The 66,997-nt window shown below is 51.4% G+C and overlaps 7 protein-coding genes and 1 long non-coding RNA gene across 28 annotated transcripts in view; 3 read left to right on the top strand and 5 right to left on the bottom strand.

Moving 5' to 3' along the window:
• LOC147377446 (uncharacterized) overlaps positions 1–6,838 on the bottom strand; it is a 15,474-nt gene extending 8,636 nt beyond the window's left edge. The window contains exons 1-2 of the mRNA XM_086329214.1: positions 6,676–6,838; positions 1,987–3,084 (exon numbers count right to left, since the gene is read on the bottom strand). Coding sequence (XP_086185340.1) covers positions 1,987–3,084; positions 6,676–6,742 — 1,165 coding nt within the window. The 5' untranslated portion in view covers positions 6,743–6,838. The remainder of the gene's footprint in view (positions 1–1,986; positions 3,085–6,675) is intronic.
• Positions 6,839–7,870: 1,032 nt separating this feature from the next.
• CATSPER4 (cation channel sperm associated 4) lies at positions 7,871–23,404 on the bottom strand. 15 transcript variants are annotated; one of them, XM_086329107.1, is made up of 13 exons: positions 23,270–23,395; positions 23,120–23,169; positions 22,559–22,927; positions 22,357–22,431; positions 21,734–21,877; positions 18,681–18,782; positions 12,642–12,739; positions 12,353–12,473; positions 12,005–12,138; positions 10,534–10,705; positions 9,556–9,767; positions 9,072–9,237; positions 7,871–8,328 (listed from the first exon to the last, which is right to left on the bottom strand). In XM_086329107.1, exons 1-13 carry the CDS (start codon positions 23,367–23,369, stop codon positions 8,281–8,283), a joined length of 1,791 nt encoding a protein of 596 aa, XP_086185233.1. In that variant the 5' UTR covers positions 23,370–23,395; the 3' UTR covers positions 7,871–8,280. The 15 variants fall into 15 exon arrangements, 6 of the variants coding, with proteins under 6 accessions (XP_086185233.1, XP_086185219.1, XP_086185258.1 ...); XR_015137970.1 differs by having other exon boundaries at positions 10,534–10,766; positions 12,353–12,540; positions 23,120–23,404; XR_015137971.1 differs by having other exon boundaries at positions 9,072–9,200; positions 10,534–10,766; positions 12,353–12,540; positions 23,120–23,404.
• On the bottom strand, positions 23,365–35,425 carry CNKSR1 (connector enhancer of kinase suppressor of Ras 1). 5 transcript variants are annotated; one of them, XR_015137934.1, is made up of 22 exons: positions 35,335–35,425; positions 32,482–32,639; positions 32,297–32,381; positions 31,331–31,433; positions 30,032–30,116; positions 29,570–29,611; positions 29,387–29,491; positions 28,728–28,787; positions 28,568–28,636; positions 28,190–28,291; positions 28,033–28,103; positions 27,881–27,957; positions 27,624–27,730; positions 27,515–27,545; positions 26,961–27,124; positions 26,050–26,123; positions 25,815–25,886; positions 24,961–25,034; positions 24,743–24,842; positions 24,553–24,649; positions 24,266–24,447; positions 23,365–24,011 (listed from the first exon to the last, which is right to left on the bottom strand). XR_015137934.1 is itself a non-coding variant. In XM_086329068.1 (22 exons), exons 3-22 carry the CDS (start codon positions 32,261–32,263, stop codon positions 23,742–23,744), a joined length of 1,911 nt encoding a protein of 636 aa, XP_086185194.1. In that variant the 5' UTR covers positions 32,264–32,381; positions 32,482–32,639; positions 35,335–35,425; the 3' UTR covers positions 23,365–23,741. The 5 variants fall into 5 exon arrangements, 4 of the variants coding, with proteins under 4 accessions (XP_086185194.1, XP_086185170.1, XP_086185176.1 ...); XM_086329068.1 differs by having other exon boundaries at positions 24,743–24,804; positions 32,200–32,381; XM_086329044.1 differs by having other exon boundaries at positions 24,743–24,804.
• A 5,727-nt stretch (positions 35,426–41,152) lies between these two features.
• Positions 41,153–41,299, top strand: ZNF593OS (ZNF593 opposite strand). Its single transcript, XM_086329199.1, has one exon. The coding sequence runs from the start codon at positions 41,153–41,155 to the stop codon at positions 41,297–41,299; it is 147 nt and encodes a 48-aa protein (XP_086185325.1).
• Positions 41,300–41,631: 332 nt separating this feature from the next.
• On the bottom strand, positions 41,632–42,556 carry ZNF593 (zinc finger protein 593). Its single transcript, XM_086329185.1, has 3 exons — positions 42,300–42,556; positions 42,015–42,077; positions 41,632–41,921 (listed from the first exon to the last, which is right to left on the bottom strand). The coding sequence occupies exons 1-3, from the start codon at positions 42,497–42,499 to the stop codon at positions 41,780–41,782; spliced, it is 405 nt and encodes a 134-aa protein (XP_086185311.1). The 5' UTR covers positions 42,500–42,556; the 3' UTR covers positions 41,632–41,779.
• Positions 42,557–43,935: 1,379 nt separating this feature from the next.
• Positions 43,936–47,710, top strand: C2H1orf232 (chromosome 2 C1orf232 homolog). The gene is made up of 4 exons (XM_086329225.1): positions 43,936–44,031; positions 45,561–45,644; positions 45,754–45,851; positions 47,434–47,710. The coding sequence occupies exons 1-4, from the start codon at positions 43,948–43,950 to the stop codon at positions 47,708–47,710; spliced, it is 543 nt and encodes a 180-aa protein (XP_086185351.1). The 5' UTR covers positions 43,936–43,947.
• Positions 47,711–48,350: 640 nt separating this feature from the next.
• FAM110D (family with sequence similarity 110 member D) lies at positions 48,351–52,134 on the bottom strand. 3 transcript variants are annotated; one of them, XM_086329172.1, is made up of 2 exons: positions 51,822–52,134; positions 48,351–50,036 (listed from the first exon to the last, which is right to left on the bottom strand). In XM_086329172.1, the coding sequence occupies exons 1-2, from the start codon at positions 51,827–51,829 to the stop codon at positions 49,130–49,132; spliced, it is 915 nt and encodes a 304-aa protein (XP_086185298.1). In that variant the 5' UTR covers positions 51,830–52,134; the 3' UTR covers positions 48,351–49,129. The 3 variants fall into 3 exon arrangements, with proteins under 3 accessions (XP_086185298.1, XP_086185291.1, XP_086185306.1); XM_086329165.1 differs by having other exon boundaries at positions 48,351–50,039; positions 51,822–52,073; XM_086329180.1 differs by lacking the exon at positions 51,822–52,134 and adding an exon at positions 51,656–51,678.
• Positions 52,135–53,529: 1,395 nt separating this feature from the next.
• On the top strand, positions 53,530–55,969 carry LOC147377439 (uncharacterized). Its single transcript, XR_015137918.1, has 2 exons — positions 53,530–53,677; positions 55,672–55,969. It is a non-coding gene; the product is annotated as an uncharacterized LOC147377439 (long non-coding RNA).
• The last annotated feature ends 11,028 nt before the right edge of the window (positions 55,970–66,997 follow it).

Genomic DNA, 66,997 nt, shown 5'->3' with positions numbered 1-66,997 from the left:
GATGCAGGAACAGCCAGTGTTTGGAGAGAGGAACAAAGCAGTTGTGGGTACCGAAGGGAGTGAAGCAAGACTGAGAGAGGAGAGAGGGGTGACTCGCTGGTTGCCACCGCATCCATATTTCCAAGTCCCGGGGGACCCTGGCTGGAGCCTACCCTTGGGCTCCATGAGACACCCTTGTAATAAATTCTCCTGTTTGCCCTTCTCCAACCCATTGGCTTCTGTTACTTGCCTGTCAAGATTATTTGAGGAGATAATAATTTGCTTTGTTCTTTGATTTCCTTCTTATTCCAATGGGTAACCTGGACCCTGGGGTTTTTGAGGGACCTAAACTGTCTGAACTCCATAGCTCTTTCTGTCTTGTAAAAGCCTAAACTCCTGGAGAGACAGCCGAGGGAGGGAGGGAGCACCACTGAGAGTCATGACAGAGAGGAACACATCTTCACGTCCTTTTCAGGATTTCTTAGCTTCACAAGGCAACAAATTTTGCTTTGTTCCATGTTTTCAGTTCTCTAAATTAATTAATTAATTATAGTTAAATCGATTAGCATGGATTTTTCTGCCCCTGGCACCACACGGTGCCCTGACACATGTCAGGCACCATGTTTGGGGTGATGAAGGAGAAGCTAATATTTAAGCCTTCTATTCTTTCTGTGTCTGTGCTTTCCACACTTGCTATTGAATTTGGGATGAACCGCTCACAGTTAGTCATTAAAAGTAAAATATCATGGAAATACTAAACATTTCTGGACTTGCTTTATTACTTTGAATTTAAAGATTTTGTTTCCTTTTTTTTTTTTAAAAAAAAAAAAAGCTCCTTGATTCTGTCTTGGCAGACATGTTCGGTCAGAGGCACGGGCTGCAATATAAGAGCTGGTGCTTTGGAAGTTCCCAGGGGGTCTAGTGGTGAAGACTCTTGTGCTTCCACTGCAGGGGGTGTGGGTTGGATCCCTGGTTGGGGAATTAAGATCCCCCATGCTGCATGGCATGGCAAAAAAAAAAAAGAGTAGTCTTTTTTTAGAAAAATGGGGGGGTTAGATTTATTTCCACTGTGGGGGCATATGTTTGGTTCCCAGGACCCAGCTTTAGCCCTGCCAGAGGCTGCGCCTGAGAGGTAGTTGATTGCTACTCACACAGGGAGATCCCGTGACTTCCACTTTTCGATAGTATCTGCTACACTTGTCTTGCCTCAACAAGACTCTTTCCCATTTCCCTGCTTAGCCCTCCAGGCCTCTGCTGGGGTTTTATCTTTGGTAGCTCATCATCTACTCCCCCCAGGAAGGCTTAATCTCAGATCAGTCGCTGGAATCCTGGGGGCTGAGGGTTGATGACTTGCCCATTCTACCTCTGCTGTACACCATATGTTTGCACCACCACCTCCAAATCCATATGTTAAATCCTAATATCCAATGTGACATTATTAGGAGGTGGGTCCTTTGGGAATTGATTAGGTCACGAGAAGGGAATAGCAACCCACTCCAGTATTCTGGCCTGGAGAATTCCATGGACTGTATAGCCCATGGGGTCGCAGTGAATCGGACATGACTGAGTGACTTTCACTTCACTTAGGTCATGAGGGGAAAGCCCTCATGAACAGGATTGGTGACCCCAGAGAGCTCCCTTGCCCCTTCCATCCTGGAGGACACACTAAGAGGACAGCTGTCTGAACCAGGACGTGGGCCCTCACCCAATACCAAAGCTACCCGTGACTTCATCTCGGACTGTCAGCCTCCCGAAATGTAAGGAATGAGTTTCTGTTGTTCATAAGCCAACCTATGCATGGTATTTTGTTATACCAGCCCGAACTAAGACAAATTCACATGTCTAGCTACGCTTGCTCTCACTAGAAATCACCTCTGCCCAGGTAGACTTAGATGTCAATGTCTAAACCTTACTAGCTCTCCCATACCCTTTGGACTTAGTTCATCTGGGCCTTCACAGAGTTGTGCAGAGTTCTTAGCTGTACTGTCCGGAGTTCCTCAGACTTACCTGAGTGGGCATAGTAGCTGTTATTGCACATACAACCTCTGCTGTCAGCTAGGTACTCATCCAAAGCACAGATTTCTGCTCCAGGACTGCTGCTCCCAGTGTGTCTGGGGGACACTTGACTGACTCCAGTCCTGGCAGAGGATTTTGTTGTCCCTGGGGAGATGGGAGTAAGGGGTGTTGAATGAGCAGCTGTTGTCTCGGGTGACGGGGTCATGGCAGTACCAGCACTGGGGGCTGATTCCATTGGAGAAGAAGGTGTTTGCATGATGGTATTGTGATGTCTTTCGGACTCCGTGCTTATCGTGGAGGATGTTGTTAGGGTGAAGGGTGCAGATGTAGTTACCCCTTCCTGAGCCCCAGGTATGCTTGTTCCAGGAACAGTTGTCTCCAGGGTGGTCATGGTTAGTAAAGTGGTGTGAGTAACGGCGCGAGTGGTCACAGGTAAAGATTCTATCGCATCAGTGGTTTTGTCCAATGTTGCTCGGGAGATTGTAGCTGACATCTCAGAGACAGTGGTTGTTGTGGACCCTGATGACGTAAGGTCAATGCCTGATGTGTTTAAAGCCATTGGAGTTGTGATTGTGGCTAATTTTGAAGAGTCAGCTGCCACTGATGACTCCAGTCCATTGGCTGCACAGCTGGATGTGAATGGGGCTGCAGCTGGAGCACTCTGGTTCTGTTTCGAGGGCTTTGCTGTTGTGGCCATGCTGGATGAGGCTGTGCTTCTGGATGGCCCTCCCTGGGCCTTCAGTCTGGAAGTCATCATGGAATTTGGCAGTGTAGTGCCCTCAGAGGTTGTACTGATAACTGTATTTAATTTCTCCTCCTGAGTCTCATGTGTTGGGCTTGTCTGCTCAGTGGATCCAGCAGAGCTGCCGGTTGGTGATGAAGTTAGAAGAGCAACTGGTGTTGAATGTTGCTGGGACTCAGACATTGTTGTCCTCCCGGTTGTTGATGAGGCATTAAATGGAACTGCAGGGCCATCATCTCTCCCACTGTTGGATGGGGCTGAAGTTGTGGAGGAATACTCTGTAATTCCCAAAACTGCAGAGTTGTTCATGGAGGATGTTGTAATTGACCCCCGGGTTGTCATAATGCCTATAAAGCAAACAAACAAAAAGAAATCAATAGACCTGTTCCCTCCACCAATCCAGATGTTCTAACTTTACCAAATATCTTTATCGCAAGATTCAATAAAGTAATATCAACACCAACTATATTATTACTGGCTTGCACCATTTATGTGCCAGCTCTGTGCTACTTTTATTTTCTTGGGCTCCAAAATCACTGCGGATGGTGACTGCAGCCATGAAATTAAGATACTTGCTCCTTGGAAGAAAAGCTATGACAAACCTAGACAGAATATTAAAAAGCAGAGACATCACTTTGCCAACAAAGATCTGTATTGTCAAAGCTGTGGTTTTTCTAGTGGTCATGTATGGATGTGTAAGTTGGACCATAAAGAAGGTAGAGTGCCAAAGAATTGGTGCTTTCACATTGTGGTGCTGGAGAGGACTCTTGAGAGTCCCTTGGACACCAAGGAGATCAAACCAGTCAATCCTAAAGGAAAGCAACTCTGAATATGCATTGGAAGGATGGATGCTGAAGCTGAAGCTCCAATACTTTGGCCACCTGATGCGAAGAGCCAGTTCATTGGAAAAGATCCTGATGCTTGGAAAGATTGAGGGCAAGAGGAGAAGGGCATGACAGAGTGAGATGGTTGGATGGCATCACTGACTCAACAGACATGAATTTGAGTAAACTCTGGGAGATAGTGAAGGACTGGGAAGCCTGGCATGCTGCAGTCCATGCGGTCGCAAAGACTCGGCCACAACTTAGTGACTGAACAACAACTGTGCTAATAGATCTCAGCTGATGATGCCAGGGAGAGCTAATTTAACTAATTCTGGCAACTATGTCTCACTATGCTTAAAGACTATTCCAGAGACAAGAGTCAGCAAAAGATGGAAATCTATTATCACACTTGATCTTTGATTTCTTTTTGTTACATTCATCACCTGTTTATTATTAAAGTAGCTTCTCACAGATTTTTACTTACATGCATATGTATGAGCATGATCTTTGATTTCTTAATACCTTTTTTGATGTGACTTTCATACCACATTGAATATGATTTTAATATTTAAAGATACGCTTTTTTTTTTTTTTGCAACCTGACCCCCTAATTGAAAGCCAAGTGCTTCATTTACTGCAACAGCAGTCAAAGATAGTTTTGACAACCTTCAGTTTTCACCTTGTCTGAGTAAGGTGCTGTTCCAATGTGCAAGCCTTGGCACACTGAATCCTCACATCCACTGTGAGGTAAGGACAATTATTTCTATTTACCAGATGAAGAAACTGAGGCTCAGCCAGGGGAAGGCATCTGTGCAAGGTCGCACAGCCAGGAAGTGGTGGCACTGGATTTGAAACCAGATCCGTCAGACTCCAAAGCCCAATGTCCTCCCTACTATGCTGCACTGCTTCACAAAAACACAGCTTTATTCTCATGGCTGAGCCAGTTACCCTCTCTAGAGAAAAAGGCCCAAATCAGTTACCCTTGTATCCCTTGGAAACCTTCCTCTCTCTCCTGGGCAATGGGCAGAAATAGGTCCATCACCTGATGCCCTGTTATCGTAACCTTGGCAGTTGCTGCTGCTGCTGCTGCTGCTAAGTCACTTCAGTCGTGTCCGACTCTGTGCGACTCCATGGACTGCAGCCTACCAGGCTTCTCCGTCCCTGGGATTCTCCAGGCAAGAACACTGGAGTGGGTTGCCATTTCATTCTCCAATGCTTGAAAATGGAAAGTGAAAGTGAGGTCGCTCAGTCGTGTCTGACTCTTAGCGACCCCATGGACTGCAGCCTACCAGGCTCCTCCATCCATGGGATTTTCCGGGCAACAGTACTGGAGTGGGGTGCCATTGCCTTCTCCTGGCAGTTGTCAAGGGACTAATTCAGAAAAGAGGTGACCCAGCCCAGGTGATGGGCTTGTCCTTCCCACAGTTAGCTCTGAAGAGGCACTGAACCTTGTCCCCAACCCCACCCACATCTGGCATCTGCTTCTTCCAACCCTCACTTTCTTCTACCCCTGAAGAGAGCTACAGGGTTACAAAAGGACAGGAGCGCTGGCCAGGATACACGAAAAGAAAAGCTAGGCTCTGGACCTGGCTCTGTTACTGACATGCTGTTCGATACTGGGGAAGACCATAGCTCTCTCAGTCCTTGCACATCCCACGAGCACAGTGAGGGACTTGGACTTTGTATCGCAAGACCTCTCTAAACCCTAGTGATCCATAGGTCTGTTTGCAGCAAAATTCCAAGCTGAAATGAAGAGAGATCATGCTATAGGGGTCTCGAGTTTTTATTTTCAGGGACAGATGTTTCCACTGGATCTGGTTTTATGTTTTCTTCCATGTGGTTAACCAGTTGTCTCTGCCCACTTTGGAGAAGTCTGTCCTCTCCCCACTGGTTTGTCAGGCTACCTGTTGTTATGCATCGAAACTAATTTCCCTGCTCTTTCATTCCCTTGGTTCACTTGGCTATTGCTGCGACACCACATTATCTTACTGTTACTTTAACGTAAGTCTCAGTATCAGGTAGCGCGAGTCTCCCATCTTGGTCTTCAAAGTTACCTTGGCTATTGTTGACCTTTTGTTCTCCCTCATAAGTACTGGAATTAACACCATTGTGATTTTGATTGGAAGTGTGTTGCAATTAGAGGTTTGCTAAGAATTCACACGTATATGACATGGAAGCCTCCTGCCCATAGTAGCTCCTTTGAGAAGCAATGGAACCTGGCCTGGACCCCAGAGTCAGACCTGGGACAGACTCCTAGCACTGTGACGAGCAGACAACCCACTTCATGTCTCCGAGTCTCAGTTTCCTCAACTGTAAAACAGCATTGATAACAGTGCCTACTTCAGGGGTGCTCATAAAGATTAAATGAGACAATACATAGGAAGCACTTGGCACAGTGCTGAGCATACAGTAGGTGCTCAATAAGCAGAACCTGCTGCTGGTAATGATTTCCCCTTCTGTGCCTCTCACCAAAACTGGTATCTGCCTCCTGGGTATTATTTTGCCAAGGAAACCCCCGGTCTTGGAAAAAGTCGTGACTCAGGGGATTGATGACACATGCAGTTTCCTGAAAGCTCCCCATATCTTCCCCCGTGCTGTCCCATGAACTCAGGATCCAGGGTTGCACTCCTCCGTTGCGCTCAGTGAGACATTGCGGGTGGCAGTTGGAGTAGGGCAGGGGAGGGCAGCAGGGGTCCAAGCCCCTGCAGGGGCCACAGTTCTAGACCAGATTGAGAGGGAACTAACCTACTGAAGCCCCTAGCTACTGGCCCAACGCAGATGGAAAGGACAGACAGAAAGGGGGAGACGGCTGAGATGACAGATGAAATGGAAGTAGACAAGGATGGCATCTTGAATGAGGATGGGCAGACAAAGCCAGAAGCTCTTCTGAGGTCATCCCATCATGTTCCTGCCCTGCCCCTCAAGCTCATGGGTGCCCTAAGCCTTCAGATCATTTAGGAGTGGGTTGAAGATGGCTATGCTCACATAAGGTCTTCCTAGGGACAGACACTAACCTATCTTCCACCACCTGCTTCCCCTCCCCAGTGAGCCAGAAGATGGGCTGTGAGAGCCTCCAGAGAAGGATGGATGGAAAGGGTGTGTGTGGATACTCACCAGGAAGATGGAGGGCTCCGTCCCCAGTTAATAACAGCAGCAGCAGCAAAAGCCACTGTCCGCCCATCGTTCTGCTGGTTGATAGTCCCGGAGGTCACTGGCAAGGAGTCCTGGTCCAAACCGAGGCATAGACAGCAGCCCCAAGACAGCGAGGAACTGCTGGCTCTGGTGTCACCTCCCACCTGCCTGCTCAGTGTTCCACCCCTGCCCTGGTGGTCCAGACTCCTTCCCAGCAGGCCCCAGGGGGCTTTTCAGGGCTGGCAGCCATGCCGATGGGAGGGAATGAAGGGTGGAGTTTCCCATCAGCTGCAATCAGTGGGCCTCTGGGGATTCCCATTCCAACTGGTGACTGTCCCCAAGGCCCCTAATTGTCAGGGTACGCTGAACAGCCGGCAGAACTCGAGGCCTTGCAGCCTTTCTCTCACATAACAGCAGGGAACCTGAGTCTCAGTCACATGGCTGATCTCATCAGACTCCCAGCTCCAGGGAGTTGATCTCCGGCCACTTGATTTTAGAGCTGGCGTTCAATCTTACCCTCTCCCGATTGCACCGATGGGCAAAATGAGGCCTGGTGACTTGCCCAAGAATGAGAATCCATCAGGGCAGCTCTTGATAGTGTCCACCCGTGCCACAGCTTCGTCAGACTGCATTGCCTGGCTCAGGGACCTGCTGTGGCTCTCAGTGGTCTTACTGTGAAGGCCCCAAAGAGGTCTCACAGGTCCCAAGTTCTCTACCAGACTTCATTCACCTGACCCTCAAATTCTTCCTGCTGCCTTCCAGGAGGCTTCCATGCTCTTCTCCAGAGAGCCTGCCAGGACTCACATTTCATTCTCCATTGACCCAGGATGGAGTTTCCTGTACCTGCATGATTTGGTCAATGGTGACCCCACAAGACTAGAGCTCTCCAGAATGAGGACCAGTGTTTTATACCTTCAGACAGAGAGAGAGGGTAGGTGTTTCCATCAGTGAGGCACTCCCAACCCTGAAGACCAGACTTTCACCCCCCAAATTTAGGACCCTAATGCAGGAATTATCTCTCTACCATTAAGTCAAAATTTTTCAGGCTGTAGATTCTCTCTCCCATTAGACTGGAAGCTCTGGGGGACAGTCAGTTACTCCCCCGTCTGGCAAAAGAAGCTTTTGAGGGGGAAGGCTGCCTCCAGAGGTTTGGAGGTCTACCAGTCAGACACATTGATCCCAACACAAAACTTTATTGTCAATACACAATACCTGGCCCCACCAGCCTCATCTTTCTCCTCTTGGTACTTGGGCCCACTTAGACCCCATCTAGTTCTGGTCTAGCAGGGGACCAGGGATGCCCATCCTGAGGGCAAATCCTGGCTGCCTTGGCCAGCACCCCCTTGTGGGCTTATCCTTGCTGTAAGGCTCCCACTCTCATCCACCACCTTCTCCATCCGTGCTCCTCTGGACCTGGGGCTCACAGGCCCAAGTCCTAGAGATACCGCCCCCTTCCATCCCCAGGCATCTGCCCAGGTGTAAGGCAGAGGATGGGCTCAGGCCAGGATGTGCCATGTCACGCTAGCGATGCAGGAAGATGCAGCAGCTGGGTGTGTGCTCATGCCCACTGGCTCCTGTACTGCCCTCTCAGCGGCTGGCCTTGTGTTTGTTAATATTTGTGTTGGATTCCTGAACCTGCAAACCAAGAGGTCTTCTTGTCAATCCCCCACCCCTGACATGGCAGACGCCCCCTTACTTCCCTCCTCCAGCTCAACAGTGGCGCATCCAGGCTTCCCAGGGAAGTCCTTCCCGTCTAACTCTTAGTCTCCTCTCTGACGGTGGCGCTCTCCTCTCAGGCCATAGACACCCACAAGGCTCCCAGGTCAGATGGGATGGGAAGCAGAGAAGGAAACGAAATGTGTGGGAATGTGCTTTGTTCTATGGGGCTTCCCAGGTGGCGCCAGGGGCAAAGAACCCGCCTGCCAATGCAGGAGACATGGGTTCGATCCCTGGTTCAGGAAGACCCCCTGGAGGGGGGCATGGCCTTTTTCTCCCTAGAATTTTCCTCCCTCAGGAGGCTGCTCCTCTTACGTACCTGACAAGACCCGGGAGGTCCTATGCCCCCCTGGTGGACCTAAGCATTTGCCACTAAGCAGGAACTGAGCTGCTCAAGTCCCCTTAAGAGGAAGCTTGAAAAAAAAAAAGAGGAAGCTTGAGGGTGCTGAAGACCAAGATGGCTCAGTGTGTGGAGCCCTACAGGAGGGGCAGGGCCTCCCAGAAAATCTGGAATCTAACCAGATGGGCGGTGACTGCTGGGGTGCCTGGGAGTCTAGGGGGGTGGTCCAGACCTTGAAAGAGTCAGAAACCTTGACTAAGGGGGTGGTGGCTGGGTGGGGTGAGCACTGATTGAGTAGGAAAGGGAAGCTGAGAAGCTGCACCTTTTCTCTGTTGACGAGCGCGGTGATCAAGTCTTGCTCGCGAGTCATCTCACGGATGTCCACGGAGGACCTGCTCTCCAAGGATATGTTCCATGACAAGTACCTCTGCATCAGCTCCTCCTCCTGCTCCTGGTTGAAGCGGATGGAGCGGACCTCGTCCACTATCCTGAAGGTGGAAGGGTGAGTGCATTCCGAGGGAGGGGGTTGGGGGGCGGCCCTTCCATCTCTTCCCTGGGGTCCAGCCCCCTGCACCCTCCCCGCCTTGACTCTGATAGAGACCCAGGCCAAGGCTCAAGACCCTTTGTGAGATTACGAGGAGGTATATATCCTGCACAGACAGTCTGGGAGGAGCCTGGGCAAGTCACTTAACCGCTCTGAGTCCCAGGGTCCCCATTATCAATCAGGGCATGAGGCCAGAAGAATCTGAGGGTCCACTGAGCCCTGACTCATGAGACTCGGGGGTTACCCCCTGTACCCGCCCTACATGTTGAGCTCATCACGGATCTCCTTGTATTCCATCAGGTTCTCCTGTATCGCCTCGAGCACCAGGCAAAAGTTGTCGCATGTTCTTTCCGAGAGGTTTGTCAGGGGGCCTCCCATAAATGGCTCTTGGGGGACGCCAGACATCTCCGAACGGGCGACTGCACAGTGCACCAGCGGCAGCTTGTTATTCCCATTTTCCTTCTTGTCGTCTACCTGGGGAAGGGAGAATGGAGAGGGAAGGGTAGCTTAGCTGGTACCCCCTCCCCTGGCCCCTTCCTGCCTGACTTCAGGGGAGACGAGTCTCAGGACGCCAGGGTTCTCACGCCCCTCATTTCAGCTCCAACCAGTCTTAGCCTCCCTCCTTTACTGTGGGAGCTCAACTTGAAATGCAGAAGTCTGTCCCTCTGAAAATTCTCACCCCTTTTCACAACTTAGTGCTTCCCCCATCATTTCCCTCCTGATAAATCCTACCCAGCAAACTTCTGAAACCCTAACTACTCTCAGGCCACAGTCCACAGCCCTCGGCACTTTACACAATACTCCCCACCTTTTGGAAGCTCTACCCCCCGATGAGTAATACTATAGCTAATGTTCATCGAGTTCTTAATATGTGTCAAGTACTGTTCGTTGACCCATGAAATTCTCATAATAGCCCTATGAAGTAAACAGAATTATTATCACTTCCATTTTATAGAAGAAGGAATTGAGGTTTAGATTGGTTTAAATGCCCTAAGGTCACCCAGCTGCTCACTTTTGAGTTGTCACAGAGCAAGATATCAAGGAACTCCACACCCCTCAGAAGCCCCAGTTGGTGAGTTGGCATTCACAGTGGGGATTGCTGCCTTCAGGCCTCAGGCTTGGCTTTCTTTAGGCCCTCGAGTGTGTGAGCGCGCGCGCACACACACACACACACACACACTCAAGTTAGCACTCATATACACGCTCCCCTTCCCCCCTCTGCCCTCCCTATCTCACTCACCTCTCTGAAGGCTATTTGATGCTGTTGCCCCTGTTCTGCCTTCATCATTTGCTCCAGATTGGTGGTCACCACGACGACCAACAGGTTGATGCCAATGAAGGCACCCATGGTGATGAAGATGGCAAAGTAGATGGCGCCCCCAATCTCCACTCCGTACTCCCCTGTCTCCGTCCTGGAGATGGCAGTCAGGGGCCCTATCACCTCCCTGGCCCTTTGGGCCTCAGTTTCCTCATCTACGAGATGGAGAAATTATCTCAAAGCCTACTGGGACTTCTGCTGCCTCACTGCTGCTGTGCAGACCTAAGGCCTGACTCCTGATTGTTCCCACAGCTGCTCTTGAATGAGCACCCGCTGTACTGCCAGACAGTGGGCTGCCCTCAAGCCAGCCCTGCAAGGTGAGGATTCATACACCAGCATTATCAAATTTAATCTATTGGCTGTACTTTTATCATGTCATTCTTATTATAACTCAGGTTTGTTGTAGAAAAATCAGAGGGAAAATATATAGGAAAAAAAATCCCACCACTGTTAATATCTATTGCAAACCTCCCATAAAATATTTTCCCAAATAATAGCTTTTGCTCTCTTGCTACACATGTATGTGTGTGTGTGCACACAATGTCAGTCTCTACTAATCCTCAGAGCAACCCATGACATGGTTAAATGTCGTATTATGATCTCCAGTTGACACATGAGGAAACAGGCTCAGAAGGTTGCATGGCTAGTACAGTGGAGCAAAGACTCAAAAGGCCAGGCCACCTTTATTGCACATTCCATGACTTGTCCACTGCCTATAATGTAATGGCTAATGAGAGTAGAAGCCCCTTTACCGACTGGGCTTCTACTCTCACACGAGGAAGATAAAAAGAAATCAGTCAGTGGGACCCAGCCCCTGAAATGGCCTGGAAACAAGTAGGATTTGGGCTAAATGGAAAGAGGCAAAGAACAGAACGCAGGCAGCCCTCTGCGGCCAAACATGACCTTGGACAGTGGGTCTCAAAATGAATAAAATGAGACCTTACATTCCCAGGAGTCGAGGCATTCTGGTGGGCTCCAGTGTGGACTGGGAGCTGCCTTGGGACCCTCGGTACAACCACAGATCTGCTGCCTGGCCCAAGGCTAAGCTGCCCAACTGCTGAGCATGAAGGGAGACTGCAGTCCATGAACAAGACTGCAGCGGGACTTTGAATACATGGAGTTTCATAGGGACAAGGCTTCAAGTAGATTACAAAGCTAGAGGGCTCAGCCCCAGGAGTCTGCTTTTCCCCAGTTCAAAGCCCCAGGTGCCACACCCGCCTCCTGCCACCCTCACCCCAAGTCCTGGAGCCCCACTCCAGGGGAGCCCCACTCCCTCAGGGGTCCCTGAGACCCCTTCTCCCTCCCCAGGTGGTTTTTTTTGCCCCTGGATGCCCCAGGCCCTCCCCGCCTAGCTCAGCTGGACTGGGGGCCCGGAAGCCCCACGGACACTCACTGAAAGTCACTGTAGATGTCCACCCAGCCATCCTGGGTGATGCAGATGAAGAGGGTATACAGGGCAACCTGCATGTTCTGGAAATGCATGGGCACGAACACACCAAAGAGAGTGACCCCAAACACGGAGAACACCTGCCGGAGAGATGGGAGACCCACCCCGGATTTCACCCACGGGCCTGGGACACAGGACATGCAAAGGAGCTGCCAGAGGAATCACAGGGAGGCGGGCCTCTCCTCCTCTTATCTCCAAAGCCTCCTCCTCTCCGCTCCAGACACCCCATATCCCCAGTGACCCAGGGGCCTGTCCAGGAAAGGGGGGCGGCTGGGGGGAGGGGAGGGCACTGACCAGCATGAGGAAGAGGATGAGGACCATGATGTTGGCCATATCGGGCACCGACTGCAGGATGACGCGAATGATCCGGGCCAGGGGCTCCACCGCCATGCACACGTGCAGCAGACGAAGTGCCCTGCGGCAGAGCCTCTCAGGGTGGCCCTCGGCCCTTCCCAGACCCCTCCTCCTCACCATCGCCCCACCTGCCCAGAAAGGCAGAGCTGATGCCCACCTGCAACAACCCCCTCCCCTCTCTCCCGGGATCCAGACGGGTCCCTTCTTCACTCCGAGTCCCCCAGCTTACCTGAGGGTGTAGGTGATAGCCACGACACTGAGTTCATTAACGAAAAACCCCAGGAGCAAGATAAAGATGATAAGGAAGTTGAGGATGTTCCAGCCGTCCTGGGGGGGTGGGCCAGCCCCAGCAGGGTCTGTCAGGCCCAGCCCACGGGTTCATCCTGGGTCTGCCCTCCCCACACCCTCAGGATGGGGACTCCTGGTGCTCTCAGAACAGGGCCAGTCACGTGCCACCCGCTGCGGTCCTGCTGTCGCCCCCCAAACATGCCACAAAACACCCACGCACTCGCTGTCTCACACACGTGTCCACAGCCAAGTGCAGCGTCTGAACACACAATTGAGTCCCTCATATACGCCAGTTCCTAAGCTGAGCGCCCACCTTGGCTAGTGTGCCGCTGACAAAGGCCTTGCCCTGCAGTTAGGTGACCTGAAAGCGTTTGGATGCTCCAGCTTTGTGGGACACACACTACAGTTAATAAAACAAAAATAAACGAAAACACTAAGGCACAGGGCTTCAATAGCCACTTCAGAGCTGAACTAACTCTCACTGTAGAAGAAAGGCACAGTTTGCAAGCCCCACGTCCAACACGGCACAAACTCCTTTAGAGTACGGACGGAGGAAGGAAGCTCACGTGTATGACAAATTCAAGCACAACCGCTACGGGGGGAATTTTCTCTAATAAACAGTCTACATTTTCCTTTGACCAGTGATCCCACTTCTAGAAATCCATCCCACACAAACTCTGGTACAACTACAAAATGACATTTGTAGAAGGCTGAAAATAACTAAAGTGTCCAGCAATTATAATAGAACACTGGCTGGCTAAACCACATGTTCATTCAATGGAGTACAGAACAATGGGAGAGGTCTCCATGTACTGACACAGAAAGACCCATTAAATGACAAAAGTAAAGTGTACTGCAGCATTTGAACTATGCTACTGCATGGAAAGGGAGGACTAAAAATATACACATATTTGCTTATGATTGCAAAATAAACACTAGGAGGATAAACAAGAGATTATAAATAACAAAGATTATCTGAAGAGGGTGGGGGAAGGGGACAGGGATGAAGGGACAGAGTAGAAACAAGAATTTTGTATGCTCCTTTCAGTACAGTTTTGACCAATATGTAGCTGCATTAAATATTCAAAAAGAAAATAATTTTTTTTCCTTTTTGAAAAAATATTTGGCTGCAACAGGTCTTTGTTCCAGCATGTGGGATCTAGTTTCCTGACCAGGGATTGAACCTGGGTTTCCTCCATTGGGAGCATGGAGTCTTAGCCACTGGGCCACCAGGGAAGTTCCAAAAGAAAACTACTTTATTTTGAAAAAATTACTTTAATGGGAAAAAAGTTCTTAAATTTATTGGGCAGTCCAATAAACACAAGACTTCCTGGTATGTCACATTCAGAGTGTTGGTGCCTAAACATAAGTCAGGAGACACAAGGCTCCCTGTCTACAGATCCATCCCTGTATCCATTCAATATTAAGCTCCTACTCTATGCCACACCTCAAATCAGATCCTGAAGATACAGGATTTCTGCTCTGCTGAGCTCATAGGCTATTTTGAGGGAAGTGGACAGACAGTAAATTTTAACTCCTGGTGAGAGACTCCAGGAGTTGGTGATGGACAGGGAGGCCTGGCGTGCTGCAGTTCATGGGGTCACAAAGAGTCGGACATGACTGACTGACTGAACTGCACTGAACTGAGAGGTGAGTACACAGTGTTAGGGAGACAGGGCAACAACTAAGCTAGCTTAGGAGAAACAGGAAGACTTCCTGGAAGAGAAGACATCTGAATGAGTCTTAAACTGTAAGTAGGAGAAAAGCAAGTGAGTAAGTGGTAAGGAGCTTTCATAGACTAGATGTCAGCATGGACAAAGGCATGAAAGTGAGCAACAGCAGTGTGTAAAGTGAGCAACAGCAGTGTGTGTATGTATGTGTATGTGTGTGTGTGCACACGTGTAAGTGTGTCTTTAGGAATGTCAACCCACTCCAGTACTCTTGCCTGGAAAATCCCGTGGACGGGGGAGCCTGGTAGGCTGCGATTCATGGGGTCGCAAAGAGTCGGACACGACTGAGCGACTGATCTGATCTGAGGAATGTCACTACAAGCAGCTTGATGTAGCTGGAACACCCAAGGGTGAGGTGAGGAGTGATAAGGCTGCAAAAGCAGACAAGAGCCATTTCATGGAAAGCCTTAAGCACAATTGAGACAGGCTGGGACCTGGCACTCTTTGCTGCCGTGCTGCAATGCTTGCACCTGGACGTACCTCTACTTGAGCAACAAAATACAAAGAAACTGCTGCTGCTAAGTCGCTTCAGTTGTGTCCGACTCCGTGCGACCCCATGGACTGTAGCCTACCAGGCTCCTCCATCCACGGGATTTTCCAGGCAGGAGTACTGGAGTGGGGTGCCATTGCCTTCTCCTACAAAGAAACTATTTGGGACTAAAAATAACTAAGTGCATGTGCAGATGGGACAAATCTGGGACAAAAGATACAAAAAGACCAAAAAATTCAATTGCCACTTCTAAAGAGCCAGGAGCAAAAACAGGATGTTGGGAGCAAAATCAGGGTATTGCACATGCCCCCTGCACACAACACTACCTAAGGGATGGGAAAACCACCTAAGACATCCCTCCAGTCTGACTCCAGACACACCCCTACCCCCACCCCATGTAAGGAACAACCTTGCCTCGTAGGTCAGGGATTAAGGGAACAAAACAATCTGTTGCTTGTTCTCCTTCCCCTCTTCTGCAGCAGGGGCCCTAAAAAGCCTAGCCTGAATCTTTTGTCTGGCCTCTAGTCAGTTTCTGTTGATTGGAGAAGGCCAAGAACCCTGGTCGGTATCACAATGAGGCATTTAGACCTGATCCTATAAACAGTTGGGAGCCACTGGAATGTTTAAGGGCACTCTGTCTTGGGCTTTGGGAAAACTATTTTGATGGCAGGTGGGGTGCACTGGAAGCCATAGCAACACCCTGTGAGAGAAGACAAGACAGGAACTGGAATGGGGTACCAGAGCTGCAGAGGTGGCAAGAAAATTGAGAAATTCTTAGGTGGTAAAATAGTAATTAATAGAGTGTGGAGGTAAGGAGGAGACAGGAGCCACATGAGCACTGTAGAAAAGGGGGCATTGTGGGCAAAACGTTGGGGATCCCATGTGGCTGGGTAATATTTGAAATATTAACTTGCAGATTTTCCTCCCTCCCCTGCCTTCTCCCTTTCCATCCACCCATTAAATGGGGAGTAGTCCTTGTACACCAGGACCAGGAGAGGGGCTGGGCCTGGGGAAGAAGACAGCAGAGGGTCTCTAACAAGCCCTGGCTTTTGGCACTGGGAGGCTGGCCCCAGATAAAGGTTAGGGCTTGGGACATTCGTTGTCAGCCATTAGTTCTGGAGGGCGGTTTTGCCTTCCAGAGGACATTTGGCAGTGTCTGGAGATACCCTTGATTGTCACAGCTAGGAAGACGTTTATGGCATCTAACGGGTAGAGGCCTAGAATGCTGCTAAACATTCTACAGTGCACAGGACAGTCCCCTCCCAATGAAGCATTATCTAGGCCAATTATGTCAACAGTGCCCAGGCTGAGAAATCTTGTCCTTGAGGAGATATGCAGAGTGGCTGGGAGGAACACAAAATTTGCTCCCATTCTCTTGTGCTAATGAAACGCTAGAGTTTAGCCTTGAAAGTGCAGGCCCTCCTAACTGCTGCTGCCAATGAGACAGGTGGGAATCTGGGACCCTTTGCTGCAATGCTTGCACCTGGACAAACTTCCCCAAGCAACAAAATACAAATAAACTGTAAGAGACTAAAAATAACTGCCTGCATGAGCAGTTGGGGCAAATTATAGACAAGATACAAAAAGACCAAACAGCCCAAATGCCACCTCTGAAGAGCACAGAGCAAAAGCAAGGGGTTGGGAGCAAATGCAAGGGCTCAAAAGCAGTAAGCAAAAGCAGTACTCGCACATGCCTCCTGCACACACCACCACCAAAACGGCAGGCGAACCACCTAAACCACCCCTCCAGTCCGACCCCTGGTCACACCACTACCCTCACCTCATACAAGGAATCAGGGAGAGATGAGCAAAGGAAACAGTTACTTGTTCTCACTCCCCACTGCTACTGCAGAGGCCCCAACAAAGCCTTGCCTGAATTTCTTATCTAGCCTCTGAACAATTTCTATGGGCAACGAAAGAAATCTCAGGACTACTTTCACATAAGAAATGCTCTCTCTTAGGGAACAAATATCTGCCTGTATCCTGAAGAGTGGTACATTGAAATATTCACAAAATCATGGTACCTATTCTCCCCTCCACCATGGAGACAAATAAATATGCACCATCCTATTCTATTTTCTGTTAATAAACATCCTCCCAAGTGTTGGTCTCACAAAGCAGCCTTTAAGACATCCATACTTTAGAAATATTGTTCTAGGTTCTACATTCTGTGTTCTACGAAGTGACACTTCTAAGCCCTGGAAAGCTTGTAATTCTAATTGGTTGTCCTAATAATGGTATTTAAATGATGCTTCCTTTTTAAAAACGTATAAAGTTTTGATGGGTAATTTTTTTTAAAGACTCTTCTTGCACATGCCCAAAGGCAAGATAAATCTCTTGACTCCAGAAATCCTTTGACTCTAGAAGTCCCATTTAAACAAAGAATTTGAGTCTTTGTTTCACTTTATGTAATGTTAAGATCTGTTCCTACCCAGATATCTTTTTGATACTCTCCCAAATAGGAGTCAGAACACTATAGCTCAAGGCCAAATCTGACCAGCAGTCTCTTTAAGACCCATGGGTTTAGAATGATTTTTATATTTTTTTAATGGTTGGGGGGAAAGCAAAAGGAAAATAATATTTCGTGACATGTAAAATTTAAAGTTCAAATGTCAGTATACACAAATAAAATTTATCTGGAACATAGCATGCTCATTTGTCTATATACTGTCTATGGCTGCTTTGTGCTCTTACAGCAGAGATGAGTATTTGCAACAGAGACTATATGGCCCCCACAAAAAAATATTTACCTGGCCCTTGAGAAAATTATAGGGAAACCTCCCTGCAATGCAATTGGATGGCCAAAAGGGGGCACTCTCATGCAGTACCACTAGATTACTAGTAGATTACAGGAAGAATTGTCAATTACTGACTCAACAGAATAATCACCAACTGGGAAAGAATCATCAATTATAGGCCCCACAGGAAAAGAGGTACAGAGCATCTCCTGCAAGAAATCTAATATTCCAGAAACTCAGCTAATAAGACCATTTCACCCTGCACTCTCACTTTTCTCCAGCAGATTTTGGTTCAAATCAACCTCTCCTAACTGCCTCCTTTTTCTCCCTAAAATAATGTTCCTCTCCATTTTTGGACTTGCTGTGGCTTTGGCTATAGCTTACTAGTCCTGAATTGCAAATCCTCTTCTATTCCCAAATAAACCCCCCATTTTGTTTTGCTGGTAAAATAACTGACTTAATTATTTTTAAGGTCAACACCCTTTACAGAAAGTCTCTGCTGACCCCTCTGCTCTTGAACCCTGTAAATTAAGGTGTGTGTGTGCACGCTAAGTTAATTCAGTCGTGTCTGACTCTTTGCAACCCTATGGACTGTAGCCTACCAGGCTCCTCTGTCCATGGGATTCTCCAGGCAAGAACACTGGAGTGGGTTGACATGCCCTCCTCTAGCGGATCTTCCTAACCCAGGGGTAAATGAAGGTGGATACTCTCAGCTGCATTTCTCTGATAAGGAAATCAAGGTTTTCCTAAGAGCACAGAACTAGGGAAAGCTGGATCAGGAACGGGGACCCAGGAAGGCTGCACTTCCAGTACAAATTACTTTCTGCCACATCACAGACATCTCAGAAGTCAGTCTTTCTTTCTTCATGCATGCGCATGAACATACTCACACACTCATACACACACACACACACACACACACTCCTCAGGTTTCAGGGCCAGGTACACAGTGGTGGGGACAGGATGGGGTGCCAACCCTAAGGAGGAGTAGAGGTGATGGCAGGGAGGGCCCAGGATCTCACCTTCCAGAAAATCCAGAAACCATTCAACCAGCCGAGAAGAAGTTCACAGATAAGGGTGGTCAGCACAATGTCATCTATGGTAGAGAACAACTCATAGTGTTTCTACATGGAAGACAGAGAAAAAGAAGGGCAGAAAAGTCAGTGGAGTGGGGCCTTGGCAAGACCAGGGACAGAGGATGTCTGTAGGGAAGGGGAGGCCCAGATTCTTATTGCTTTTCAGGCTTGCATCTTTGTAGCTCCCTTTAGAGTAACTCTTGCACGTATGTGCCAGGCACCATTCTTAAGACCACAAACTTATTTCATGTTACCATCACCATCATCCTGCAAAGTAGGTTTTATTCCCATCTTGCACTTGAGGAATCAGAGAAGTGCCCAAAGTCAAACAGTTAGTGATAAAGACTGTTGTCTGACTACAAACCTTTGTCCATGAACTCTAGAGTAGGAAAAGGGAGGTGGAAAAAGGCAGAACAGACTCCAGGATCGGGAGGGAAAGCCCTGGCCCTTGAGATGGAGGACACCAAGTCCCATCCTTGCTTCTTTGGTTGTCTCCACCACTCCGGCTGCACCAGCTCCCAAATCCCCAGGCTTGGCTTGACCAAACTCCTGAGTATCCCCTTACTCATGGGTCCAAGACATGCTCCCGGGGTGGATGGATTGATGGATGGATGGATGACTCCATGATTCTAAATTCTGTTTAAAACGACTCACTTTCACGCCATCTCCTGTTAAGCTGTGACACTGCTGTTGTTTGTGACATGAACAGCTCCCAGCCCCCGACTCCACTTTGCCAGTTACAAAAGTCACCTGACTCCCCCTTTTCTTTACCTCCGTGGCCCACAGACTCAGGGCTTCACGCCTCCTGCTCCCCACACCTTGCCACCAGCTCCATCCACCAGCCAGTGTGAGGCTGGACAGAGTTGCTTCTTTTTCTCTCAGCCATGCAGCACAGCATGTGGGATCTTACTTCCCTGACCAGGGATTGAACCCATGCCCCCAGCAGTGGAAGCGTAGAGTCTTAACCACTGGACCACCAGGGAACTCCCTGGGCAGAGCTTCTTAAGTTCAGATGGGAGCTGAAGTTTATGGGCTCCCAGCCTGTTCCAAATTCCCAAAGGGCATCATGGGCCAGTGGTGTCTACCTAAAGCAAGGAAAGGCTTTTTCTTCCCTTCATCTTTCCCTTCAGCTCTATCCCACTGGCCACAGGTGGCAATAGCCTCTTGTATTTACTGAAAGAGCGTCCTGAACAGTTGCCCTGCCTTCTCCAAGTCAAGAGCATCTGTGGTTAAATCGGAGTTGTATTCTTTACCCACAAACCTTCCATGACTCGCTATGGCCTGCAGGGTGAGGTACAAAACCAGGCTGGCATTCACAGCTCTCTAGGATCTGAGCTTCACGGCACATACACTCTACCAGGCTTTTTTAGCATTTTTGACTTGGACTCAAATATATATTTTACTCCATAAATATATATTTACAAATATATATTTACTCCATATTTCTCTCCCTCTGGCTCCTCCCCTCCCTCTCTCTTCCCCACCACAGTTGCTACTTCATTCTTTTTCATTTTGTTTGATTCTACATCAAAAGCTACCTGCATTCTGAATTGTTTTCATGATCCACTGATGAGTTTTGATCTGCCCTCCAGTCACTCATTCTGCAAACCCTGGCAAGTGGGTTTCTGCCTCCACCACATCAGAGTTAGCTCCTGTCAAGGTCACAATGGCAAGATCCAAGGGGTGTTTCAGAGTCCTTTTCTGGCCTTGTGTCCTAGCCACATCTGACGCTGCGCTTGCTCCCTTGGTAATGTTCTCTCCCAGGGATCCTCTCACTCGGCTGGCTGCTCCTCCTTACTACCCTTTTGCATTTCCTCTTCTATTTTCTGACCTTTACTTAGAGGCTCTTCTCAGAGAACTCTGTCTTGGTCCCCTTCTCACTCGGTACTCTCTCCCAGGCAACCTCATCCCTTCCTTGAGCTTCGGCAACCAGCTGCTTGGATGTCAGTCACTCTCACGCTGCCATACTTTAAACCCTGGCTTGCCTGGATAAACATCAAGGTCCTACTGTATAGCACAGGGGACTATAGTAATATCCTATGACAAACCATAATGGAAAAGAATATAAAAAAGAATATATATATGCATACATAACTGAATCACTGCTGTACAGCAGAAATTAACACAACACTGAAATCAATGATACTCCAATTTAAAAAAAAAGTAAAAAATAAAAAAATAAACCTTGGCTTGCGGTTCATGGGGTCGCAAAGAGTCAGACACGACTGAGCGACTGAACTGAACTTCCAAAGACATCCTCCTTAATATAACTTGAAGATGCTGTGTGATCTGGCTGTTGACCGCCTCTCTGAACTTATAAGTCACCACACAGGAACATTTTAAAATCACTGGCTTTCAAAAGGACAATTCACGTATGTGGTGGACTCCTTGCAAGAAATTAAAACCTCAAGGGTAAGACCCAAGTCATAGTGGACTTGAAGCTGGATACCCAGAACTCACTTCTATGCTGTTTCTTCTGCCCAAAACATTCTTCTCCACCTCCTTCTGCCTGGCCAACACCTACTCATTCTTTATTCTCCACTTAAATGCCTCTTTCTCCAGGAAGCCCACCTGACCCCAAGATTGCATCCAATGCCTCCTCTGAGCTTCCACACACCCTGTGACACTCAGGTACTTGCAATGACATGTTTGTCGTGTCTGTCGTATTCATACCTGGCACAGAGCCCAGTATCTGGTGCAGAGTGATTCTCGCTCAGTGACTATTGGTTAAAATGGGATACCCTTCCCCACAAGACACCCACTGGCCTGCCTCTGCTCACACCATTTTTCTCCTGTCCTTCTTCTGCAAATCCAATGCATTTCTCAAAGCTGGGGCCCCTCCAGCACGAAGTCTTCCTTGATCTCAGTGCTGAAAGGCCCGTGAAAAGCATCCAATCCAACCATCATAAAAAGATGAGGAGTCCGAGGCCCAGGGAGGGAGGTGCCTTGCCCCGGCCCCTGTGAGATGAGTGAGAGCAGGGGTCGGGCTCGAGTCCCACCTGGCCAAGCATGGAGTTGGTGCGGAGAGCGATGGTGATGGCGTTGACCACCAGCAGCATGGCCAGCAGCACCTTGGAGGCCGGGTGTCGGAGAAGCTGCTTGACATACATGCGCGTGATGAACTCCTGCATGTCCCAGGCATCCTGGGAGAGGACGGGGGACCTTCCTTCAGGCAGGTGTCACCATACGAGGCCTCTGCCTGGAAGTTTGCTCTCAGTGAATAGGGACCCACAGGGGCCACTTTTAGGGGGAGAAGTTGCCTGAGAGGGGATCATAGAATTGGGGGCATTAGTGTAGAGGTCACTACTTAGTCACTAAAAGTGGGTCACTCCTGGGGGTGGTCTTTGTTGGGGTCATTGCAAGGGAGACTCTTTTGGGGGTCTCTGCTGGGGAGTGGCTCTCATTATAGAGGGGCTCCTGTGAGGGTCACAGCCAGGCGGTTACTAACATATCATGGTTGGGGAGCGGGTCACTGCAGGGATCCCTACTGGGACGTTTAGAAGCAGAAGGGGCAGTTATCCTGAGGGCCTGTGGCCCCATGGATGCAGCAGCAGAGGGGTCACCATGGGGGTGAGGATGGCTGCAAGCCCCCGCCAGGCTGCACGCCCAGCCTCAGCCTTACCTTCCTGCTGGTGATGTCTCGGCGGTTGATGAGCACTTGCTCCTCTGGCCGCCGGTAGGGCTCTTGAGCAGCCCTCTGCAAGGGTGAGGAGGGGGCCCATCAGGGCAGCCCGTGCCCCTCCAGACCCAGTCCAGTCCTCTCATGCCTCATCCCACCCCGGGATGCCCAGCTTGGGCAGTGCAGCCAGGCAGGAGCCGCCTACCAGGCGGTTCAAAGGTCTGATGTAGGTGGTGTCTGTCCACTGCTGCCACCAGCTCCTCTGGTTGTCTGCCATGTTGCTCAGTCTCCCCCGACTCCTCAAAGAAACGTCACTCCAAGAGCGCCCGCCCACCCCTCGTGGTGATATCACAGAGGCCTCTGTGACCCCCCAGCGTCCGCATTCCACCAAGGAACTCCTGTAGCAAGAGAAGCTCCTCCCACTGACTCCCCTGGGTGTGCCACAGAGGAGGCCGAGCACACGGGGGAGGTCACAAGTCGGAGGCTGGTGAGAGCAGGTCAGGTCTCTTACGCAGCCTGGATGGAGACAAAGGGGCAGGTCCCTGCTCTGCATCCAGGAGCTGGAGGTGAGACCCTGCCAAGGAGAGAGAAGAGGAGAAAGGTGTTTCGTTCTGGGGTCCTCCTCCGAGCAGACTTCATCCTGAATCCCTGCCCACTGGCCACCCCATCCCCCCACCCCGGTCTCCAGGGCTGCCCTTCTGCCCATCTTTCCATGGGAGGTATGTTTCCCCATCTGTAGAGGAAAAGTTTGGTCTCTGTTTCTCACCTGTTCCCCCCTGGAGATGGCGCAGGACAACACCATCAGGTCTCTGAGGGCTGGGGAGAGATGGGCATTAAGGAGAAGCCCCCACCATCCTGGTAGGGATGGGGCATCAGCTAGAGACCCCGTCGGTGGGCTGTGCAATGGGCTACTTACCAAGAGCATTCACCCCCATCTGACAGCTTTTCATCCCTGTCCCCTCCCAGAAGCAGATTCCAGATCCTAATACAGAAGTCAAAGGCACATGCAGATTCATGTTAAAGAAACTGACTTTATTTACTTGAAAAGTATCCACTGGTTCAAGTGAAGAACTTCTGTACAGACTGGCTTGGGGAATGGAGACATGCTGAGGGGCGGAGGGGGCACAGGAAGAGCACAGGGTAAGAAAGAGTTCTTGCACCCCTGCCTCTCGCTCCTTCCTTGGCACAAGCTCACTTCACTTTACCCCATTCCAGGGCGGGCAGAGGAGCAGAAATGGCGGAAGGCGGAGCAGAGGCGGTCAGCTTGGGGCAGAGGCACCGACAAGCACCGCCTCCCACTCGGAACAGCATGCAGGGATGCTCTGTCCTAGATGTGTCAGAGGTGGTCCTCAAGGCCAGAGGTCGGAAACTTAGGGTACTGGCCAAGGTTAGAGGTCAGGAGGTCGGGGGTCACTCTCTGGGGTCAGGGGGCAGAGAGGGGAGCACTCCTCGGGGTCAGAGGGTGGCGGGTGGGAAGACTGTTCCTTGGGGTCAGAATTCAGGACTTGGGAGCCGCCCTGGGCCTGCTCCCCTTCCCAGGCCCCCAGGCCCTCCGAGTAGAGCTCCTGGTTCTGCTCCTTCCACCGGCGGAATTTCTCTCCCGTGAGCTCGGGGTCGCCCAGCACTTCCTCCAGAGCCTGCAGCTCCTGCAGCTTTGCCTGGAAGAGGTGTCGGGGTTAAGGGGCCAGGATCACCCCAGGAAGGGGCAGAGCCCGAGCCCAGAGCTAGCTCTAGGGCCCAGCGCCCAGATCCCAGCCAGCGCCAGCCCCCATCCTCAAAATCGAGAGCCTGGCTCCAGCAATCCAGAACTCGACCCGGTCCGCAGCCGAGCCCAACAGGGCTAGACATCTAGACACCTGGCCCAGCTAGACATCTAGCCCAGCACCCAGCCCCCCGTGCGCCCCCTGCTGACCTTGAGCGTGCTCTGCAGTGCGCGCACACGGTGCACTCGCTCATTGAGCTGGGGGTCTCGGTTGCGCCGCATGAAAGAGCTTCGCCATTGCTCCTGAGTGAGGGGCTGCTGCTGGCCCAGCAGGGACACGCCACCCAGCCTCAGGCCCCGGACCATTCCTTCGAGGGCCCCTTCGCTGCTGTCTGTGGGAGGGGGGAGCAAAGTGAGGGTGTGCCCGCCCCCCTGCCCCCAGCCCTGTCTCAGCTCCGTGTCCGACTAACCCCACCACCCCCTGCTCTGCTCCGCACCTGTCGCCGGACTGAAGGAGGTCCGCGGGCTGTCCTGCAGGGTGACTGCAGGTGATGGATCTCCATGGAGCGAACTCGTAGCTTGGGCTTGGCTGGGCTGTGGGCAGGGTGGAAGGAGAGGAGGGTTATCAGTCTGAGCTCCACGCCCTGCTCTTCACCCCACCACCCTCTCCACCAGCCCCCGACTCACTGAGGCTGAGCAGGATCCAGCCTCGTCGTCAGGATCTTCGGCTTCCGTCTCGCTATAGCAGTCTGGAGTGGACAGGAGCCGTTGGGGGGACCCACAGAAGCTTCACAGGGTTGGGTAAGCCAGGGGGTGGGCTTGGGGAACTGGATTCCCAGCCCCCACCCCAGGAAAGCAGAGGCTCAGGTGAGATTCGATGGGATCCAGCCCTGTGAGATACCCACCTTCCTCTCGGGGTAGGGAGGCCCGGCCTGGAGACTGGTACTTGGAAATACAGGTGATGAGATGACGCACCCACCTGTGGAGGGGCAAATGGATCTCAGAGAGTTTCCACTGAGTCAGTACGCTGGGTTGGAGAAGGCAATGGCAACCCACTCCAGTACTCTTGCCTGGAAAATCCCATGGACGGAGGAGCCTGGTAGGCTGCAGTCCATGGGGTTGCACAGAGTTGGACACGACTGAAGTGACTTAGCAGCAGCAGCAGCAGCAGCATGCTGGGTGTCAGTCAGTCAGTCAGTTCAGTCGCTCAGTCGTGTCCAACTCTTTGCGACCCCATGGACTGCAGCTCACCAGGCCTCCCTGTCCATCACCAACTGCCGGAGTTTACTCAAACTCATGTCCATTGAGTTGGTGATGCCATCCAACCATCTCATCCTCTGTTGTCCCCTTCTCCTCCTGCCTTCAATCTTTCCCAGCATCAGGGTCTTTTCAAATGAGTCAGTTCTTCACATCAGGTGGCCAAAGGTTTGGAGTTTCAGCTTCAACATCAGTCCTTCCAATGAATATTCAAGACTGAATATTCCTTTAGGATGGACTGATTGGATCTCCTTGCAGTCCAAGAGACTCTCAAGAGTGCTGGGTGGGGCTTTCACTTATATCATCTTCTAACTTAATCCTCAGAGCCAATCTGAGAGATAGGAATTCTTATTAGTCCATTTTACAGAACGTGAAACTGAGGCTTAGAGAAGGGAGTGTCTTGAGCAGCCCTCTCAGAGAGCTGGGATCTGAATCCAGGCTCCTGAGCCCAGGCCCTGAGCACTCACATGCAAGCTGTGGGGGGTGAGAGAGTGGCACTCACATGCTCAGATCCGTCAGGGTATCAGCAGCGAAGATGAAGGGTTTGTACACGTTGTGGGTGAGCTGGAACACACTGCCGGGGAGCAGAGGGGCCTCACTCACCTGGGGGTGCCCATCCCGAACCCAGAGAGGCTGGCCTGGGAACCCCAGCCACCTGCTGCCCCCACCTCGCCCCTCCTGTCACCTGCCTCTCCCTTTCTCTCCCTACCCCCGCCTGTCACAGCCCAGGACTTAACTATTTTTTCTTCTGATCTTGTCCACTTTCCAGACTGTAGTTGGAGACATTGATGAGGCCCTCGGCCTTCTCATCCTGGGGGAATCACAGCGTGAAGGTCAGCTTGGAGCTCCAACACCCTTGAGGCCCAGGCAGGCTCCTAATGGCAGCGGGGGAGGGGGAAGGGCATCTCCTGGGCTGTCTAACTGCTCATCTCTCAATGCCCAGGGCTCAGGGAAGGAAGCTGGGATAGGGTTGTGACCAAGGGGTGTCTCTGTGCCTGGAAATGGGAGGCAAGCTATCCGGAGAAACAGCCAGGAAAGAGGAGCCCGCTCATACATCTGCTCCATCACAGACACAGACGAAGCTGCTTTGCAGAATGCTCTTCTCCCTGCCTGCTTTTCTTGCACCTTTCTGTCTAACCTTCAGGCACTAGTTTCTCAGGAAGCCTTCGCCACTCTTCAGGTGGACTGGTCACCTTTGCAGGGATCCCACCCACCCCTGGGCTCTTCCTCCATCACATTATATGTTCCCGTATTGTCCCTGTGTATTCATCCCTGTCCCCACTGGCCTGAGAAACAGAAAAGATCTGGTTCTCCCACATGTCCCAGGGCCCAGCCCAGAGCTGGGTATACAGTAGGCACCTTGAATGTTAGTGGAATGAGCAGACAATTGCTTGAGCACCCATCACTGGATGAACAGATTAACAGAAGGGGAAGGAAGGGTGGGCAGAATCAGCGATTCTACATGCCCTGTGCTACCTTTTCCAAACTGCTTTTGCACACACCTCAGTTCTCGCCAAAGAGTGTCCCCATTTTACAGATGGGAATGCTGAGGCCCACCTGTGACCACTGATGGGCCTGAACGCTGGAGGAGGAACAGGAGCCATGGCCCTGAGGTGACTCACTTGTGCGTGTGTGTACGGGGTCTCACCTGGGGCTGGCGGTACCAGTAGAGTGTGTGTCCCTTGAGCACGAACCAGCAGCGGCGCCAGCGCGGGCCCATGAAGCCCCCGGGCACCTTGCGGAGCAAGAGCCAGCCATCACAGTCGGGCGGGCCCAGCTCCCGACACGACACCCGCCGGCGCGTCGCCACGCCTGCAGCAGCATGACACAAGGGTCAGTGAGGGGTTGGCGGGGCATCCCAGACCCCCAAAGCTGCTCCCTGGCCCCCCAGGAGCACCCCAGCTGATGCTTCTGAACCCCTGCTCTGCGCTTGGATTGTAGCAAGTGTCAGTTCCGGGCGGAGGTTGACTCTTCTCATTTTAAGAGATGAGGAAGGTGAAGATCAGAGGACGAGCTGTTTGCCCAAAAACTGCAGAGATCGTGAGAGGTCTAGGCTGGGAGCACAGGTCTGTCTGACCCCAGAAACAGAACTGTGTCCGGGGGAGAAGTGTGCGACGTGTGTGTTGGGAGGGTGGTCTTGTCCAGCCTTGTAAAGACTTCTAAGAGTGCCTCCCAACCTACCCAGTCTGGTGCATTTCATACCTTTTGATTTCCTGCAGCCAGGGACAGGACTCTGAAAGGAACACAGGCAATTAGAGAAGAGTCTGCATCCAGAGCCACACACCCCTCCCTACTGAGCCCCTGAACTTACCCTATCAGGGTGTTCTGGGGGCTCCGGAGTGTCTGCTACCTCTGCCAGGTATGTGGCTGGGGTTGCAGGGGGGCTGGGCAGGGGCTTGGGGCCAAGGAAGGTTGAGTCTGTCAGGGAGGGAGAAGAGAGAAAGAGGCTCCATGAGCCTCAGACCCAGGCCCAGCAGTAGGCTGCGGGTGTAAGAGCCCAGGGTCAGAGTCAGACACCCCACATGCCTTGTCTGAGACACCTGCTAACACGTGGGGCTTTGATATTACCTGTCCAGGCAGGAGGGCTGGGTCCAGGACTTGGGTTTGAAGACAGGTTGAAGTCAAAGATGTCTTTAGACGGGGTCCTGGAGTGATGAGGGAGAGAGAAAGTGAGCCTGTGGCTCACCCTCCAAGACCCACCCGGGGCCCGAGCCTGTTACCTGGGAGACACTGAGGCTGGAGCTGGTGATGGGCTCACTGGGAATGGTGATTCCAGGGGCTGAGGAGGGGTCTAAGGAGCAACCAGAAACAGGAGATGGAGCTGGGGACCACACCCGGGTCTGAAAGCAGACTGGGGGTGGGGAGGGTGGCAGGTACCTGTTGTGGGGTCTCCGGCACCAGGACCTTCTTCAGCACTAAGCTGACCCTGTCCGGCTCCCGCAGCAGCTCCCTCACCACGTTTTTGTGGGGCCAGCCCACCTAGGGGACGGGGACACGGGGCTGGACTGACCTGGACGGGAGCCTCCGGGGCAACCTTACAGCCCTCCCCTCGATCACTCTCTCAGTCTCGGGCTCAGCCTCCCCTCGCTCTCCTCCAGGAAGCCTCCCGGAGCCCCTCGGACCCACGTGAGCTGGCTGACCTCATGGCAAGCAGCTCACCACCCTGGTCTCCCGAAGGAAGGGAACCTCTCCACCCACCAACCTGGGTTCTACTCAGGAACCCCTTCCTCCCATCGTGCCCTTCCCCTCACTCACCACCACCTGCTCGTTGACCTGGACAATCTCGTCTCCAGGCAGGACTTGCAGCTGGGGATTGGTGGGGACCTGGTGTTGGAGGTAGGGTTCAGAGGGGTGCACCCTCATGGGGCTTGGCCGGCGTGGGGCTTGTTGGCTGAGAAGGCTGCAGGGCTCTCACCTGGGCGCCCACTCGAGACACGAAGTGCAGGCAGTTGCTGGTGGTGTGGATTTCCAGGCCCTGCAAGGCAAAGCCTTGCGGTCACTGAGGGTCGGGGGGCTGCAGGGCCAGTGGGCAGGACCCTCGCTGGGCACCAGGACTCATAGGCGGGTGGAAAGAGGGAGAGAGCTGGCCTCAAGTTGGCACCGCCCGACTTGCTGCATGACTTGGGGCTTGCTGCTGCACCTCTCTGGGCCCTGCCTCCTCTTCCCCTAAGGACTGAGGGGAGCAGGTTACTGACTTCTGAGCTTTTAGCAACTCTCAGCAACTCTCCTGAAGGCTTAAGCAGGGACAGGGCAGGGCTGGGGTTTTCCCAGCTGGTCAAGGATTGAAGCAAAAAAGTTCATGCCCTCTCCCCTTCTCCCTTAATCTGCCAAGTCCGTGTCCTGGGGCTGGCATGTGTCACCAAGACCCCACCTGCTGCAGCCCCTCTGGACTGGAGAAGGGGCTGAAGGATGGTGAGATCCCAGGGGAGGTTCTCTGAACCTTTAACATCTGTACAGAAAGGTCCATCCAGCCGTAATAGGATAGGATTCTGTGGGATCCTAGAATCAGATTTCTGAGCCCACACGAGGCTGCTTGAGGGGACCAGAGGTGAAAGGTGAGAGGTCAGGGCTCACCGAAGGATCGTCCAGCGGCACTTGCTCTAGTATAGCCTTCTGCTTCAGCAGCTCCTCCGGGCAGCAGCTCAGGATGTTGCAACAGATCCCAGCCACATGGCTGCTCTGGCGGATGGAGGGCAGGATGTCTAGCCTGAGTCCCGTCCCACCCCATCCCCACGGCCCGCTCAGCCCCTGACTCACAATTCTCAGGACTTTGCTTTCCTTCTCAGCCGCTGGACAGTCCTGGAAGCAGAGAGAGAGCGGGGGCCGGCCCTGAGCAGGGTTCCCTGCCTTCTCCTGAGGGCAGGGGAGTTTCCTGCGGTCCCTCCCAGCGTGTCCCATACCCTGGCCCCTTCCCGGAACGACAGGGCCGCAGAACTTTGGCCCCAAGGTCCCATCTCCCTGATACCGGGCCCCCAGAGATCACCACACATGCCCTCCCCCGCTCCACACCCTCCTGAGATCAAACTTGCTGAGCTGCCCCTTCCAGTTAGGAGCCCCCACACCCCCTCACCCACTACCCAGTGGCCGGGCCTCCTCTCTTCCTGCTCTGGCCTCTCCCTGCTCTCACCCCCGAACCTGTGCTGATTCACAAGTTATAAAAAGCTCTAGCCTGACTTGGTCTCTATGGCCTCAGCCAAGCCTGGCCCTTGGATCTCCTACCTCCTGCAAGGCCTGGCCCAGCTCCCCGCATAATTCCCCAATCGCCTGGCAGGATGAGAAGTCATTTAAGTGGGAGAAGAGGTACCTGGCAGAGGGGAGGATGGAGCAGTGGTTAGGGGACTGAGCTTAACAGTCAGGCCACTGAACCACCCTGAGCCAACTACGTATCTAAGGCCCTGATGAGTTTTGGTTTGGGGTGAAGGAGATGACTGATACATCTTTAGCACAGATTTATTCTGTGCAGACTTTATTTATTTTAGCACAGACTTTAGCACAGGATTTATTTGTCAAGTGTTTAATGAATGCCAGGCTTGGTTCTAGGCACTGGAGAGATAGATATTAAATACATAATTACATCAATAATGATTAGGGACTTCCCTGGTGTCCAGTGATGATTTATGGGCTTCCCTCATAGCTCCGTTGGTAAAGAACCTGCCTCCAATGCAGGAGACCCGGGTTCAATTCCTGGGTCAGGAAGATCCGCTGGAGAACGGATAGGCTACCCACTCTAGTATTCTTGGGTTTCCTATGTGGCTTAGCTGGTAAAGAATCTGCCTGCAATGCGGGAGACCTGGTTTCAATCCCTGGGTTGGGAAGACCCTCTGGAGAAGGGAAAGGCTATCCACTCCAGTATTCTGGCCTGGAGAATTCCATGGATGGTATAGTCCATGGGGTCGAAAAAGAGTTGGACACAATCGAGCACCTTTCACTTCACTTCACTGGTGGTCCAGTGGTTAGGAATCTGTCTGCCAGTGCAGAGGATATGGGTTTGATCCCTGGACTGAGAAGATCCCACATGCCACAGGGCAATCACGTGGCCCAACTATTGAAGCCCACAAATTCTAGAGCCCGTGAGCTACAACTATTGACGCTTATGTACCCTAAAGCCTGTGCTCTGCAACAAGAGAAGCCACTGCAATGAGCAGCCCACGTACTACAACCAGAGAGCAGCCCCCGCATCCCACAACTAGAGAAAGCCTGCCCACAGCAAGGAAGACCCAGTGTGGCCAAAAAAGAGACAAAAATTCAAAAAAAGATGTAACTTCTACTCCTGTGACATATAGGGAGCTCTGAGAGTGTATAATGGGAAAGGCTTCCCTGAGGAGGTGACATTGGAGCTAGGACCTCTGGGACAAGCAGCAGCCAGTGAAGGGGTAGCCAGCTCCTTATGCAATGCTGCTGATGAGACATGGTTACAAGCTGGAGGTCGGGTGGGAACCCAGGGAACCCAGTGCCCTTAAGTGAGTGAAGTCGCTCAATTGTGTCCGACTCTTTGCGACCCCATAGACTGTAGCCTACCAGGCTCCTCTGTCCACGGAATTTTCCAGGCAAGAGTACTGGAGTGGGTTGTCATTTCCTTCTCCAGGGGATCTTCCTAACCCAGTGATCGAACCTGGATCTCCTGAATAGAAGGCAGACGCTTTACCATCTGAGCCACCATGGAAGCCCCATTACAAACCACTGTGAAGCCCCTTACACAGACCAATTAACCTTTTTTGGCCAGTCCCACCATACTACTCCTTGGAAAGAAAGTTATGACCAACCTAGACAGCCTATTAAAAAGCAGAGACATTACTTTGCCAACAAAGGTCCGTCTAGTCAAGGCTACGGTTTTTCCAGTGGTCATATATGGATGTGAGAGTTGGATTATAAAGAAAGCTGAGCACTGAAGAATTGATGCTTTTGAACTGTGGTGTTGGAGAAGACTCTTGAGAGTCCCTTGGACTGCAGGGACATCCAAAAATTCCATCCTAAAGGAGATCAGCCCTGGGTGTTCATTGCAAGGACTGATGTTGAAGCTGAAACTCCAATACTTTGGCCACCTGATGCGAAGAGCTGACTCATTGGAAAAGACTCTGAAGCTGGGAAAGATTGAAGGCAGGAGGAGAAGGGGACGACAGAGGATGAGATGGTTGGATAGCATTACCGACTCAATGGACATGAGTTTGGGTAAACTCTGGGAGTTGGTGATGGGCAGGGAGGCCTGGTGTGCTGCAGTTCATGGGGTCACAACGAGTCGGACATGACTGAGCGACTGAACTGAACTGAACTGAACCATAGCTGAACAAGAGCCAAGCTCTTGTTTTCTCTCCAGGTCCCTGGAGGAGGCCATGGATGCAGAGGGTCCCCTCACCAGTCACTCAGACCCTGGGAAGAGACCGAGGTACCTGTTGAGCCAGAAGAGGAGGGAACGGGCCTCATGTACCAGCTGCACGGCCGCGCCCAGGACATCTGCAGGGGTCTCCACACAGCCCCCCAGGCGACCTTGGACCAAGCTCTGGAATGCCCGGGTTCCCTCCAGCAGCCCCTCTGTCAGGCTCTGCAGGTTCTCTGACTGTAGCCCTGAGCTCTGTGCAGAGAGGGGGCAAGTTACTCCGGCAGGGGCCAGCCCCCATCAGCATCTCCAGGGTGGGTGGAAGCTGCAGCCAGTTAGGCCGCCATTCACTTACCAGGGCCCGGAGCTGTTCCACCCCTTCCAGGATGATCTCCTGGTGGCCCAGAGGCCACACGGTTAGAGCCTCCAGGCTGCGGGGGCAAAGCTGCAGCAGGTACTTGCCAGGCAGCTCCCAGTCCTCAAAGCAGTAGTCCTGCAGGGAATCGTCCAGGCCTGGAGGGAGAGCAGGGGTCAACACGGGGGACTCAGGGGGTTGGCAAGGCCTTTCCGGTCAGTAGAAGAGCCCTTCTCCCACCCTGAGACCAAGGCTGTGTTCTGTCCTGCCCATTTCACAGATAAGGCTACTACTGAGTTGAGAAGTAGGATCACACAGGGCAGTGGTTCTCAAAGGATGGTTCCCCAGACCAGCAGCAGCAGCCTCGTCGGAGGACTTGTTAGAAATACAAATTCTGGGAATTCCCTGGTGGTCCAGTGGTTAGGATTCAGCGCTCTCATTGCCATGGCCTGGGTTCAACCCCAGTCGGGGAACTAACATCCCATGAGTCACGTGGTGTGGCCATAAAAAAGAAAAACAGGCAAGACATGGAAACAACCTCAGTGTCCACTGACAGATGAATGGATAAAGAAAATGTCACACACACACACCTGCACACGTGCACACATGCACAAATATTCAGCCAGGAAGAAGGAAATCGTGCCATTTGCAACATGGATGGACCTTGAGGTTATTATGCTAAGTGAAATCAATCAGAGAAAGACAAACTGTATTATCTCATATACAGAATCCAAACAACGCAAACTCTTAGAAACAGGGAACAGACTGATGATTGCCAGCGGCAAGGAAGCAGGGAGTGGGGGAAAGGGGTGAAGGTGGTCCAAAGGGACAAGCTTCTATTTATAAGTCAGTTTGGGGGACAGAATGTACAGCATGGTGACTACGGTTAGGATTCTGAGCTTTTGCTGCCGTAGCCTGAGTTTAATCCCTGGTCTGGGAACTATTAATAAGATCCTACAAGCCGAGTGGCGTGAAATCAGGGGCAGGGCCCAGCAATGTGCTTTTTAACAAATCCTACAGGGGTTCTGATGCTTGGGCAAGTCATGACTGATGTGGCTTTGGAGTCCGAAAGACCTGAGTGATAGCAACTGAGCAAGTAACTGAATTACTCTGTGCCTGTTTCCACCTAAAAAAATGGGGAAAATAAAAACATCACTTCTAATGTGTATTAAATGACATGACACATGTCAAGCACCTGACCAACTCCCTTGGTTCAGTCAATAACAGCCCCCATGTTATGTGTTGCCAGACTCTCTACCATGATCTGCAAGGCCCCGTATGATCCGGCCACCACCTGCCTCTCCAGTTTCATCTCTTGGCACAGCCCGTCATGCTCAACACTCTAGATCCAGAGCACTAACTCCCTGCAGCTCTCGGGAGGTTCTTTTGCTTTTGCTTCATGGTACCCGAAGGTGCCTTTCCTTCTGCCTGAACTGCTGTTCCAGCTCCCTCATGTCCTTGGTCATCTAACTTCCTCCAGGAAGCCTTCCACAACTCCCCAGGCTGGGCTGGGGCCCTTTGCTGCGCTCACTGCCCCCTGTGCCTCCACAGACCCCTGCACCAGAGCACTAACCTCTCCTACTCGAACACGAGCTCTTCCAAGGACTGGGCCTTAAAACAAGTGTTCATCTCTAATTCCGGCCGAGGCCTGGCATAAGGCAGACACTCAAAAATAAATACTATGTGCTAGGAAAAATTTAAGGACTTTATACATATTAATACATTTAATCTTCACCAAATCTAGAAAGTACAGATATTTCACATAGAGGTTAATAGTTAGCTTTCTCCCTCTTTGAAGGAACCCCTGCCATTCCAAGCCAGAGTCCTTTACGGGGTATGTGTGTGTGACCAATAGCTCTTCCCCATCCCCTGTGTGACATCAGGAGCCCTTGACTAGGAGTTCACGAGCTTTTACTCCGTGGCCGTGGGCCTCAAGCACCCCCCTTCCCATGCACAGTGAATGTGCTGTGTTGTCTCCCTCCCAACAGACCCTGACGCTGAGCCTGGCCCTCATCACAATTGTCTTATTTGGTCTAACCTCAAGAGATCAGAGCTGCCTTTCCCATTTTGTGGATAGGGAAACGGAGATTTGTGGTCACAGAACTGATGAGCAGAGGGGCTGGGCCTGGAATTCAGTCTGGGAGACTGACTCCAGCCCTGAGTCCCTGCTCCTCACGGGGATGGTCACCCTGAGTCTGTCCCCAGACGACTCCAGTTGCCTCCCTCCAACTCTGGCTCCGCCTGTGGGAGGAATGTGGTCCTCACCTCCCAGCTTCCAACTCCATAGCAGACCATCTACACTTCTCTGAGTCCGCTGACACTCTGGGCCTTTTCTCACCAGCCTTTCCCACTCTGGGCTCATCCTCCCTGGAGGTCTCAGGAGGGGCTGTGCCGACCCCCTCCAGTTGGGCCTGGGCTTCTGTTCTCACTGGGAGCCTCAGGGTCGGGGGAGGGAAAAGACACTACGGGCAGGCCCTAGTCCAAAGCCTGGGCAAATCACTTGTTGGCTCAGTGTAGAGTTTTCAGCATCTGAAAAGTGGGATTAATTACAGCCCACTGCGCCCCGGGGGCAGAGGGAAGAGGAGATACACTGCGGGCGGTCAGCTGGGGCGACACCTACTGTTTTCATTACAGAACCACTGCCTGGGCTATTGACGGGAAGGCAGACCCCTTCTAGGTCCTCGGGGGACCCCAGCGGAGTCATCTCGACTATCTTTCTGCCGGGTTCACGGCAGACGCTCTGTAAATGCTTGCGGACAGACTAACCGACTGACAAACTCGGCACGTCCTTTTTGCTTCCGCTCTCCCCGGCCCAGGGCCCCTCAGGCCCAGCACTGCCCCGGCCCCACCCACCTCTCAGCCAAGCCGCCACCTTCCTGGGGGTCCAGGTCGCCACGGGCTCCATGGCCAAGTTCGGCCTCTCGGACTGCACCCGCTCCGCCTCGCCCGCGCAGGAATTTCCGCTCCCCGAGCCCCGACCTGGGGCGGGGCTGGGCTGGGCCGGGGGCGGAGCCACTAGCATACCTGGGCCCACAGAGCAGGCCAGGTAAGGCGCTCTCACAGCCATTGGCCTCTCCGTCTCCTGCCCCGCCCTTCAGGCATCCCAGAATATCTGGCTGCCAAACCAGGGGGTGGGGCCACTGGGTGTGACACGGGTGACCTCGGAGCTGGCCTGGGATCTCCAACCAAAACTGGCCTCAAATGGCAGGATGCGACCTGACCTTCCGGCCTTCTCAGAAAGGGACCAGAAAGTGAGCAGTGATCACAACAGCGAGGCACAGAAAGGTTAGGAAGCCCGAGCCTGGGTCTAAACCCCAACGCTGCAGCTTCTTAGCTTGTGTGACAAGGCCTAAACCGACCCACCGGGCCTCAATTTCCATGTCTGTAGAATGGGTATTAGAGCGTACTTCAGAGGGCTGTGCGGAGTACCTGAATTAACAGCTCTATCTCACACGCTAGTAAAGTAGTGCTCAAAATTCTCCAAGCCAGTCTTCAGCAATATGTGAACAGTGAACTTCCTGATGTTCAAGCTGGTTTTAGAAAAGGCAGAGGAACCAGAGATCAAATTGCCAACATCTGCTGGATCGTGGAAAAAGCAAGAGAGTTCCAGAAAAACATCTATTTCTGCTTGACTATGCCAAAGCCTTTAACTGTGTGGATCACAATCAACTGTGGAAAATTCTGAAAGAGATGGGAATACCAGACCACCTGATCTGCCTCTTGAGAAACCTGTATGCAGGTCAGGAAGCAACAGTTAGAACTGGACATGGAACAACAGACTGGTTCCAAATAGGAAAAGGAGTACGTCAAGGCTGTATATTGTCACCCTGTTTATTTAACTTATATGCAGAGTACATCATGAGAAACGCTGGACTGGAAGAAACACAAGCTGGAATCAAGATTGCTGGGAGAAATATCGATAACCTCAGATATGCAGATGACACCACCCTTATGGCAGAAAGTGAAGAGGAACTAAAAAGCCTCTTGATGAAAGTGAAAGAGGAGAGTGAAAAAGTTGGCTTAAAGCTCAACATTCAGAAAACGAAGATTATGGCATCTGGTCCCATCACTTCATGGGAAATAGTAAGGAAACAGTGGAAACAGTGTCAGACTTTATTTTTTTGGGCTCCAAAATCACTACAGATGGTGACTGCAGCCATGAAATTAAAAGACACTTGCTCCTTGGAAGGAAAGTTATGACCAACCTAGATAGCATATTCAAAAGCAGAGACATTACTTTGCCAACAAGGGTTCGTCTAGTCAAGGCTATGGCTTTTCCTGTGGTCATGTATGGATGTGAGAGTTGGACTGTGAAGAAGGCTGAGCGCCGAAGAATTGATGCTTTTGAAGTGTGGTGTTGGAGAAGACTCTTGAGAGTCCCCTGGACTGCAAGGAGATCCAACCAGTCCATTCTGAAGGAGATCAGCCCTGGGATTTCTTTGGAAGGAATGATGCTAAAGCTGAAACTCCAGTACTTTGGCCACCTCATGCGAAGAGTTGACTCACTGGAAAAGACTCTGATGCTGGGAGGGATTGGGGGCAGGAGGAGAAGGGGATGACAGAGGATGAGATGGCTGGATGGCATCACTGACTCGATGGGCGTGAGTCTGGGTGAACTCCAGGAGTTGGTGATGGACAGGGAGGCCTGGCGTGCTGTGATTCATGGGGTCCCGAAGAGTCGGACACGACTGAGCGACTGAACTGAACTGACTGAAAACCTTTAGAACTACTTTCCACCCCCCTCTGTTTTGCACTATGGACCCTTTTGACGGTCTGGTGGAAATCCTAGACGTTTTCTCAGAACATTGCTTTTAAAAGCATAAAGCAAAATGCTGAAGATTGCGAGGACAATTACTATCAAAATATATTAAAACCCACAAATTTATGATATAGTAATATGTATTTATCAGTACATATAGTAATATGTATTTAATATGTATCAATAACAGGACTGGCAAATTAACTTTTCCTCTTCTAGTGGTATCAGTGTATTGTTACTCAGCATGAATAACACTGAATTGTGGGGGTGGTCTCTGACTCACCTCCTCACACCTATTGGTCAGCAAACAACTACAGATAGGGCGTGTGAGAGGCTGAGAATCTGAGTCACTAATGCAAGAGCAGGTGGATTCACCATTTGGCCACTAACCCTCTACTGGCCACAGTCAATGGCAGCTCTGTTTTAGGAGTGTCTGAAACAGAGTGTGATTTAGCAGTGGGTTAATGACTGTCAGCATTTTGAAATCTTTAATGAGCATAAGTAACATTTTGAGATACTTGTGATAACTACAATTTGATATCAATGTATCTTCAACTGGTGACAAAAACACATACTGTTAATACTTCATAAAGAAGGAGATGGTAAATTTTGGTTAGAGGTCAGTGGAAATAAATATATAATTTTTTTCCCATCCAAGTTGATGGGATGGGAAGCCCAAGTTAAGAGCTTTCCTTTTAGAACAATGTCTGACACATACTAAGTGTCTGCAGTTATCATCATTATTATCATCCCAGGCTAGGGAACGCCCAGGACTTTGGAGTCAGCCAGAATCAGTTCCACATGAGTTTAGAATTAACATACACGTGGCTATGTATAAAACAGATAACTAACAAGGACCTATTATATAGCACAGAAAACTAAACTTAGTATTTTATAATAACTTGTAAGGAAAAAAGAGTCTGAATATATATATTCTTATATTCTGTATTTATCAAAATCGCTTTTCTGTACACTTGAAATCAACACATTGTAAATCAACTATGCGTCAATTTAAAAAAATCAGTTCTACTTGCTATGTGACTGAGTCCACCTCTTACATTTCTCTGAACCTGTTTCTTTGTCTCTAGAAGAGCAGAGAGGGAATTAGACCTTAGCTCTGAGGATGTCTTTTAGTATTTGAAATCTAGAACATGAGGTAGATCTGAGTTGTTATTGCTTTACTTCTGTGGGGAGGGGCCTGGGAGGGCTGCCCCCTCCGTGTCACCTAACTTGGACTCTCTACCAGTACCTCCAAAGCCTGTCAGGAACTGAATCGTCAGAGATTCAAAGTCTGAATTTGGTCCACGGATGTCCATGTGGTATGTGTGTGTGTTAATTATCATTTAACAATTTCACATACAAATTGAGTCCTCTGGAACTTGGCCAGCTCTGTTGACCTCATTCTACCTTCGCACGTGGCATCAAACATGAGTGCAGATTGTCAGCTGCTTCCTTCAAGGGGATGCCAGCTCGCCAGGTCCCCAGAGGCCTTGCTCCCTCATTTGTGAACCAGCAGGCTCAAATTTGTAGCTCGGCCCTCACGTTTCTGGCTTTGTCCTTGGTCACATGTCCTCCTGCCCTGCACTCTGTGTATCCCTCTAACACTCCTCTGTGCTGTCTCCTCCTTTAATGCTTTTCCTTCTTCCCACACTAGCTTCCCTGTGATGCTCCAATAAACAGACGTATCTCCATTATCCTGATTTCATCAAACACTACCCTGAGCTGGCACATGAGCTAGGGGTGAGACGCCAGCCAGCCTGACCTCCCTGAACTCACAATCCTGTAGGGGAGAAACCAACAAGACACCACTTGTACTCAGATCCTCCCCGAAAAGGACTGGGGGCCTAACAGCTACGCTGGTGCCTTTACTGCCCCCCAACCCCTACCCCCACCTGAAGGACCTGGCAGGGCTGAGAAGTAGAGGCATGGTAAATGGCAGCTTCTATTTTCTTCGATTTTTTAATCAGGATTTTAAAAATAAATTTATTTATTGGTTGCACTGGGTATTCACTGCACACACTTTGTCTAGTTGCTGAGAGTGGGGTCTAACATAGAGTTGCAGTGCGCAGGCTTCTCACTGCAGTGGCTTCTCTTGTGGAGCACAGGTTCTAGGCATGGGCTCAGTAGTTGTGGCACAAAGGCTTAGTTACTCCACGGCAGGTGGGATCTTCCTGGACCAGGGATCGAACCTGTGTCTCCTGCATTGTCAGGAGGATTCCTATCCATGGTATCACCAGGAAAGTCCCGCAGCTTCTATTTTGAGGGTAGTTTTATGAGTTTATAAAAGGTCTTTGAACTTATTTGCTGCAAAAATGTCAAAGGTAATAGTAGCTCATTGAGTGGAAGGAAAGTGAAAGTGTTAGTTGCTCAGTCCTGCCTGACTCTTCGATGCCATGGACTATAGTCCGCCAGGCTCCTCTATCTGTGCCAAGAATACTGGCAAGTCTCCAGGCAAGAATACTGGAGTGGGTTGTCATTTCCTTCTCCAGGGGAATCTTCCCAACCCAGGAATCGAACACGGGTCTCCTGCATTGTAGGCAGATTCTTTACTGGCTGAGCCACCAGAAAAGCCCAAATGGAAGGTGGATGTGTCCTTTCCCCAGCAGGATCCCATCCCGTTGCCCAGAATGGGCCACTGTTAAGTTTTCTGGGTGTTCTTCCCTTCTCTACATACTATATGCAGACACTCTACATGCTATTTAGCAAACACACTTTTCTGCATTTTTATGAGATAATCAATTCCAAATGAAATCATACACGTAAAGTGCTTAGAATAATGCCCAGCACAGTCAGTTATTTTTTTGGGCCACACTTGTAGGTCTTGCAGGATCTCAGTTCTCAGATCAGGTATGAACCTGAGACATGACAGTGAAAGCCTAGAATCCTAACCACTAGGCCACCAGGAAATTCCCAATCAGCTACTATTTTTCTTAACACACCTCAAACAGCTTTTTCAATCAGTAGATGCAGATCTTTTATTATTGTCTCCAAGCTGAGGAGGGAAGTTCCTGTAGGAACTCCATCTTGGGGAAAGGGGTGAAGTGTGCCTTCCCCCGAGGTAGGTATGGTTGATCTAAGAGAAATCAAGTGAAAAAGGCCTGCCCCTATTTGGAAGGGGTGCTAAAGGTACCCAACCCCTCCTCTGCTGAGAGCTGACAGGTGACATCCAATTACCTGAGGCAGGGACAGGGCCAAAACCAGGGCCGGGGAGGCCCTCCCGCACCTGGTCCAGGCCTGAGACTTGTCCACGCTGCTAGGCAAGGCCTCTCCTGCCTCCCAGGGCTGCACTCCCCAGTGGGCGGGGGAGGAGCTGCTCAGGCCTGATGCTGATCTCTCCTGACAGCTGCTCCTAAGGCCGGCAGGGCGGGCAGTGGGGGAAGGGACAGATTTAAAGGTCTGGCTGTCCCGCCCCTGCCAGACCCGGGAAGGCAGACGCTGGTGAGCATCCTCTGAGGGCAAGGCTCTCTCACGTATGAGAAGCAGGAACCTCTGTGCCCTGATTTCCGCCTCTTGGTATCATGAACGAACGCCACTGGTCCTCATTCGGCTTTCACCCCACAGGACATCTGGGAGACGAGCGGCACCCACCATGCGATTTCGACGCCTGACCCCTGGCTACTTCCGAGTGCTACAGGTAAGTACCCCAACGGATGGCTTCCAGCACCGACCCTATCCGCCCCTTACCATGGCCGGGATGATACCCAGTCACCAGGCTGTCACGTTCCCGGCCGCCTGAGCAACCAGGGCCCAGATGGGCAGTGAAGCGAGAGGGATTGGGGTGGAATCTCCCTGGGGCAGCAATGGCATCCATATCTCCTTTCCCCAGCTGTAGCTTCTCAGCCCCTTTCCACCCCACCCGTCTTCCCAGTAGTCTCGACTGACCCCTCAGGCGGACCCTCTGTGCATCTCCAGATGCAGATAGCCGGGGAGCTGAAGGCAGAGCCCCGGAGTCCGCTGGCGGGGATTGTGGCTGCAGTGCTGGCTGTCCTCGGGCTGGGCGGCTCCTGCTATGCTGTCTGGAAGATGGTGGGGCAGCGGCGGCGGCCACAGGCTCCATGACGAAGCAGGCAGCCTCTCACCTCGGCCCCTGGATTCACAGGGGCTACAATCTCAGGAGCCTACTTCTTTCTTTTCCTGGGGGTCACTCCCTGTCCTCATTGTAAGCAAGAGTATAAACCTGATCCTACCCATCACCCCACACACACCTGGGCTCCAAAGGGGGCTTCAGCACAGATGCCAGGACCCCTGAGGGATGGCAAGGATGCAGGCTCTAAGGCTGAATCAAGCAGGGAGTAAATTCCTGGGTCCTGTACACAGGAGTAGTAGAGAAATCTTTACAGGGCTTGAAATTGGAGGAGTGGCCTGGAGGTTAGTGAGTCAGAAGCAAGCCCTATTTATCCATTTCTTTTATTGGAAAGGAGGGTATCTGGAAGAGGCCATCCACTCCCCAAACCAAAAGAGATCCGCACAGTCTCTCCCAGCTTGGCCCCTGTACCACTGTCCATGGGCAGCTCCTCTGCCTTGCATCCTCAGGCCATGTCATGTAGACGTGTCCATCTCAGGGACCTCAGTGGATACTTCTGTGGGGACTGCCAGCCGCTGGGGAGGAATATAGGAACCCATGCCCGCTGCCCTCTCCGCTTCTTCCTGACTGTAGGGCTCCACACTCAGCTGCTTCAGCCTGGGAAAAAAGAATAGGAATTGAAAGCTGACCAGACGCAAGCTCTGTCTGCCCGGCAACCCATCCATCAATCCTCTCCTTGCTCCTTCATACCTCTTCTTGTGATCTTTGGATCGGAAGTGGGTCTTCAGGTTGGCAGAATCGATGAAGTACCTCCTGTAGGGATGAGGTGGGTAGGGAGGAGAGTCAGAAGGTGATGCCTCTCAGGTAGGCCTACTTCCCTGACGCTAGGCTCCGGGCTTGAAGGCATGGGAGGCCGGCAGACCCACATGGGTCCCAAGAGAGGGAAACCCTGCACACCCCGGGCCCGGACCTCACACCTCCGGCCCGTACCGCGGACCCTTCTCCTCCTCAGGCCTGGGCCTGGCCAGAACTCACGCGCAGGCCAGACAGCGATGCAGGCCTCCCCCTGGCAGGTCGGGATCGGGTTCAGCGCCTGGGTCTGGCCGGGGCCGTGTGGCGACCTGGGGCCGCAACTCGCGGTGAATCTCATCCAGGTCCGGCCGCCGCCGCTTCGCCTTCATCTGACGGGCCAAAGAGTGCGCTCGGTGCGCGCCCGTTCGGCGGGAGCGACCCATGATGGGTGACAGCAAGATCAGAGGTCCCAGAACCGAGGTGGGAGTACACGTGGGGGCGCTTCCGGACGGCTCGATGACGTCATACGACGCTCCGGGACGGGTCGGGCTCCACCGGACCGCCTCTGATGACGTCACTCGCGCGGCTCGCGCTTCGAGCGCCCCCAGGCGGTCGTCGACGTCAGTGACTGAGCTCGGGATCCGGCCTCACCAAGCGTCCTCTTCGGTCACTGGAGGGGGCTCGGTGGTGTGAGCCCTGCGGGCATTTCGGCCAGTCCCCTGGCCAAACCCATCCAGCCTGGCCCAACCGATTTCAGCGCCGTCCTCTGGCCTTGTCACACCTTCCTGGTTCCCCCATCTTAGATTCCGCGGTTGAGGGGAGAGGGGGAATAATGTTGCATCTCTGGGAGGCACTGAAAAATGTCTGTGATGTGAATAAATGAATAAGTAAGAGTGAAGACGTTTGGGATCCCAGCTCCCACAGGGCGCCGAGATATCTCTGGTCCTTGAGAAAGCCCTCGCCATTTGAAACCCCTCCCCAGTTATTCCTCCCAGAGATCACAGTGCCCTGTCAGAGACTCAAGGGGGTCAGCTCCTTTCACAAGAAGAGGAGATTCTCACAGAAGGACCTCCCATCTTTGACCCCTTGCTCTGAGCCCTGGACTGTCAGGCGTGGGCTGGCATCAAAGAGAGAGATCAGCCTAGATGGTGTGTGCTCAGTCTGGGGAGAGGGCCAGAGAGCCTTTCCCCATGCATCAGAGCTGGGTGCCTTTTTCCTTCCAGGTTGACCACAGGAACTCAGCAATAATTCAGGGGCTCCAGTTCTTTGGAACCTGTTGCCAGGAAACAGGGAGACCAGCACGTGCATCCCTGGGGAGAGGAATCGGTTTCCAGCCCAAAGCGGTGAAATGTAAGCCCAGGGCACCCACTGGGAGCCTTGGGGCCTTCCCACTCCAGACCATACAGGCTGAGTGAAGGTATAGGGCAGGGCCCTGTTGAGGGTACGGCCCTGTTGAGGGCACAGCTGGTATGGCTACAGCCGCAGAGGCACCACTGTGGGTCCTAAGCCCAAAGACTTTGTAAATAGAATTCGTGAATGGAAAAGAATTTTTCTGGAGCCTTTCCAAATAATCAAATTCAAGAACTCCTAGGCCCAGGAAGGAGGCTTCTGTAAAGAAAGATGTCTTCATTATGTTTTCATTATTCTTGCAAATATGGGTCAAGATAAGGGGCTGAAGGGGCAGAAGCTGGGTCTCACCGCAGACTCTTTTGGATCGGGTTCACCTGCTGGGCACTGTGCCATCTGGGGAAGCTGGTGCATCTTTAATGAGGTCACCTGATGCTTGGGACAGGCTCTCAGACTCACCAGGTTCCTGGAGCCAGACTCACTGGGTGCCCCCTGAACCACCAGCTTCCCGTGCCTGGGTGCCAGGCCTATTTCCCATGCAGCCATGAGCCAGGCCTTCTGGAAAACCTACAAGTCCAAAGTGCTACAGACCCTGAGTGGGGAATCTGAGGAGGGCCTGGCAGAGGAGGTGGGTACCATCCTGCTTGCTGGATGGGGCATGGGCAGAGGGGCAGCAGGAGTGAAAGGTACAGAGAAGAAGAAGGGACTGGTTCTGAGGAGGGAGGGGAGAGAAAGAGCCATTGACTTGTGTGGAAGCAACTGGCAATACAGGGATGACCAATGGCATGGTGCACTGGCAGAAAGTCAGGACATTCCAGCAAACCAAAGAAGAAGGGAAGACTTGGGGGGGGAGCACCTGAGGAGTGGTCAGCGTCTCCAAAGATCTCAAGGGCTGCCACATGGAAGGGATCCTTTTAGGACCCAAGGGCAACACCCATGCAGATACACTCAGTTTGACACACGTTTCTAATGGGCAGAGCTGAGCAGAAGTGGGATGATTTGCTTTGAGAGGAAGGGAGCCCCTGGGACTGGTGGCAGGATAAGCAGCATTTGTTACACTGAGGGTCACTGTAGCAGCTCAGATCAGAGCCATTACTTGGACCATGTTTGTTCTGACATTAAAAAAAAGGTTTTTGAAAAGAGTCTTACCTCTGGAAAGTAAAAGTGAAAGTCGCTCAGTCCTGTCTGACTCTTTGTGACCCTATGGACTGTAGCCTGCCAGGCTCCTCTGTCCATGGAATTCTCCAGGCAAGAATACTGGAGTGGGTCGCTGTTCCCTTCTCCAGGGGATCCTCCCAACCCAGGGATTGAACCCAGGTCTCCTGCACTGCAGGTGGATTCTTTACCATCTGAGCCCCCAGGGATGGCAGTTACACAAATAGACACGGCAGAGGCAGGAATTAGTTCCAGGGTGTGTGTATGTCAGTGTGAATAAATGTATGTCTACACAGGTTGGTGTCCAGGGCTGACCCTGTGTAGAAGTGTCTGTGGGTCAGTATAGGGATTGGTTTCTGTGTGGAATCCCCAGGTAAGGTGTGTGTGTGTGCAGGTGTGAACAGGTTATAGGCATTTTCAGGTGTATACCTTTGAGGCAGAAGACTATGGAAGCATTCACAGGTATTGTGTTTGTATGGTATGCGTGTTTGGGTGTGTGTGTACATCTGTGTTTTAGTGTCTGTGAATGGGTGAAGTTTTACGTGCTGAGTGGGCTTCCATGCACCTGTCTGCAGTTGTGGAAGAGCACAGGTGTGAACTGTATGAGCATCCTTGGGTAAGTGTCTCACAGCACATGTATCTATATACAGGTGAAGAGCTGTAGCCATATGGAGGCACACTCATGTACAGGTGTGTGTCTCCATTGGCGTGCAAGCCTTTGTCCGTGTGTGTGGCAGTGTGTATGAATGTGTCTGTGGGTGAGCAGGTATGTGAGCTCAAAGGTGTCTGCAAGGATCTACTCTACAGGTAATGTGTATGACAGGTAGTTTTGCATAGAGGTACAAACACCTGTGTGCAGTTTTGGAGGGTGTCAGGGGGCTAGGTGTGTCTTGTTCCATGGGGTTTCAAGTCCTGGTCTGTGTGCATCAGGCTGGCAGGAGGGAAGGGAGGTCGTATTCCTCTGGGGCCTCTCTCATACTGGGTGGGGGTCTTGTGTCCCAGAAGGAGAACCCAGTGTTAGTGGAGTCTGAGATGGCAGAACCCACTGAAGAGGCCTTCAACCCCATGTCACAGCTGGCCCGCCGGGTGAGTTCTGCTTTTTTCCGCCCCAATCCTGGGGAACTGGGCAGAAGCCTCTGTGGAGTCCTGGGAGGTGTGCTGGGGCCCTCCTTGACCCTCAGCCCCTCTCTCCCAGGTTCAGGGAGTTGGGGTGAAAGGTTGGCTGACGATGTCATCTTTGTTTAACAAAGAAGATGAGGACAAGCTGCTGCCACCGGAGCCCTGTGCTGACCAGTACGTGTGTGTTTCGGGGGAGGCCGTCTGAAACAGACCTGGGGACCCTCTTCTCCCATGTCCTTTCCTTCTGCTTTGCCTTTCTGACCATGGAGGACTGGGGAGGGCCAGCCCCTGGCTGTTCCTGTTTCTCTCTCTCTCAGCAGGAAAGAGGCCAATCTGGGAGATTAGATTAGATCTCAGGAGGAATTTACCAGCTGTTGGGATTGAGATGCTAGAAGGTATTACTGTGTCTCTCCCCATCCATGTGGGAGGGGTCACCTCCCTAGAATAAGGGAAACCAGGAGAGAAGTTTTAGGTGTTTGGAACAGAGAGTGGTTCAGATCAGTGGTTCTTAAGTATTGGTCTAAACGCTCATCCTCCCAGGGAACTTGAGACAGACACAGATTCCCAGACCTTCCTTCAAAGATTCTGATTCAGTGGGTGTTGGCTGAGGCCGGGGATCTATATTTTCAGCGAGCTCTCTGAGGACTTGAGGGTAACAGTTTAGGAACCCCTGTCTTAGCGAGTCCTTGATGCTGGGGGCCACAGGGTCAGATCCAGGGTCTGATCTCCCCCCAGCTCTGTTCTGGGACACACTCCATTTCTGCCCTTTCCTCCAGCCCAGTCACACTTCCCTTTTGACATCCCGCCTATTCCTTTCTTCCTTAGGGTTCCCCCGACCCGCCCATCTCTCTTGCCGCAGGGTTCCTTTTCTCTCTCCTGCCCACGGACTCAAGCTTCAACACCATTCCTGATTGCCCTTCCCGACATCTCCTTGCTACCTCCCGAGTCTCCCTCTCCCCTAAGCCTTTGATCTAGGCCCTTCTCCTTCCTCGGGGTCCCTGCACCCGTCCTCTCCCCAGCGTCCCCCATTTTTCTGGACCCTCTTTCCCTCCATCCGGGAAACCAGACCCCTGTTCCCGCCCCGCCCCTTTCCCCCGGGCTCTGCGGGTTTTCCCGAAGGACCGCCTCCAGAATCTGACCGCGTCCCTCCCCCACCCCGATCGGGTGCCACCACCACCTCCCATCCTTCCGCCCGTTCCTCTCTCAGGGCTCCTCCCCACCTTCCCGCAGCCTCCATCTCCCCTGCTCTGGCCTCCTCCCTCTCCCTGAGTACCAACTCTGACCCCGTGAGCCCGGCTCTCTCCCCACGGATCCTGATCCCGACCCTTTTTCCCAGCGAAAGTGAAAGTCGCTCAGTCGTGTCCGACTGACTGCGACCCCATGGACTATACAGTCCATGGAATTCCTCAGGCCAGAATACTGGAATGGGTAGCTGTTCCCTTCTCCAGGGGATCTTCCCAACCCAGGGATCGAACCCTGGTCTCCCGCATTGCGGGCGAATTCTTTACCAGCTGAGCCACGAGGGAAGCCCAGACCCCCTCACCTAATGCCCTGACCCCTATCCCAGTAGCCTCTGAGTACTCCTCTCGCCTCCATGCCCTGACCTCCTCCCAGTCTCCGGGGTCTCTCCTCCCTCCCAGGCCTCGACCTCGCCCGGGCCCCACTGGCCCCACGACAGTTCCCCTGACCCCGCCTCCTGTCCTTTGGCCTCTCCGGGGCCTCCCGGCCAGCCCCTGACCCCGCCTCTCTCCCGCAGCCCGCTGGCTGCGCAGCCCGCCCCGCAGGCGGCGGCCGAGGCGCGCGGGCCGGGCTTCTGGGACGCGTTCGCCAGCAGGTGGCAGCAGCAGCAGGCGGCCGCGGCGTCCATGCTGCGCGGAGCGGAGCCCACCCCGGAGCCGGACCCCGAAGCCGGGGACGAGGCCGCCGAGCGCCCCGAGCCGCGCGAAGCTGATCCCGTGGCCGGTTTCAAGTGGGGCTTCCTCACTCACAAACTGGCCGAGATGAGGGTGAAAGCGGCACCCAAGGGCGACTAGCCGGCCGGCTGGCCGAACTGGGCGCCCGCTCCTCCCCTTCCGGATAAAAACCTGGCCTGACACCTCTGGTGACCGCGTGCTTTTATGTCCGGACGGAGAAGGCTGCTTTGGGGTGGGCAACCTCAGGCCCGGGTCCAACTGGAGTGGTCCTCGCCTTCTGCCCCCACAAACCTACAGGGAGAAAAACGACCAGGGACATCCCTGGTATCAGTACAGATTGTATTCGATTTGGGGTACCATCTTACCAGTATGGACAGGTCTTGCCGCCCTCTCCAGCCGCTTTTAATTCGACACTTTGCTTGTGGCCTTGTCCCTGTACTAGGGGAAGGTCAGAGACTAACAAGAGAACCCAGACTACCAGCGGGTCCCACGCAAGGTGATAGGTTGAGGCCCCAAAATCAGGCTGTACTTGGGAGCTCAGAGGAGATGAGACCGGCTGGGAAATTCAGGAGTTCCCGAGAGAGAGCTAGAGAACGCATATACGGAATCTTAGCTGAATGGAAAGAAAGGGGAAGGTAACCCGCCTAAAAGGAAGAGGAAGTGAATAAAGACTTGGAGGTGTGAACGTGTGAGGAAAACAGGTGACCTTGTTTTAAGGGAAAGAAAGGCAATGATGAGGTGAGGCTGTGGGCTGGCAAAATCCTGGTTTGAAAAGTCTTTTATTATCCTGATTCTGGATTCACCACATTTCAGTCCTTCCTACCGAGTAACCAAAATGGGCGGCAAAGCTCCAGGAATGAGGGCCTTCAGGGACTAGTGAACCCCAGATTTCTGGGAGCAGACCCCTCCCTCAACCTCTATCCCCCAAAATAGTTTGGACCCCACCCCTGTGGTGGGGCGCGGTCAGTGGCAGAGATGATCATAATAGTGTTACTGTTAGTATTATGCTAATTCGGTAGTGGTCCTAGAGGCTTCGTTTACTTAGCACTTCCTCAACTTTGCCAAGCGCTTTGTGACCATTTCAATACTTTGATCAACCGAGGGGGTGTCGCTGCGGTTCCCAGAGGCGGAGTGCTGGCCCAGGGTCACACAGTCAGTCTGGAAGCCACACTCCAAAACCCTGGCGCATCTGCCCTGTAATCCAACCTTCCGAGTCCGTTAAAGAACGTTTTGGCTTTATTCAGCAGGTTCTCTGATCTCCCAACCCAGTCTTCACTCACCTCCCGGCCTCCACAGGGGCCGCGAGGCCGGCTACCTCCCCGTCCTCAGTCTGCGCTGGGAAGGGCCTTCGGAACCGTTTGGTCCCAAGCTCCGAAGGTTCAAGAGTGGACGCCGCGATCCAGAGGGAAGGGCTTGCCCCAAAGCACTCGACGCGTGAGGCAGGGAGCCCCTGCCCTTGCCCGGGTCCAGCCCCGCGCCCGCTCCTTGCCCTTCCCCGGACCGCCAACTCCAGGAGAGCCGGCCCCCGAGCGGCGGCGGTCACACCTCGGACTCGCGCGGTGGCCCGCGGGCGCGCTGGCAGCCGTACAGCCACTGGATGACGCGCGCGTTGCGCTCCACCACCGACACCTGGGGGCGCCCGTCCCGCTCCGAGCCCGCCGCCGCTGAGCCGCCGCCCTCCGCACCGTCCCGGCGATCTGCGCCGCCCTCGCTGGACGTCCAGTCGCTGGCGTCTCCGGAGCCCGGCGGCGGCGACGTTCCGGGCTGGGGGCTAGCGTCGGCGCCCCAGCTCTGCGGAGAGAAGCGCTCGGCTCCCAGCACCTCCACGAGCGCGCGCTCCAGGCCGCAGTAGTTGAAGAAGCGCTCCTTCTCCGACAGGGGCAGCGAGCACGTGGGGCACAATGCCCGCTTTCCCGCCGCTTCCGGGGCATCTTGGGGCGCGGTCCATCCCCCGGGAGCCGCGGGTCGCTCCGATGAGCCTGCGCTGCTCGAGGCGACGTCTCGGGGGCTGCCCAGGAAGAGGCGCCGCACCAGCCCCTGGCCCTTGGCATTCTCTTTGTTCACCGAAGCCTTACAGTCCCGCTTCTGGCGGTAGAAGATGAGGGAATCAGGCCTTGGCAGTCGCCTGCCACTGCCCCGGCGGGCGGGCCTGGGCGTTCTGGGCGATGGAGGGGGCCCCAGCTCGTTGCAAGTGTGCGGGGTGAGCGGCCCGGGACCCCCACGCAGAGCCGGCTCCTGGCGTCGCGCGATCACCTGGTGCGTCTTGACATACTTGGCTTTGTCGGCCTCCAGCCTCTCCACTGCGCTGGGGGTCCGTCCCCGGGACGGGGTGGAGGGAGAGGCCAGGAGCATTTTAGCAGAACTGGGCAGGACAGTGCTCCATAAGCCACTGGAGGCAGGCAGATAGTGAAGGAACTGAGAGCAATTGGCTGGGGCTCCCTGGGACCTGCTGGGGAAAGAGGAGTGGTCAGGGGGAGAGGTAGGAGATGACTCTCCTGAAGGCATTCCTGGGAATAAGGTCAGCCAGCCACCCCTCCCCCATGCAAGTCAGCCAGGTGCCATGCCTAGGGGGCAGAGGCTCAGGTATCCCTTCCCTGATCCCTCAGAGACAATGGGCAGGGGCTTTCTGACCATCCAGAGACCTAGGCCCTTTTGAGCGTGCCCCATTCTGGCCACAGGGCCATGCCAAGTAGGCATCAGCAAGCCGGACCCTTGGAAAAGGAAATGGGGCTGTTCCCCGGCCTGGTTCCCAAAAGTAGCCTCAACCGGAAAAAATACCTCTTCCCAACCTAGCAACTTTGAGTCCAAGACAAGGAGGCTTCCCAGCCACCCGCTGGTTCCAGCAGGACCCACCCATCCCGCCCCCAAGCAGAGAGGTCAGGGACATAACCACAGGGTAGGAGCCTCCGGTAATTGCAGCCAACTGCCCTGCCCAGGCCCAGCAGGGCCATCAGGGAAAGAGAGGGACATGGTCACCACGTCACTTCAGCCAGCTATATGCCACTCAGTCTGTGCCCCTTCGAAGGGAATTCCAGAATGCCCAACTTGTAAACATCACTTTGTTTGCCCCCTGCACTTCCATTTCACAGAAGAGAAAACTGGTGCAAAGAGGAGGGGCTAGTTCAGGTCTCACTGAGAGTTTGGGCCCAGGACTGGAACACAGGTCTCTCGCTTCGTAGTTTGAATCTCTCACTTGCCTATCGGAACTTTCCTCTCTGTTTTGCTTCTGTTCTTGCTGCTTTAACACCAAGCGATTTCTGCGAGAGATGGGCCCTTTACCTCTCTAAAAAGTTCCTTCCACTAATTCTTCCCAGGAACTTGTACTCCCAGAAACCTGCCCTCTGGGTCCCTCACCCTGAGACCCCCATGACCCTTCTTCTCCACCTTCCTTTTCTGCTGGGGAAGGGGGCCCAGGGGTATTGTAAATCAAGAGCTGACAGTTCCTTTGGCAGTAATAGAATGGGCCACCCACACAGCCCAGCACACTCCACCCCACTTCTGTTTCCCTACTCCTCCCATCCTCCATTCAGCTGAGAGGGACACAGCAGTTCTCGGGGCTGAGGAGACCTTGGGCTGGAGGCAACAAAGAAACACAACTTGCCAGGGATGGGGGGAGGGGAGCCCTGGTGAGGGGTCTTGGAGTAGAAACTCTACCAATCCCACTCCCCCCAGGGCAGCCTGCATGAGTATAAACACATACACTTACATACACCCACTTAGTGTCCAGTAAGTCAGCCCATAGGTAGCTGGTGACTGGGAACCCAGGCAGCAAGGAGAGCCTGGCAGTGCCCTCCTTCCTGCCTCCCAAAGACTCAACTTGGCAACAGGTCTGATTCTAAGGTCCCAGGAGGGATCTGTGCTTGTCTGACCTCATGGGTACCCTCCTGCCCCCTCCTCTTCCCAGCCCTGAGCAGGAGACTATAAAAAGTTCCTAAACACAGGGACCAAAATAGTTTGCTGTCCACTGCCTCTTCCTGGCCTTCTGAGCTCCTTGGTGCTGGACCGCAGACATTCCCTCCCTAAAAGCCTGGCAGACATCCTTGAGCCCTCTGTCCCTCTGCCTACCTTCTCCCAGCACTGGGGTCAGTGGACTGATGAACTTTGCCCAAGCTTTCGGCTCTGGACACAGATGCGGGCTGGGGGACAGTGCTCCCTGGCTTGGTGCCAGCCTCCGTGCCCTTGGGTGTCTGGGTGCCCTCCCACCCCAGCTCCAGGCTCAGGATGCACTCACCTCTGCATGGGAAGGCTGAATGCCAGGGTCCCCCGGCAGGTCCAGACTGAAGGCAGGAGGGACAGCAGGGACTGGAAGTAACTTTGGTGGCAGCCAAACCTCACTCTCCACAGGAAAAGCCAAGAGAGCCTCCACCCCCAAGATTAACTCTTGCCTTCCTGACCTGGAGCCTGGCCTCTGTTAACTCCTTCCTGGGCACCATCTCAGAGCAGGAGAGGACCCTTGGACCACGTCCAGCTCCTTTATTTAGCCAATGGTCACACAGGCCCTGGCAGGTTAAGTGGTTTACATAGAGGCACAGTAAGCTTGGGGCACAGCCAGCATCCCAAACAAGGTCTCTGATTCCCAAGCTTCCTCCAGAGGCCTGGGGTGGGGACAAGTTATTCACGTGGGGTCAGCCCGCTCTGCTGGGCCTTGGCGGATGCTCTTCGTTCAGATGGGAAGGCAGGGCAGGGTTGTAGTACACCATGCTTTTTCCCTCTGGAGCAGGTTTAGACCTGCCCTGGCCTGCGTGTGTGAAAGGTGTCAAGCTTGCTCTCCCTAGGGGTGAGGCCAAGAATCTGCAGCCTAAAAGTGGGGAGAGGGGTGCTGCAGATATGCAGGGTGAGCCCCTCCCAACAAGTCTTGGCAGGAAGGTCACAAGGGAGCCTACTGGAGGGGCCTCTGTCCAATATCCTCTGATGGCAAATGGAATTGGCTGGGAAGAGGGTAATGAAGGGATGGGTCCAAGCCTGGGGAAAGGACCTCTTTCCTTCTTTGCCCCCATCGGGGACTTCTAGAGCTGGCCTAGTTTCTTATTTGACACTTCACTTCTCAAGGGGGAGTCCTGTCCCCACAATGCTGGTTCCAGGAGTGCACCTTCTACTCTCTCCCCACTGGGCAAACTCTGCAGCACCCAGAGCCCCAAGACTAATGCCCCTGCCAAGGGGTCCCCGCACCCCTCCCGACTCTTCACAAATCTCTTTCCCTCCCTTCTAGCACTTTTTAATGTTTGCAAAGCATGTTCATACCTTTGTTCTCTGATCTCCTTTGTCCCCCACAAAGACCCTAAACAGCAGACCCAGCAGGGGTGACCACCGTACTTGATAGGCAAGGAAACAGGATTGGGGGTACCTAATTCCAACCCCAAATCCACTCTTTCCACTGCACCCTCAACCTGGCAAGTAAGGTAATAAGTCTGAAAACTACAAGGCCCATCTCCTGGTAACGAATTTTATTACCTAGTTAAAGGGAGTATTTTTTTTTTTTGTCCATCCATATTGTGTTGTTACAGCACTCTACAAAATGTTCTAATGTACATGATCAGAATTCATCCCCAGGACTACGTTTCAGAAGTAGGTTTATTATGTTCTCCATTGGACTGCTGAAGAGAATGAGACTCAGGTGAAATGATTTATCAAGTTCACACAATGAGGAATACTAGTTAATATGTATTAAGAGACTGATATATGCTAAGCACTGTTCTAAGTACTTCACACAATGATTAACACATTTAATCCTCAAAACCACCCAATGAAGTAGGGACTTTCATTCTCCTGGTTTTATGGATGAAGGTTGGGGTGCCCAGTAGCCCTGAGATCTGGCCTTGAAGGGGTTAAGCATGAGGCCAGGCAGAGCCCAGCTGGGATGCTGTCAATGGCAGGAAACCTGGCCTGTGAAGGAGGGGGAGGATGGGGCTGTTGTGTCTGACTCTTACACAACCCCCATCCTTTTGGTCTTAAAGGAGCATCCTGGTTGGGAAGAAGGGCAGGCAAGGGGCCTCCTTCTCAGCCCTGGACAGACACCGGGTTACGGAAAGAGGGGCCTTCAGAGTCAATGCAGGTCGCTGCCCTGGAGTGGCCCCCGATCTGACGAGGGTGAGTGGAAGTGAGCCCACCTCCCCTCAGGAGTGGTCAAGAGTTGGGGAGACACAGTCCCAGCCCTGGGAGCCCCCAGTCTTAGAGGGGAGACACAGCCCTGCCCCCATGGGTCTGGACGGGGCTTGGTCAAAGAGCCTGCTCTTAGGAGCTCCCAGCCTGAGAGGAGACAGTAGTCTATCCCAGGAGGTCAGGATCCTGGAGAGCAAAGTCATGATGTCAAGGTCAGATAGGATTGGGTTTGTGAGTGAGAGAGCCCTTGAAAGAGTCAGCCCTCTAAGAGGTGGGGTGTGGACATCATGAGGTGGGGCTCCAGCTGCCTGCCCTGCCTGTGTCTTGGCCACACTTGACTTGAACCGGATCGCCTCTCTTTCTGGTCGTGGGTCCCCTGGGAGAGCCCTAAAGTGATTCCTTCCGGCCCCAGAGCCAGGGCCTTGGTTGAGGGGGAGGCCAAATCTGAGGGACGTTTCCTTCCTGACTCTGAGCTCCTTCCCGGATCACCCCGAGGATGAGGATAGATGGGAATGGGCCTGAGTCAGAACTGGCTCCTTCAGGGAGAGGGTGTTGGGAGGGTGGGGGCACAGCTCCAGCGAGTGTTGGGAATCAGGAGACCCTTCAGGTCCACTTTAAGCCCCAGATCCACACTGTCCCAGGGCAGAAATGTGTGTCCGTGCCTTTGATTCTAAACCTGGCCCATCCCTCACTGGCTGTGTTGCCTGAAGTAAGAACTTAACCTCTCTGAGTTCCTTTCTGTGTAAATGGGAAAAAAACCCCAGCTTTCAGTGTGGCATGAAGAAGTGGTGCCTGAGAAAAGCACTGGGGCCTCAGGTGCTGGTAAATGGCAGGAGTCTTGACCTCTTGGGTCTTGTCCTCCAACACCTAACTGACACCTCTGGCCCAAATCTCTCTCTCTTTTTTTTTCCCCCTAATCCCCTAGCCTCACTCTCAGGCACTTTCAACAAGTCGTTTTGAACACTGCCCTCTGCTCAGGGGTCTGCAGATGGGTCAGACCTGGCTTTTGCTTTCCGGGAGCTCCGCCTGCTGCAGGGGGGTGGGGTGGGGTGTGAACAGAGGTGTGAAGGACTGATCACAGCTTCTGGGCAGAGCAGCCTGATGTAACAGAAGATGAACAAAGCAGGGGCCATGGGAGGGGGTGCAGCATTTGCTCTGCCCCTGGAGTGAGGTGGGAAGCTTTCAAAGAGGAAGGGTATCGATTTGGGGTCTGGAGGGGATTTCTGTTGGGGATGGGATGCGAGAGGTTGTGAGACGATGGTGACACGGATCAAAGGCAGGCTCAGTGAGAGAAGGGGGGGGCGGTCAAAGAAGAGGTGGGGGGCTCAGAGCAGGGCACGGGGTTCGATCAAACGTGGAGGGTTCAGGGAGAGAGGGCGGGGCTCAGGCTGGCGTCTGTGACACCCCAGCACCCCCAGAAGGGGCCCCCCTATCCCCCGCCCCCGCCCCGCCTCCGCCGGCAGCGGGCGAGCCCCACAGAGATTAGAGCCGCGGTCCCCTAATTCAGGGCTTTCCGTTTCGGAAAGAATCTCGGCCGCAACAATAGCCCGGCGCCTGCGCCCCCTCCCTCTGAGGGAGGTGTCCTTAAACGTTTTTCCCCCGGAGCACCTACAAGTCGCCAATGAACCACGGGAAGCAAATCGGATATCTGCTGTCAGGAACTGACAACCTAGAGTTGGAAGAACAAAAGCCAAACTGAGCGATTGCTCTGTTCTAAGCTCTCGGCTCCAGGTCTGACTCTCAGTGGTACCTCACCTACTCCTTAAAAAACCCTGCGTGAAGTCAGTGACGAAGCCGAGGCAGAGAGGGGGCCGAGCGGCTCACCTAGCGTCACGCGGCTTGCAGAGGGTCGAGTTGGGACTCCGGAGCCGGCTCTGACCGGCTGAGCCGCCCTGCCTGCCTCGACTCTACCCCTCGGGTTGGGCAAGTCGGCCCTCCCTGCTCGCCTGTCCGCTTACTTCGTTTATTTGTTGGTTGGACAGGACTTCATCTTCAGGACCCTGAGCCAGGACTGGAAGGAGGGAGGCCCCGACTGCATGCTGCTCCAGCCTTATTCACCTCCTTCTCCTTGGTCATCATCCTTACCCCCATCTCCAGCATTCCACCTTCCACCACTGTTTTCACCTTTAGACTGAGCACCAGGAACAAAAAGCATCCAGTCTCCACTAAGGGAAATAGAGGAACATGTGGAAGGGAATCAGGGGCTTCTCCCAGAAAGCAATGACAGATCTATCCTCCTACTTCGACAATTACACCTTCATAAAGACACTCTGAAAAATGTTTTGTTGTGTTTTGCTTTTTTTATACAGAGAACCCCAGCAAAGTACCAAAGATGACTGTATCTAATTATCATTAAGGATGTACAGGTGGTTTGTTAAAGGGGCAGCAATATTAGATGAGTTAAAAAATAAAGATACAATAATTCATATATTATTATATCTTCATTCCATAAAACCTATTTTTCTTGCTTTGATTTCAGCAAAATGATCAATTGTGTTGCTCAATGATCAACACAATTAAATGATCAATTTAATTAAATAATAAAAATTTCATATAATTGTATTCTACTGATAGTAATGCCTAATTAGACAGTCTTTTTTTTTTTTTTAATTTCAGTCTTTTTTTTTTTTGGTTTTTTAAAATTTCAATTTGGGGAAACTTTGATGTGCGGAGGTAGTAGTAATTAGAATTGAAAAAAAATTCTTTTTTTAAAAAATTAAATTCTTAAAACAGTACTTAAATTTACAGATGAGCTATAAATGTTACATAACATGTGCATTTAAATGGTGTGTATATAATAAATTACCATTAGCATAGAACATATTACAATCTATTGTAATGGCATTATATAAATCCCTGTCTCTCACATCACAATTGTTACCATCTCATACAGCAATGTCTAGATTCATAACAGTATAGAATTGGCACCAGGCTTCTTGCATGTAATGTCTTGCCTGCGTTTACAAATTTAAGTGCTGAATGTATTGTTTAACATTGCAGAATGTTCCTCAGCCATCATATGCTACTATTGCAGACACCATGCTACCCGCTGGAACACGAAGTGAAGCAAGAAAATGGATGCTGAGCCCTTGCTCGGAAACAATACCCCCTTACGCATGAATCTGTGCATTAATGTGCTCTCAGAGGAAGGATTTGACAAGCTAATTAATTTGTATTTTCTCTTACCTACGGGCTTTCGCCAGTCTTCCCCCACACTCCAAGCAGTGGCTGTCAGCAATTTCAGCAGCAGTGCAAACCTACCGGCACTGGGATGCAACCGTCTTTTGTTTGGAGGAGAGGCAGGAGATGTGGAGAAGAACGTTTATTTCCCTGGGGCCAAGTGCAGTTAGGTCTGAGCAGATGTTGAGGGTTATGCCTTACTCTGTGCAGCACAGAGCACTGGGTCCCAAGTGGCAGATGCCCATGTGGTCCTTAATAAATGACTTTTGGGGTACTTTTGATATCAAGGACCCCCTAATGGGCAGGAGCATCTCTGACCACTTGTAACAGTGGCACTGAGCTATGGTCATGGAGGTCCTGTATCACAGTGAACATACTTGATATTAACATTCTGAGCCATGCTAAGTCACTTCAGTCCTGTCCGACTCTTTGCAACGCTATGGACTGTGTAGCCCGCCAGTCTCCTCTGTCCATGGGATTCTCCAGGCAAGAATACAGGAGTGGGTACCCATGCCCTCCTCCAGGGGATCTTCCCGACCCCAGGGATCAAACCCACATCTCCTGTGGCTCCTTCATTGTAGGCAGATTCTTTACCGCTGAGCCACTGGGGAAGCCCTGATGTTAACATACACTTTTATTTATTTATTTTTATTTAAAAATGTGTATTAGTTTAGTTTTTGCTGTGCTGGGTCTCCGTTGCTGAGCAGGCTTTCTCTAGTTGCGGTGAGGGCTTACTCTCTGTTGCCGTGTGTGTTTTTCAGTGCAATGGCTTCTCCTGTTGCTGAGCACAGGCTTTACATGTGCGAGCTTCAGTAGTTGCAGCACATGGGCTCAGAAGTTGCGGCTTCCAGTTTCTAGCGCACAGGCTCAGTAATTGTGACACATGAGCTTAGTCGCTCCACAAAATGTAGGATCCTCTTGATCCAGGGATCATACCTGTGTCCCCTACATTGGCAGGCAGATTCTTAACCACTGGACCACCAGGGAAGTCTAGGACCTACCCTTTTATATGTTAGGAGGGCAATTCCCAAAGAAGGTGGAGTTTGAAGGCTGGGCAGACATCCCAAGAGGTGGACATTATAAATACCACCTCTCACATCACCATAGCATTATATCCAACACCTTAATATCACCACTGGATTGTAACTGTTGCCTTCTCCATGGCCATTGTCAGGTTCCCCACCGTTCCTAGGCCTGGGAACATCTGTACTTTTTGCCTTTCAGCAGTTACTCATCTTTCTCTTGGCACTCTTGCCCTGATCTTGGCCACTTTTTCTCCCATTCTCAGTCCTTGTGCTTCTAGAGTGGGGTACCATGACTCAGAGGGGCCCTTGACCTAGGTCTGGGTCAAAAAATCTATCACATCCCTCTGGCTTACAGCACTTCATTTAATTTGATTATGGCTGAAGGACTTTTGCTTCAGTGGCCGAAACAAAGCTTCCCTCTCTTCTCTGCTATGCACAAACCTGGGCAGACAGATCCCTGAGAGGACAGTCTGCCTGAGGACAGAGTCAACAGAGCTCAGAGATAGTGAAAACCAACTTTGATGAGCGGAGCCTCCGTATCTTGTCATGTCTAAAGCAAACCTACATATGGGCTTTACACTGTGTAAGCCAGTACATTTATTTATTTATTTATTTTTGGTGGGGTTGATTTTTCAGTCACTTACAAATAAAATCAACCAGAAGGAAACCCATCATTCTCTTCCAAACTAGGTCCCTTCCTCACGGTGCCTGTAGCGTTGAAAATGTGCAGCCTTGGTTTGCCCACCGTTCTGACCCATCTCCACCCTAACTTCTCAGGTGTGCTGACCAGATCCCTCCAGGTTTGTGGTAAAACTGGCCTAGAAGAGCAGCAGAAATTCCCATAAAGAGTCAGGAGGCCGGAGTTATGGTCTTGACTTGGACATGAACTCACTTTTGGTCCGGAGCAAGTCACTTCCTCTCTCTGGCCTTAGGTTCTGATGTGTTAAAAGGAGGAAAATAGATTAGACCATTGGTTCCCCAAAACTATTCCTAGGGTGGATTCTAGTTTGGTCCATGAAGTTTACCTGAAATTCTTGTGTGTGTGTGTGTGTGTGTGTGTGTGTGTGTGTTTTGACCATGTTGAGCAGCTTGGGGGATCTTAGTTCCCCAACCAGGGATTGAACCCTTGGCCCTTGGCAGTGAAGGCCCCTAGTTCTAACCACTGGACCACTAGGGAACTCCCTGGGGTGCTTGTTAACAAGACCAACACCAGGTCTCCACCCTTGGAGAATCTAACTGAGTAGAGCTGGGGTGGAGTCAGGGAAGAAAGACTGCAGCATTAGTTCAGGCTGACTTTGCTGCTCTGAGTGCCCTTGCTGGAGATTTTAGATTTAACATGTTATCTCTTGCAGCTGAAAGTAGCTCTCATAGTTGGCTTATTCAGTTGACTGAACCTAGTACTCAACGTGACCTGTATTCAGTGAGGTTGAGATATCAGCATATACCTGGTGAATGTGTCTGATGTCTAAAAAGATAGGAATGTTGGGACGTTCCTGGTGGTCCAGTGGCTAAGACTCCGTGCTCCCAACGCAGAGGGCCTGGATTCCCTCCCCAGTGGGAGAATTAGATCCCACATGACCCAACTGAAAAGGAGAGATCCTGTATGCTGAAATGAAGAGCCAAGATCTGGTGTGATACAACTCCAGCACAGTCAAGTAAACAAATAAAAAAATATATATATTAAAAAGATAGGAAAAAAAAAGAAAAAAAAAAGATAGGAAGGTTGGAGAAGATTTAGCACATGAAATTGCACATATTCCTTATTCCCACCAAGGACATTCCCAAGGGCACTCAGAGGGTAGTTTTTCACCGAGGTGTTGAGATAAGCATGAGAGACAGCAGCATCAGTAACCTTGAAAAGTGTTGGGGTGGATGTCCTCTGTGGTTTGGATATTGAAAGAGGTGCCCCTGAAATGGGCTCCCTGACTTCACTGGAGATGACAGGATCCTAGAGGAACACCGGAAAAGTGGCTGAACTGTTTCCTGTGGCAGGATGAAGTGATAATTAGAATCTTTTGGCTTGTAGCAATCTTTGATCAGAGTGTCTCTAGGAATGAAACAGATAAGCAAACTTAATAAATATGATAGAGTTACATAACAGGAAAACAACAACAACAACAAAGCTATGTCTTATGGCCAGAAGCCTAACTTAAATTGTCACAATGGAGCATCTCAACCTGTCAGCTAATTTCCGCGTCTAAGCCGGTTCACAGACCTGAAGTCCTAGGAGGCCAGGTCCCTTCAGGGAGGACTTCGTGGTACTGCCACAAATGTATGCTGGGAATCTTCCTCCAAGAAAGGGGGACGGGAAAAGCCAGACCTTTTAGGGATTACTGGACTTTGAATGGATGCTAATATCTGGTAACCCAAGAATCAACTCGTGCAAAACTAAACTACTGATCTATCTCCTGTTCCCCCATATCTTTCTCACTACTGCCTTTCTCAGTAGATCCCTCTCTATCCCTGTGTTCTTCCAATTAATTGCTCAGGCCAAAACCTTGGAGTAATTTTGGACATCTCTCTGTCTCTCTCTGACATTCCATGTTTCATTTATCAGCAGCATCTGCTGGCTCCATCTTCAGAAGACATGAGATTTAATCTTGTTTTTTTTTTTTAATTATATATTTGACTATGCTGGGTCTTAGTTGCGACATTGTGGGGTCTAGTTCCCTGACCAGGGATTGAACCTGGGCCACCTGCGTTGGGAGCGTGGAGTCCTAGCCACTGGACCCCCATGGAAACTCTCCAGATTTGATCACTTCTATCTTCCTCCACTCTGACTACCCTGGTCCATGCTATCACCATCTCTTAGTTGGATTACTGCAATAGTCTGTAAGTCTCCCTTTTTCTTCTTCTTTTTTAAAAGTTTTTTTTTTTTTTAATGTGGACCATTTAAAAAATCTTTATTGAATATGCTGCCATCTTAAGTTCTGATTTTTTGGCTGAGAGGTATGTGGGATCTTAGCTTCCCAACTAGGGATCGAACCCACACCTCCTGCCTTGGAAGGCAAAGTCTTAACCACTAGACCACCAGGGAAGTCCCTAAGTCTCCCTTCTACTACTAACTCACTTCAGTCATGTCCGACTCTGTGCGACCCCATAGACAGGAGCCCACCAGGCTCCTCCATCCCTGGGATTCTCCAGGCAAGAACACTGGAGTGGGTTGCCATTTCCTTCTCCAATGCATGAAAGTGAAAATTGAAAGTGAAGTCGCTCAGTCGTGTCCGACTCTTAGCGACCCCATGGACTGCAGCCTACCAGGCTCCTCCATCCTTGGGATTTTCCAGGCAGGAGTACTGGAGTGGGGTGCCATTGCCTTCTCCCCCTTCTTCTAACCTCATCCCTAATAGTTTGCTCTCAGCATAACAGTTTGATCAGTCCTTTAAAAACCTAAGTCAATCCTGTCACTTTATCTGCTCAAATCCCAGAAAAAAGTCTCCTCATTTCACTCGAGAGAAAGCCAGAGTCCTCACTGACTTGCAAGGCTTTCCATGGCCTGGCCCTGCTGGCTCTCTGACCCGATGTTCTACTCTTCTCCCTCTCGCTCAGTTTGCCCAAGGTACTTTTGGCCTCTGGCCTGTTCCTTGAACACACTGACTACATCCACCTCAGGGCCTTTGACCCTCTGCCTGGAATGCCCTTTCTCTAGGTCTCCACTTTGATGCCTCTTTCACTTCCTTTAGGACTTTATTGATATCTCACCCAGTGAGACCTCCCATGACCTTTCCTAAGTTTACTAAGTCAGTCAGCCCCTTTCTGCAGCATTCCCAATCCTCTTTTGAAAATTAATTTTTGTTTGAGTATAGTTGATTTACAATGGTATGTTAGTTTCTGCTGTACAGCAAAGTGAATCTGCTATACACATATCCACTCTTTTTTAGATTCTTTTCCTACATAGGTCATGACAGAGTATTGAGTTCCCTGTGCTATACAGTAGGTGAGAAGTGAAGTCGCTCAGTCGTGTGCAACTCTTTGAGATCCCATGGGCTGTAGCCACCAGGCTCCTCCATCCATGGAATATTTTCAGGCAAGAGTACTGGGGTGGGTTGCCATTTCCTTCTCCAGGGGATCTTCCGGACCCCGGGATCAAGCCCAGGTCTCCCGTATTGCAGGCAGATGCTTAACCCTCTGAGCCACTAGGGAAGCCCATACAGTAGGTCCTTGTTGGTTATTTGTTTTACATATAGTAGGGTGTACATATCAATCATTTTTACTCTGCTCTACTTTCCTTTGGGACTTCCCAGGCAGCTCAGTGGTAAAAAATCCACCTGCCAATGCAGGAGGCTTGGGTTTGATCCTTGAGTGGGGAAGATCCCCTGGAGGAGAAAATGACAATCCACTCCAGTATTCTTGCCTGGAAAATCTCATGGACAGAGGAGCCTGGTGAGCTACAGTCCATAGGGTTGCAAGAGTTGGACACAGCTTAAGAATGAACACAGCACAGCACTTTTTCATTGCTTCCTCTTGACTTTTTAAAAAACTTACCATATTCTAACATACTGAATAATTTACTTGTTTATGCTCATAAATATCCACCCCCCCCCCGCCCCCTGCCCCCACCCCCCCACACACACACACTCGAATGTAAGTTCAGTGAAGGCAGGAGTCTCTGTTTGGTTCACTGATATATCCCAAACACCTGGAACAGTAGCAGTGCCCAGTGGGTGCTCAATACATTCATTTCATGAATGAATTTTGAAGAGCCCCTGGAGGGACTGTGAAGGGGACCAGAGAGTTTCTTGAGAGGATGGGCCTTGGGACCAGAGTGATATGAATTTTAGGCCCTAGAAGCCCTTCCAGAACCATGCAGTTTCCTTCTGGTCAGTGACACAAGAGGGGAAGTCCTCGGAAGGACTTCCTCACTCTCAATGAGACACTGGAGGAAAAGGCACCTTTGCTTCTCTGGATGTGATTCTTAGAACTAGTCTGTCATCTTGGGAACGTGGGGACAGCAAATTTAAGGAAAAAGGTGTGTGGGTTGGTGGGGGAGGGGGAAGGGACATGTGGATAATCTGAGTCCTTTACTCACAATGCGCCCTTGGGGAAGGGCTCACTCCCCCCACCAGTTAGTCGCAGTTAGTTGACGCCTGTGGCTGTCACCTCCTTCAGGTCTGTCTCGGCTGCTGGGAGTCCCCCTCCCCAAGGTCACAATCTCCTGGGGGGTGGCCCACATCTAGTGATTGAGAGAGGTGAGGGTATAACGTAGTTCTAGCTCAAGTGGAACTCTGACGGGCAGTACTTGCTCCAAATCATGTGCTGATGTGCTTAGTCGTGGCCGACTCTTTGCAACCCCATGGACTGTAGCCCGCCAGGTTCCTCTGTCTTTGGAATTTTCCAGGCAAGAATCCTGGAGTGGATTACCATTTCCTTCTCCAGGGGCGCCAAAGCATGGGTTGAATCAAAGACCTTCATGGTGCTGTGTCCCCATAAGGAAGAATACAGGCATACAGGAACTGCGGGGCTGAAGCATGAGTGACTCCACTTTCCCTTACTCTGATAATCCCCTGGAGACCTCCTGCTTACCAGCTTGGCCACTCTGCAGGTTTAAGGTCCTGGTTCTCAAAAGGGGCACACTTTTGCCCAAAAAAGTTACACTGAATGCTAACCTATGTCTGTTTTTCTGGGTGCTTTGGACTCCTTGTATCCAGGGGCCAGAAGTCAAGAAGCCAGCTTACTATCCTGGCAGGAGTGTTCAACCTGATTGCGAATAGGCTGCTCCATGGGGGCATGGAGGAGTAAATGTGGATCCCAGATGATCCACAGTTACTTGGCTGCTTCTTGGTAGTCCCCAGCCCAGCTACAACCGTAAATGGCTGGGTAAGGTCCCTGAATATTCATTGGAAAGACTGATGCTAAAGCTCCAATACTTTGGCCACCAGATTTGAAGAGCTGACTCGTTGGAAAAGACCCTGATGCTGGGAAAGATTGAGAGCAGGAGGGGAAGCGGGTGACAGAGGATGAGATGGTTGGATGGCATCACCAACTCAATGGATATGAGTTTGAGCAAACTCTGGGAGATGGTGAAGGACAGGGAAACTGCGTGCTGCAGTCCATGGGGTCGCAAAGAGTTGGACACGACTGAACAGCTGAACAACAACAGTAATAACAACAACAGTAATAACCCTGACTTGAGAAGAGCACGGTGACCAGGGGCTCAGGCATCCTGAGGGTCTGGATTATGCCACCAACTGAGCCACAGCATGGTCGCTGAGGCTTGAGGGGAATGTGGCATGGGTAGAGGAGGTGGGAGATCACCAGAGAGGCTGCAGTGGTGGGAGCTGTGGCTCTTCCCACTAACATTCCTTACTGAATTCCCTCAGGAAGAGGGCCAGAGGATTCCTGAAGGAGCTGCTCCTTGAAGTGTACAGGGCAGTGAATTTGAGGGCTCCGGGTGGTTTGTGGTGGACACTAGCTTTCAAGGACTGAGTGACTGAACCACAATATCCACCAGAGGGCAGCCTTTGCCCTTTTAGAAGCTTTCCTGATTGGCCTCCATCTGCCAGCCTTGCTCCCAGCTCCAATAGCCCAAGGGTCCACACCACTGCTTAGCATAACTGGGCACCCTTTGGACATCCTTAGCACTGCTGCTCTACCTGGTGAGTGCCCTGATATTTATCTTGACACTTGGTGCTTTGTAATACCAGTTAACTGGTGAGAGCAATGATTCCTTCATTTATGTTTTCCTCCATATTTCATGAATATTATGCTCATTCCGTTTGCAAAAGAAACTTGGGAAAATAATTTATTATTATGGCCACTTTTTGAAGTGGTAGCTGAGGCTCACAGGTTGAATGGCTTGACCAAAGTTACACAATAAGCTGCTGCTATCACTAATATCTAGTAAGCACTTTCTGTGTGACAAGCATGAGCTTAAGAGATGGTTTATTTAATTCTACGGCAATTAAAACAGTGAAGTAGGGCTAGACAGTGGGGACATAGAGATGACTGGAACATATAGAGCTTATTAATTGTATCATTTAAATCTCCATGTCCTTACTGAATTTTTGTTTATTTGACCTATCAATTACTATTACAAATTTCACAATTTGTGTTAAAATATTTCACTGTGAGATGATGGATTTGTCCATTTCTCCCTGTAGTACTTTGAGGCTGTATTATTAGATCATACCAACTTATAAATGTGCTTTCTCTCTGTGGTGAACTGAACTTTATCATCCTGTAGTGACCCTCTTTATCTCTAGTGTTGGTTTTCATCTTATTATAGTTATTTTTTCCTATTTATTTTTTGCCTAGTATTCCTTTTTCCAAACTTTGTCAGTCTGTGTTCATATGTTTTAGATCTGTCTTTTGTAAATAGAACAATGCTGGCTTTTGTTCTTTTATTTGGTGTGATATCCTTTAACTTTGATTTGGAGAATTTAGCTCATTCACTGAGATTGATATATTTTTATTTATTTCTCTCATCTTGTAATATGCACTATATTTGTTGTACTTTCCCCCTCTGTGTTGTTTTTTTTTAAACATTGTTTTTTTGGATTGATCTCCCTAACCCTCGCCTCTATTTCTTTGGAGGTTGTAGACTCTTGTAATGGTTATCGCAGCAATTCTAAGATAGAGCCAGACATCTTGGAGTGCGAAGTCAAGCGGCGTTTAGGAAGCATCACTATGAAAAAAGCTAGTGGAGGTGATCAAATTCCAGCTGAGCTATTTAAAATCCTAAAGGATGATGCTGTGAAAGTGCTGCACTCAGTATGCCAGCAACTATGGAAAATTCAGCAGTGGCTACAGGACTGAAAAAAATCAATTTTCATTCTAATCCCAAAGAAAGGAAATGCCAAAGAATGTTTGAACTACCACACAATTGCACTCATTTCACATGCTAGCAAGGTCATGCTCAAAATTCTCCAAGCCAGGCTTCAACAGTACTTGAACTGAGAACTTCCAGATGTTGAAGCTGGATTTAGAAAAGGCAGAGGAACCGGAGATCAAATTGCCAACATATGTTGGATTATCGAAAAAGCATGAGAACTCCAGAAAAACATCTACTTCTGCTTCACTGACTATGCTAAAGCCTTTGATTATCACAACAAACTGGAAAATTCTTCAAGATGGGAATACCGGACTGCCTTCTCTGCCTCCTGGAAACCTGTATGCAGGTCAAGAAGCAACAGTTAGAACTGGACATGGAACAAGGGACTGGTTCAAAATTGGGAAAAGAGTACGTCACGGTTGTATATTGTCACCCTGCTTATTTAACTTATATGCAGAGCACATCGTGCAAAATGCCAGGCTGGATGAAGCACAAGCTGGAATCAAGATTGTTGGGAGAAATATCAATAACCTCAGATAAGCAGATGATATCACCCTTATGGCAGAAATTGAAGAAGAACTAAAGAGCCTCTTGATGAAGGTGAAAGAAGAGAGTGAAAAAGCTGGCTTAAAACTCAATATTCAAACAACTAAGAAGGTCATCTGGTCCCATCACTTCATGGCAAATAGATGGGGAAACAATGGAAACAATTACAGACTTTATTTTGGGGGGCTTCAAAATCAGAGCAGATGGTGACTGCAGCCATGAAATTAAAAGATGCTTGCTCCTTGGAAGAAAAGTTATGACAAACCTAGACAGCATATTAAAAAGCAGAGATATTACTTTGCTGACAAAGGTCTGTCCAAAGCTCTGGTTTTTCCAGTAGTCATGTATGGATGTGAGAGTTGGACCATAAAGAAGGCTGAATGTTGAATAATTGATATTTTTGAACGTTGGAGAAGACTCTTGAGAGTCCCTTGGACTGCAAGGAGATCAAACCAGTCAGTCCTAAAGGAAATCAATCCTGAATATTCATTAGAAGGACTGATGCTGAAACTGAAGCTCCAATACTTTGGCCACCTGATTCGAGGAGCCGACTCATTGGAAAAGACCCTGATGCTTAGAAAGATAGAAGGAAGGAGATGGGGACAACAGAGGATGATGAGATGGTTAGATGGTATCCCTGACTCAATGGACATGAGTTTGAGCAAACTCTGGGAGATGGTGAAGGACAAGGAAACCTGGCGAGCTGCAGTCCATGGGTCGTAAAGAGTCGGACAGGACTGATTGACTGAGCGGCAACAACAGCAATTCTAACCTATTATCTACTGA

This window comes from Bos grunniens, chromosome 2 (assembly GCF_055505025.1).
Source record: "Bos grunniens cultivar Pamir isolate PY7600 chromosome 2, Bosgru_T2T1.0, whole genome shotgun sequence".
Taxonomy (NCBI): domain Eukaryota; kingdom Metazoa; phylum Chordata; class Mammalia; order Artiodactyla; family Bovidae; genus Bos; species Bos grunniens.
Note: the sequence above shows the minus strand (reverse complement) of the source record. Positions and strands in the feature narration are given on the sequence as shown.

What these genes read in the sequence shown, in the direction of transcription:
- CATSPER4 (XM_086329084.1), bottom strand. Translation starts at nt 23,278, where the DNA reads ATGCTCTTGGTAAGTAGCCCATTGCACAGCCCACCGACGGGGTCTCTA. An exon ending in TCAGACCTTTGAACCGCCTG is followed by an intron (nt 22,432 to 22,558) that starts GTAGGCGGCTCC and finishes TCACCCTTGCAG; the next exon opens with AGGGCTGCTCAAGAGCCCTA. An exon ending in ATCCGTGATGAGCTCAACAT is followed by an intron (nt 9,238 to 9,555) that starts GTAGGGCGGGTA and finishes TTCCACCTTCAG; the next exon opens with GATAGTGGACGAGGTCCGCT.
- CNKSR1 (XM_086329044.1), bottom strand. Translation starts at nt 35,386, where the DNA reads ATGGAGCCCGTGGCGACCTGGACCCCCAGGAAGGTGGCGGCTTGGCTG. An exon ending in TGCCGGAGACCCCACAACAG is followed by an intron (nt 28,104 to 28,189) that starts GTACCTGCCACC and finishes GTTGCTCCTTAG; the next exon opens with ACCCCTCCTCAGCCCCTGGA. An exon ending in CAGCCCTCCTGCCTGGACAG is followed by an intron (nt 27,731 to 27,880) that starts GTAATATCAAAG and finishes CCTCCCTGACAG; the next exon opens with ACTCAACCTTCCTTGGCCCC.
- ZNF593OS (XM_086329199.1), top strand. Translation starts at nt 41,153, where the DNA reads ATGCAGATAGCCGGGGAGCTGAAGGCAGAGCCCCGGAGTCCGCTGGCG.
- ZNF593 (XM_086329185.1), bottom strand. Translation starts at nt 42,499, where the DNA reads ATGGGTCGCTCCCGCCGAACGGGCGCGCACCGAGCGCACTCTTTGGCC. An exon ending in CATCGCTGTCTGGCCTGCGC is followed by an intron (nt 42,078 to 42,299) that starts GTGAGTTCTGGC and finishes TCATCCCTACAG; the next exon opens with GAGGTACTTCATCGATTCTG. An exon ending in TCCAAAGATCACAAGAAGAG is followed by an intron (nt 41,922 to 42,014) that starts GTATGAAGGAGC and finishes CTTTTTTCCCAG; the next exon opens with GCTGAAGCAGCTGAGTGTGG.
- C2H1orf232 (XM_086329225.1), top strand. Translation starts at nt 43,948, where the DNA reads ATGAGCCAGGCCTTCTGGAAAACCTACAAGTCCAAAGTGCTACAGACC. An exon ending in TGTCACAGCTGGCCCGCCGG is followed by an intron (nt 45,645 to 45,753) that starts GTGAGTTCTGCT and finishes CCTCTCTCCCAG; the next exon opens with GTTCAGGGAGTTGGGGTGAA. An exon ending in CCGGAGCCCTGTGCTGACCA is followed by an intron (nt 45,852 to 47,433) that starts GTACGTGTGTGT and finishes TCTCTCCCGCAG; the next exon opens with CCCGCTGGCTGCGCAGCCCG.